Raw genomic sequence first — 70,251 nt, forward strand, 5'->3', positions numbered from 1 at the left:
GGCGATGGAGAATCACTGCTGAAGGTGATATTGAAGGCATCATCATGGCAGGTCCTACGCTCTAGGTGAGTTATTTTTTAGGGAAAGAATCATCTACTACCTTAGTTTATTAATAGGAATGTATTTGTGTGACATTGCGGTGGTACCCAAACCCAACTAAAGTGCCACTCGGTAGTGCTACTTTGTTTGTCTTACTGCACATGTTGGAGACTAACCCATCTTAGCCTAATGATCGAAAAGTGGATGCTGCCATACATCGGGGACTAGAAAAAGGTCATGTTTGCTTTCATCACTAGATACATGCCTCATCTCTCGTTGTTTGATTGTAGCTTCGAACCGGTGAATATGTTATGATTGCATTGGATCACCATTGAAAAATTTACTATCATATATCAAAGTATGCTCGTTGTTGTTGAACATCCAAAAGAAGAAGTTGCTAAGTCGACAGTGAGAATACAACTTAAGAGTATGCTAAAGCTGGATGAACTTGCAAAGAATGTAAATAAAAAAACAGGTTAAGAATCTTGGAGCGTTATGAAACATAGAACCATGTGGTTCCAACCAGCTCACATGCAACTAGGGTACTTAGGTTACGTAGTTACTTGTATGTAGAAGAGATTTGGTCTAAAGTGATCTCTAAGAAAATCAAAGATATGGTTGCTTATGCTCTGATATCTCTATAACTCATATGCCCATGATACCTTCTCCATTTGCTGTTTCTGAATGGTTTCTATCGCTATAACTTTGTTCTTTACATTCAGGTTTATGCTGGCTTTTAGTAGAATATTGCAGTTCCTTTGAGTGCAGTGGTTTGTTTTTCAAGATCTATGGAACTTCAAATTGTGAGAATTATTTGTTAACGTCTCCTATTATCTTGTCTTAATGCATCGTCTCAATTTGGCCAAGCAGAAGCTCTCAAACAATGCAGCATACATGTAATGTAATCGTCAGGAAAAGAGAAGAACTACGGTCCCCATACAGGTTGTCAATTTACTATCGGTGCCTATGTGTTTTATTTCTTGCTGATCATTACCATGTATTCACTTACTGACGCATATGGTTTCAATTCCGGATTGGATTCAGGCTTCACGCCAGTGGCGATGCGGGTCAGTAGAGATATTTTGCTGCATCGATATTCAAGATCGATGTATTTATGCTATGTTGTGCTCCCTTTGTTCTATCAAATATGCAATTTTGTCGCGACAAGACTAATTTCATCGTCTGCTCGTGTTCCAAGTGTATCATGTACATGTTTTCATATTTTAGACACATGGATATATGATGAAAGTCGCACTTTTGTTTTGCTTTGGCCGAGGCGCAGCGTTGGCGTCTTGCTTTCGACTTTCCAAATGGTGCAATGGGTGTCAGCTGAAAAGAACAGGTGGAAATTATTTACGAGGGGCAAAAATTTGTAATAGTTTCTGGTTCCCGTGGTATCGGTTAAGCGGCTCAAAATTTCAAACCAAACTTTGTCTTCCTGCTCACAATAAGTGCACACAAAGATAAATGTTATAGTTTAAATTCTGCCTTGATTCTGGCATTGCGCGATAGCGCAACAGGTCATCTAGTATGAATTAACGATGTGTGGGTCAATGAACCCAACATCATGGATGTTCCTTATTCGCATTTCCCGCTTCTTCATTCTGCATAATATATAGCGTACACAACAAGATAGTTAGGACAATATATATATATATATATATATATATATATATATATATATATATATATATATATAGTGCGGGCAATGAACGAGATGGGGTAGAAATTAATAAATCACTTACGTAACGTAGCAACCGATGATAGATTTGTCGAGGTCGCGCAGATTGAACAGCTGGAACAATTCACTCGGAGGAATTTGTACCCGAGTAACGTTTGAAGTGATGCTCATATTTAACTTCCGCATAGATATAGTCTTTGGCGTTTTCATGTTTTATGTAAGCCTTGTACCAATTTAGCGGACCTAGCATTTGTCGAGGTAGATCCTCTTCCTGCGCAGGCTCGATGAGAGGGCCATTCTTCACATATGTAAATACTACGTCCTTCATTGGCGCCTCATCAAGGCCTAACACCGCACGAAGAGTGATACCTAAGTCGGCCGCTTGTTTTCTGGCACTTTCTACAGTCAATCCATGTGCTGCCGCAGCTGCTATGATATCGGGGGCATCCGGACCGGCGGCTTGCACTATGAGCGGGGCGATCGATTGTTTACTTTGTTTCCCGAGCTGGGCAACTTCTTTCCCCCTTTGCTTCTCCGCCAACTCTTTCCTCGTTCTTGAACGCGAGTGCTTGCCTACGAAGTTCACGTAAATAGTCGTCGAGCAGATTCTTCGCGGCTTGGGACGGTGTGTTCAAAAATGACTTAGCCCATTGCTTTTCCTTGTCGAATATACTCGGCTTGGGCTCGCCCTCTATTTTCTTCTCGGACGATTGCCTTCCATTTCTCTAAATCAGCAGCCGCGCCCGCCTCGACTTCCTCGGCACTACTTTCCCAAGACCTCCTGGGGAGAGGCTTCAGTGATACCTCCGGTACCTTTGTTTTCTTAGGTACGTAAGGGTCCGGGTTAATAACCAAGGACTGCTTCGCTTCTTCGCCGGAGGTGGATTGGGGGCGGTACCGGTGTCCGATCACCCGCCGGACGAGGATCGGGGGCGGCGTCGGCCGACGTGAATGAGGTGTATTAGGTGAAGCACCACCGCCACCGTCACCGCCACCGCCACCGTCACCGCCACCGCCACCGCCACCGTCACCGCCACCGCCACCACCACCACCGTACGGGGTGGACTTGTTGGCGCCTCGCCTGGAAACTTGATAAATTTCTTCGCCATAGAATGAACCGGCGCTTGACATCTCCAAGTCTTTTCACCCCTTCGGGTGTAGCAATGTCAATGTACAGGTCCTCAAACCCTTGGACTATCTCCTCCACCGTGACACGAGCATAGCCATCTTGAATGGGGTTGTTGTGGTGGAGTGCTCCGGTGGTAAAGCACTGCCGATGGCTACCTTCATGGACATGTTCCCGATAGGATAATACAGATGACATGCTTTCATCTCCTTTATATCGTCCACGGGGTAGCGAGGAGGCTCCGGTGCAGTAACTTCGACCACCAGCCGAGGCTCCGGTGCAGTAATTTCGATCGTCGGTGCACCAGCCGGTGAGGCCTCCGTGGAAGCCACGCTGCTTCTTCTCCGCTGCTGGCTTCCGAGATCCATTGGATGATCTTCATGCTGCGCCCGAGCTGCATCTCTTTCGGCGACTAGTACACTCACGGTTTTCTTCATCACATCCATTTCCGTTACCAACTTCGCCACAACATCTGCATCCCGATCCATCTTTCTCTTACGGCTTCTGTAACCGTACGGGTCATCTTTCCGGGGAACCCTAGTTTCCACGAAATGTCCCCGGGCATGCCTCGTACACGTCCTCCGTGTTCGGGATTCCCGAGGGCTTTTGTCGTGGCGTCGTTCTCTCCGTTGAACCTGATCCTCCCCTCTTGAGCATCCCTCATTGCCTCAATAAGGTTTTGGGTGGGTGTAATTATTTTGCCCCGGTAAACACATTCCCCCGTCTCCGGGTTCAGCGATCCCCCATGCCCGTACCACCAGCTTTTGGCCCTTGGGTCCCATCCCTCCGTACCCGGACGGATTCCTCGCGCCCTCGGCTCGTTCTCCATCTTCTCCCACTTAGGCTGCCAAAAGCGATACCCTCCCGGCCCCATTTTATGATTGTACTCCTTCTTGGCCGCATTTTCCTTATTTTTTTCGATAGTTCAAGGAACTCGCTCCGATTTCTTTTGCTTCACAAATTCTGGCCAATCATGTTGCAGCTTCTCATATTGTCCTTTGAAATCCGGAGTCTTGCCCTGGTTGACAAAGTCATGGGCTAGATTTTGCTTGTATTTCCGAATGCGTTGGCCATCCTAGAAAGAGCGAACTCGTTTGACTAGCTTGCGCCTCTTCTTGTTTTCCGCAATCTTGTTACCCTCCTCATCGTATTTGCGGTATTCCGAGGTAGAACGAAATGTTCCATAAGCTTTTTGAAGCAATCTTTTTTTCTCTCTGTTCGACAAAAGTGAAACCAACACGTGCCTTCTTTGGCTCATTCCACTCCTGGCGGGTGATCGAGACGTTGTCTCTAACAACGGCTCCGCATTGGCCGACAAACTTGGTGGCGTTCTTGCTGGGCTCCAGCCGGTCTGCCGGTTTCTTCGTCGACAACATCGATGGTGCATGTTTCTCCTGGTTTCATCGTCTTGGTTGCGCCACGCTTTGACGACGACGTACTCGATTTTTTCGACGATCCGGCCGAGGGCTAAAATAAGAAAGAGAGTCGCGCGCGTTAGTACACACACATTTATTCAAATCAGCTTAGTTGTATCACTCGTACGCTCAATATGTATATATATATATATACCTCGGCGCCGGAGGTGGTTGCTACTTCCAATTGAAGATCGTCGTTTATCGACGTTTCTTCGGCATCATCTCGCTTGCCGACGGCGCCCTTCATCTTCACACTCAAAGTTCGGATAAGAAGCGATATCATCTTCTTCTTCTCCGGTCGGCACAAAAGGAATATCGCCTTTTATGATGCCGAACATATGGTCTTCAGCGTCCGGATCATAGTTGTCCAGAATCGGGTCACCTCTATCGTCCGCCATATGTCAGTCCTGAAAACATGTAGTCAAAACAAATTAATTGTGTATATGCATTATCACATCTCTTCTACATATAAACAGAGAGGGCGACGAGCGGGAGGCGAGAGGGGGGACGCAGTGACCGCGTGACCGAGAGACCGGTGGCGGTGGCGAAAGGGCGGTGGCGGTGACGAGGACACATAACCCTCGCGGTGGCGGTGGCGCGTTGACGGCGTTGGCGTTGGCGCGTTGAATAGAGGCGGTAGCGTTGACGGCGTTACATTTTTATGAATAGAGGTAGCGTTGGCGCGTTGACGGCGTTGGCGACGGTACGGCGGCGTTACAATTTTAGTTCATTTTTTATTAAGTCAAAATTTTAGTTCATTTTTTATTAAGTCAATTTTTATTAAGTCAAAATTTTAGTTCATTTTTATTAAGTCAAAACTTTAGTTCTTTTTAAGTTGGCGACGGTACGGCGGCGTTACATTTTTATGAATAGAGGTAGCGTTGACGGCGTTGACGGCGTTGGCGACGGCGTACGGCGGCGACACCACGGCGACAACGACGAAGGAACGGCGCCGCGCGCGCGGCGGGGACGAAGAATCGGGCGGGGCGCGCGACGGGACGTACCGGGCAGCGGCGGCGGCGTCACGGCGCGTGTCGAGGCTCGCGGAGAAGACGGGCCAAAACTTTAAGTTTTTGTTAAGTTTTTATATATGAAGTTATAGTTAATTACAAAATTTTAAGTTTTTTTGTTAAGTTGAAGTTATAGTTAATTTCAAAATTTTAAGTTATTTTTGTTAAGTTGAAGTTATAGTTAATTACAAAATTTTAAGTTTTTTTGTTAAGTTGAAGTTATAGTTAATTTCAAAATTTTAAGTTTTTTTGTTAAGTTGAAGTTATAGTTAATTTCAAAATTTTAAGTTATTTTTGTTAAGTTGAAGTTATAGTTACTTACAAAATTTTAAGTTTTTTTGTTAAGTATATAGTTAAAATTAAAAATAACAAACATAACCAAAAAAAAAAAGGAAACAATCCGACTAATTCTTGCAAATTTTAAAAACTGTTTTTTTTTTGTTAATTTTTTTTCTAAAACTTCTTTTTTTCGTCCTTTGGTGCGGCCGGCCGGTACGGTGCGGCGGCGGCGGTGCGCGTGCGGGGCCGGGCGGCGCGGTCACGGCCGGTGGCCCGCAGGATGCGCGCGCGGCGGCGTCGGTCACGGGTGCGGCGCGGCGGCGGTCAGGCGGCCGGGATAGATCGAAGAGGAGGGCGCGGCGGCGACAGATCGAAGAGGAGGGCGCGGCGGCGACAGTACTTACGGCCGGGCCGGCGACAGATCGAAGAGGAGGGCGCGGCGGCGGCGGCGGCGGTCACGGGCGGCGCGGCGAGACGTCGAGGGCGCACGGCGCGCGGCAGCCTGACGGCGACGAAGTCGGCGAGACGGCCGGGCGCGCGAAGACGAAGTGAACGAGGAAGACGAAGTGCGGAGACGAAGTGCGGCGCGCAGTATTTATAGGGAACCCCTTTAGTCGCGGTTGGGGTCGCCAACCGCGACTAAAAGCTTACTTTAGTCGCGGTTGGCGACCCCAACCGCGACTAAAGGGATTTTCGCCCGGCTTTTAATTTCCGCGCGTAAGGACCTTAGTCGCGGTTGGCCAGGCCAACCGCGACTAAAGCTCTTTTTTGAAAATACTTTTCTTTTTTTGAAAATCATATAATACATATAATATATCAAAAAATTCAGAAAAATAAAACTAATTCAATTCAAAATTTTAAAAATACAAATAATATATCAAAAAAATCAGAAAAAAAAACTAATGCAATTCAAAATCTTAAAAATACAAATAATATATAAAAAAATTTCAGAAAAATAAAACTAATTCAAATAAAACTAATTCATTTCAATATGTTAAAAATACAAATAATATATCAAAAAATTAAGAAAAATAAAACTAATTCAATTCAAAATGTTTAAAATACATATAATATATCAAAAAATTCATAAAAATAAAACTAATTCAATTCAAAATCTTAAAAATACAAATAATATATCAAAAAATTCAGAAAAATAAAACTAATTCAATTCAAAATTTTAAAAATACAAATTATCAAAAATTCATAAAAATAAAACTAATTCAATTCAAAAGTTCGTTGGCCCCCTCTTCCCGCCTCTTTCCACCGACCCCTCTTCCCTCCTCGTCTTCCCGCCATTTCTTCCCCGTCTTCCCGCCTCTTTCTTCCCGCCGCTTGTTTCCCGCCAATTTCTTCCGCCTCTTTCTTCCCGCCAATTTTTTCCCCGCCAATTTCTTCCCGCCACTTTCTCCCCGCCTCTTTCTTCCCGCCTCCCGTCTTCCCGCTCCCATTTTTCCCGCCATTTGTCACTACATATAGGTAGCCCGGCTTGGCCAAGCATCACATCTCTACAATCTCTCATCACTCTCTCATGGCTTCCACCGCACCCACTCTAACCTACCAGCAGGTGGAGGAGCTTTGCGCTCGAACTACCCTTGCCCTCCGGCTACCGCGTCCTCGCCGGCTGGAGCCTAGCGCCGGCGGCGTGCCGGTCCCTCCCGTCCCTCGTGGTACCGCGCGCCGGCGGCCATCACGAACCACTACTACCTCGACCTCACGCCGGAGCAGCGGATGAATCCCCGTTGGCATCCCGATAACCAGCATACTTGGGACGCCTTCTTCATCAATAGGCGTGAGAGGGCGCTCGCCGGGTATGAGGAGGACGGTCTCGCCTCCCGGAAACTTCCACGAGGCCGGCCGTCGGCTATGGTGGTACGGCCGGACTCTGCAGAGCGTCATGGACTACATCACGGCCGGCGATATCCCCCGCCCGCGCTACCCTCGCCTCGAGCCACGAGCGCCGCCCGACGACGGCGACGACAAGAGCCGACGACGACGCCGGCAACTTAGAAGGCGACGACTACCAGCACAACGGCGGCGGCTATGAAGACTACGAGTATGCATATTATACGCCTAGGCAGGAGTATGACTAAATCACTCCAAATTTCATGTATGCAGGAGTATGACTTAGTCACTCCAAATTTCCCGTATGAAGGAGTATGACTTAGTCACTCCAAATTTCCTGTATGAAGGAGTATGACTTAGTCACTCCAAATTTCTCGTATGAAGGAGTATGACTTAGTCACTCCAAATTTCCTGTATGAAGGAGTATGACTTAGTCACTCCAAATTTCAAATTTCATGTATGCATGCAGGAGTATGACTTAGTCACTCCAAATTTCATGTATCATCAGTGCTATCTCGAGTCAATTGAATCATTCGAAAATGGACACCAAACACATCACGGGTAATATAATTCACATGATTCATTCAACAAAGTTTGGTACAATAAATTATTACACATCATTTCTTCCCTTGTGTCCCCGCTTGCTTACGATTGTGCCGTATCCATGGAGCATCCTCATCATTTAACTTAATGCTTGGGTCGGTGTTCACTTTGAAGGGCGGAATTTCAGCAAACATATTATAATCTTCTCGACATGTCCGTCTTGTCCTCCACTCCGACGATGTTTCTTTTCCCCGAAAGAACAATGTGGCGCTTTGGATCATCGCACGATGTACCGATCGTTTTCTTATCTTTCCGTTTCCTCGGTTTGCTACTCATGTCCTTCACATAGAAAACCTGAGCGACATCTTTCGCTAGGACGAATGGTTCGTCAAGGTAACCAAGATTGTTGAAATCCACCATTGTCATTCCGTATTGCTGGTCCACCTTTACCCCACCTCCTCGTTAGCTTGAACCATTTGCACCGGAACAAAGGGACCCTAAAGGAGGGTCCATAGTCAAGTTCCCATATCTCCTCTATGTAACCATAATATGTGACCTTTTGCCCATTCTCGGTTGCCGCATCAAAGCGGACACCACCGTTTTGGTTGGTGCTCTTTTTATCTTGGGCGATCGTGTAAAATGTATTCCCATTTATCTCGTACCCTTGGAAAGTCGTTATAGTCGAAGATGGTGTCTTGGCCAACATGTACAACTGATCTACAACCTTATTGTCACTCATTAAATGTTTTCTCAACCAACTCGCCGAAAGTCTCCATGTGGGCCTTCCTAATCCAGGATTCAGGCTTCCTGTGGTTGTCCGAGCGTAAAATATTCTTGTGTTTCTCAAAGTACGGAGCCACCAAGCTGGAATTGGTCGAACCGTGTGGTGTGCTTCAGCCGAGAATGGCCGTCCATACATATCATTGATTTCCTTCCGATCGTGCCTTTTCCACTTAGTCTCCCCTCGTGCCGCGATTGAGGAAGACCAATCGGCTTAAGGTCGGAACAAAGTCAACACAAAACTCAATTACCTCCTCATTTCCATAGCCCTTGGCGATGCTTCCTTCCGGCCTAGCACGGTTACGAACATATTTCTTTAATATTCCCATGAACCTCTCGAAGGGGAACATATTGTGTAGAAATACATGACCGAGAATGGAAATCTCATCGACTAGGTGAACCAGGAGGTGCGTCATAATATTGAAGAAGGATGGCGGGAACACCAACTCGAAACTCGACAAGACATTGGATCACATCGTTCGTAACCGTGGTAGAACTTCCGGATTGATTACCTTCTCGAGAGATTGCATTGAGGAATGCACATAGCTTCACAATGGCTACTCGAACATTTTCCCGGCAGGAGCCCCTCAAAGCAATCTAAGCAATTGCGTCATAATCACGTGGCAGCCGTGAGACTTCAGGTTTTGGAACTTTTTCTCCGCCATGTTTATTATTCCCTTTATATTGGACGAGAATCCCGACGGGACCTTCATACCGCTCAGGCATTCAAAAAAGATGACCTTCTCTTCTTTGGTCGAGCGTAGCCGGCACGACCTTGAAACCGCTCCGGATGCTTGTCATCGTGGTCTTTCAAACTTTGCCGGTCCCGCCGTGCTTCCTTTGTATCATTTGACTTCCCATACACGCCCAAGAAGCTTAGGATGTTCACGCAAATATTCTTCGTAACGTGCATCACGTCGATTGCAGAGCGGACTTCTAGGACTTTCCAATATTCTAGCTCCCGTAATATAGATTTCTTCTTCCACATGGCTACGTGCCCGTCGCCTCCCTTCGGAACCGATTGTCCGCCAGACCCTTTCCAAAGATGACTTTCAAACCCTTGACCATATCAAATACCTCAGCACCAAGCAGTGTTCCGCAGTGCTTCGGCCGGTGATCCGCCTTGCCGTTGTAATGCTTGCCTTTCTTTCTTATCGGATGACCTTTCGTAAGAAATCGACGATGCCCAAGGTACACGTTCTTCTTACAATTTGGCAAATGTACACTTTCAGCCTCATGTAAGCAAGTGCGTGCATGCATTGTATCCCTTATTTGACAGTCCCGAAAGGTTACTAAGAGCAGGCCAATCGTTGATGGTTACGAAAAGCAACGCTCGTAGGTCAAATTCCTCTTCTTTGTGCTCATCCCACACGCGGACACCAGTGTCTGCCCCACAGACTGTAAAAGCTCATCAACTAATGGCCTTAGGTACACATCGATGTCGTTGCCGGGTTGCTTCGGACCTTGGATGAGCACTCGGCATCATAATGAACTTCCGCTTCATGCACAACCAAGGAGGAAGGTTGTAGATGCATAGAGTCACGGGCCAGTGCTATGGCTGGAGCTCGCTCGCCAAAAGGATTCATGCCATCCGTACTTAGACCAAATCTTATGTTCCTTGCGTCAGCCGCAAAATCTTTGAACTCTCCGTCGATCTTTCTCCATTGCGTTCCATCTCGCGGGGTGTCTCAACTCCCCGTCCGACTTACGGTCCTCTTTGTGCCATCGCAACAACTTGGCATGCTCTTTGTTCCCGAACGTACGTTTCAACCGTGGTATTATAGGAGCATACCACATCACCTTGGCGGGAACCCTCTTCCCGGGTTTCGGCCCTCAACATCGTCACCGGGGTCATCGCCTCTGATCTTATAACGCAATGCAAGTGCATACCGGGCATTCATTCAAATTCTCGTATTCACCGCGGTAGAGGATGCAACCGTTGATGCATGCATGTATCTTCGTAACCTCTAAACCTAGAGGGCAGTACAACCTTCTTTGCTTCGTACGTAGTGGCGGCAACTCGTTATTCTTTGGAAACATATTCTTCAACATTTTCAGCAAGTTTTCAAATGCCGAGTCAGCCTACACCTCGCCCGTGCCTTCCATCTCAGCGAAATCCAGTGTGCAGCCCAGCTTTTTCGCACCATCGTCGCATCCGGGTACAGCCGCCTTCCCGTGATCCTCTAACATGCGATCCAAATTCTCCCTCTCTTTTCAGTTCAGCAACGTCTCCGTGCATCAGCAATGGTCCGACCAAGATCATCAACGGGATCATCACGTGCCTCTTCTTCACCTTCCCCTTCACCTTCAAAGCATCCTCCATGAAAGTATCACCGAAATGAGAAAGATAGCTTTCATCATTGAAATCATCCCCTTCTTCATCTTCTTCCATTATAACCCCTCTTTCTCCATGCTTGGTCCAACAATTATAGCTTGGCATGAAACCGTGCCGAAGCAGGTGCATGTGAACATCTCTTGAGGAAGAGTAACCCTTCCGATTCTTACACTTAACACATGGACAGATAACAAAACCCCTCGCTTGTTCGCATTAGCCACTACGAGGAAATCTTTCAAACCCGTACCGAACTCGCCGGAGAGTCGGTTACCGTACATCCATTGCCGATTCATCTGCATTATTATAATATAAAATATATAATTAACCATCATGCATTTGTTAAACTAACTAGCTACAAACAATATAAATTAAACAATGAACTACACACACATGCATATTTTATCAATGACACATCAAAGGTTCAAGTTGCTAACCGCGATCGAGGAGGAAAAAATAAATGAGAAAGCTCAAGTGTGACTCCAACACTTCATATCATGTTTGTTTCATGCTCTTGGGGCATTTCATCAAACACCTTATGTGCATAAGAGGAACCAAAAGCAAACCTAACACTCACTTGTGAAGTTTGTGAAGAGAATGGCTCCAAATGGCTAAGTGTTGGCTGCTGGATGGGTATATATAGGGAGGGGCTTTAGTCCCGGTTGGCCTGGCCAACCGCGACTAAAGGCCTCGGGCACCTTTAGTCGCGGTTGGGCTGGCCAACCGCGACTAAAGCCCCCACGTGCACCAGCCTGGCCACCGTGCGCCCGGGCCCAGCTTTGGTCGCGGTTCGCCACACGAACCGCGACTAAAGACCCCATTAGTCGCGGTTCCTTTACCTTCGCGACTTATGGGGCTTCCCGGAAGCCTGTTTTTCCACCAGTGAATATTTCCGGTAGGCTAGTTTTAGACTTTCAGTAGGAGTATTATACATAATAGATAATACCTGTAAAACAATACATTTCTCGGGATATGTTTGTGCTTTATGATTTTGCATGTACCTCAAGCTAGTGTGTAATGCCCTGCTGCATGTTTTCCTTTTGAGTTGTCAAGAAATCAGAAATGAAAGGGTTCGTCAGTTGCACCATAACATTGGGATATTGGACGCGAGTCTTTAATTTAACTGCAAAGATGCTAGATAGGGACAGACCAATTTTACACATGATAAAGCGAATTCTGCGAATGTAAATATGTTGGCGTCAGAATATCCATGCTTTATTATTTGTTTGTATTGTTACTGCTATATCCAGAGATGAGTATGTTATTGATAATTCAGTTTTTGACATCTGAATTTTACTTTATGAAGGTTGATTCAAATACGTCTCTTGTCCGTAGCACAGGCAGTGATTCCGATTGCTCTGCTTACGTGTTATCTGCGCGCTTTGATTCATCGTCGTCTGATGATGATGATGATGATGATGATGATGATGATGATGATTATGATGATGATGATGATGATGATGATGATGATGATGAGGAGGAGGAGGAGGAGGAATATGATGATTACTTTGACGATGATGATGAGACGGATGGAGACGAAGATCAGAAAGATGACGAGTGTGTTGGATAATTAGGCACAATTTCCATGATTAATTCCAGAATATAAAGCATGACGAAAGTAACTACTAACATGTGAAACTCGAACATACTAGATGCAGTGATCAACATGAACAGCAGCAGAGCAAACGGTACAACATCCATCGCTAAACAGATCGAGATATGTGGCACGTACCGATCTGGTGGAGGTGGCGGTGGAGGTGTAGCGGACGATGTCGCAGTAGTAACGTTGTTGATGACAACGTTGTTGACGACGGGGACGATGGGTCGAAGTAGACGGCGTTGAAGACGACGGTAGGCAGCACCGCCCGACTTGGACGGAAGGCGACCCGTGATGAAGAGCTTGAGCGGCCGCGCGAGCGCTTCCCAAAACCTAATCCGCCCTCTCCCGCACAGGATCGCAAGGACGAGCGGTTCCGGAGACCTGCTCTCCCGTTCGCCGATGCACGTCGGCGCGCGGGATGGAGTAGGCTACGATGGCGGCGCAAGCAGAGAGAGGTGGAAACCCTAACTCGTGTATTAGATGTATTTCTGCGGTAGCCGGGCAAGAGATTATATAGGCTCGGGAAACCCTAGGAAACCCTAGGCAACGTGGGCCACGCCCACGTCGCACGAACGTTTCGAGTCGGTTACAGATAGCCCACGATCCGGGAGCGACCCGAACCGACTAACTGTGACGCGTCCGTCAAGGACTCCGTTCGTTTTCCCGAGGTGCAAAGTAAGGAAAGTCTCGGCTCGAGGCTCAATCCACTCAACACGAGCGCGGCGCGCGCGTCGTGACGTGTCGTGTCGAGTCGAGACGAGCGAGCGAGGAGGAGGAGGAGCGCGCGCGTGTAGCACTCCTATTCTCACTCACTTACTAGTGGTGGAACAACCCACCTTATAAGGTGGTCTAACTTCCTCCCAACTTTCCATGTGGGACTAAACTTCCCACCTCTTGCCACTCCCTAGTGAGCTGCCACCAACATGGGCTCAAACTCACATGGCTGCCACTATGTGGGCTTTGAGATTTATAGGAAAAACTGAAATCTAATTTGGGCCACTAAAAGTGGGCCCAATATTTCAACAATCCCCCACCAGATCTCAAATCCCCATTTAGAGATTTACCAATACTCGCCGCTTGTTTATATACCAAGTGTTTCAATGGAGACCGTTAAGTTGAACTTCCACCTAGAACCTTAAGCTACATCCATTCACACTTGAACAATGGACTAAGCCTTGAATTGCAAGTTTTGCGTGAACAGGGTTTCACTCAAAGTCATGACCAGTACATGGCTACCAGTAGCCTACCCCGCGGGTGAAGCATATGCGTCATACTTCGTGGTCTCTTCATGAGTTTACTAGATATCACCCAAATCTCATAGATTGCGACGTTTAACAATCGGACTCATATAGGTGTGTTATTTCAAGAATGCTCTGTAGGACAGCACCTTTGCTAAAATAGCCAACATAAACACATTAAGGCTTGTTGCCAACCTCGCCTTACAACAATTGAGAGTTGTGCATCTTCACATAGAGAGGGTTACGGAATACTCTCCTCAATTAAACCACTAGTTTGTTCTTCCCGTGTCCTAATTCACGGGATCTCCGATCACAAAGGTTGGGTTACCACTATGGTGTAACATCAACGGGTCTCAAACCCATCTCCCTCGATGCACTTTCTATCACATTACGTGATAGTCCCTTTGTAAAGGGATCTGCCGGGTTTTTGTCCTGTTTGAATATATGTAACGCTTATTACTCCGGAGTTTCGCAATTTCCTCGACGTACTTCAAACGTCTCTTGACGTGTCTTGATGACTTCGCGTTATCCTTAGAATTGTTCACTTTGACAATTACAGCTTTGATTGTCACAATTCAAAAGGATTGCCGGAACAGGTTTTTCAACCACAGTGCAAGTCCATCAAGAGCTCACGCAACCATTCCGATTCAACAAGTGGTTGTGTCTAAAGCAAGAAGTTCTGCTTCCATAGTTGACCTCGTCAATATGGTTTGCTTGCAAGATCTCCATGACATCGCGCCACCTCCAAAGGTAAATACATACCCACTTGTGGCGTACGGATCAGCTACATCCGAGATCCAATTCGAATCACTATATCCTTCAAGCACAGCTGGGTGCCCCGAATAGTGAATCCCATAACTCATTGTACCACATAGGTAGCGCATGACCCTATCAAGTGCATGCCAATGATCAGTACTCGGGTTTGACATGAACCTACTCAACTTGCTAACAAGCAAAAGAGATGTCGGGTCTAGTCGCGCTCGCTAAGTACATGAGTGAGCCAACGATCCGAGAATATCTCAATTGATCTATGGCAATCCTCCGGTTCTTGCGTAGTGTCACACCGGGATCATAAGGTGTTGAAGAAGGCTTGCTATCAATATAGCCGAACCGGCTCAAGATCTTCTCAACATAATGGGATTGCGTTAGAGTAATCCCACTCTCGTTCTTAATCGGCTTGATGTTCGTAATCACATCGCCTTCTCCCGCATCTTTCATATCAAAGCTCTTTGACAAGAAAGACTTGACCTCGTGTATTACTTTCATGTTTGTACCAAAGATCAGAATATCATCCACATACAAACATAGTATAACACCTTCGCCCCCACCATGGCGATAGTAAACGCACTTGTCGCCCTCATTGACAACAAAGCCTACGAAGTCAAAGTTCCGTCAAACTTCTCATGCCATTGCTTAGGTGCTTGTTTCAGTGCCATATAAAGATTTCAGCAACTTGCACACCTTTCTCTCTGCACCTTTTACTACAAACCCATCAGGCTGATCCATATATATTTCCTCTTCCAACTCTCCATTAAGGAAAGCTGTCTTTACGTCCATTTGATGAACGATAAGACCATAGGAGGCAGCCATGGATAGTAGTACTCGAATGGTGGTAAGTCTAGCGACAGTGAATAGGTGTCGAAGTAATCTTCGCCTTCTCTCTCGTGTGTAGCCTTTCGCTACAAGCCGCGCCTTGTACTTTTCAATAGTACCATCAGGTCTTAGCTTCTTCTTGAACACCCATTTGCAGCCTACAGTGCTTGCATCCGTGGGGTCGTTTCGACAACTCCCAAGTTCCATTAGAAAGAATCGAGTCCATCTCATTATGGACAGCTTCTTTCCAGTCATCTCGCATCCGGAGATGCATATGCCTCTCGCAATGGACGTGGGAGTATCATCCACAAGGTACACAATGAAATCATCACCAAAGGATTTTTCAATCCTCCGTCTCTTGCTCCGTTTAGGAGCTTCATTGTCATCCTTCTCAACAACAATCTCATGTGATTGTTCAAAATACTCATTAGATGTACTAGATTCAGGAACTATCTCAGTAGAAATTCTAGCAATGCTATGCATATCTTTCATAGGAAACATATTCTCAAAGAATGTTGCATCACGAGATTCCATAATAGTATCAACATGCATATCGTGTACTTCAGATTGAACTACTAAAAATCTATAGCCTACACTCCGCGGAGCATAACCTAGAAAGATACAATCCACTCGTCTTTGGTCCGAGTTTGCGCTTCTTAGTAATTGGAATATTGACTTTCGCCAAACATCCCCATGTGCGCAAATACGAAAGTGATGGTTTTCTCCCACACCACTCCTCGTAAGGGGTTTTATCTTTATTCTTGTTAGGAACTCTATTCAGGACATGACATGAAGTCAACAAAGCCTCCCCCCACCATGCCTTTGATAAACCAGCAGTGGCTAACATGGAATTCACCAAGTCAGTCAGCGTGCGGTTTTTCCTCTCGGCAACCCCGTTTGATTGGGGCGAATAGGGAGGCGTCCTCTCATGAATAATACCATGTTCCTCACGTAATTCATCAAAGATTTTAGGAAAATACTCGCCACCACGATCCGACCTAAGACGCTTGATCTTTCTCTCTAGTTGATTTTCAACTTCGGCCTTATAAATTTTAAAGTAGTCTAAAGCTTCATCTTTAGTTCGCAACAAATAAACATAGCAAAATCTAGTCGCATCATCAATCAATGTCATGAAATATCTCTTTCCACCTTTTGTCAACACACCATTCATCTCGCATAGATCAGAATGTATGAGTTCTAGAGGTGCCAAGTTTCTTTCCTCGGCCGCCTTGTGAGGCTTCCGAGGTTGCTTTGATTGCACACAACTATGGCACTTAGAACCTTTGGCAATGGTTAAATTCGGAATTAAACTTAAACTCGGATAGCCGAGACATTAAACCAAAATTAATGTGACATAAACGAGAATGCCAAACACCGGTATCATCACTAACATTGCCACAAATATGGTTCACGGACTTATTGCTGAAATCGTAAAGCGAAAAGCGGAACAAGCCTCCGCACTCATAGCCTTTACCAATAAATTGTCCAAACTTGGAAACAACTACTTTATTCGACTCTAAAACAACCTTAAACCCATCTCTCGCATAGAAGGGAGCCGCTAACGAGATTCTTGTTCATAGTAGGGACATGCTGCACGTTCCTCGCCGCACGATCTTACCCGAAGTGAACTTCGGATCTACCGTGCCAACACCACGAACGAAGCATGTGACCCATTCCCCATCAAGACGGAAGAATCCCGGCGACCTGGTAAGAAGTGAACATGGATATGTCAGCACACACATGAACATTAGCACCTGTATCAATCCACCAACATGGAGATTGAAATACCGAAAGAACAAGTAAAGAGATTACCGTACCCATCAGCATTGCTAGCGGTCACCGTGTTGACTTGCCTCGCCTTTTTCTTGCGGTCCGCCCTCTCCGGACGAGTCCTTAGAAAAGTGGCCAGCCTCTCCACATGTAAAGCAGCTCGGATCCGCTTTGTTTATCATCTTCTTCTTCTTGAAGGTTGTAGTCTTCATAGGCTTATTGAAGGAGGGCTTGTTATTCCCTTTGTTCTTGTCGTAGGGTTTCTTCCGCACCATGTTGGCGCTAGACCGACCCTCTCCTTTCTCGCATTATCCTTAGCTCGAGCTTTCTCCTCAACATCAAGAGACGCTATCGGATTTTCAACCGATATCTCCCGTCTCTTGTGTTTGAGAGTTGTGGCAAAGTTCCTCCATGAAGGGGGCAACTTAGCGATGATGCATCCAGCCACAAACTTGTCGGGTAAGGCACACTTAAGGAGTTCAAGCTCTTTCGCAATGCACCGTATCTCATGAGCTTGTTCGACTACGTAACGGTTGTTTACCATCCCGATGTCATGGAAGCTCTCCATGATGTACAGCTTCATCGCCTCGCATCGGTTGCACCGAATTTAGCATTCGGTGCATCCCGTAGCTCTTTACCATCCGTTATGTGCATGTACACATCACACGTACGATCAGCAAGAATACTCGTAACGCATCCGACGAAGAGAGTATTGTTTTCCTTGAACTTGTTCTGATCTTGGTCAGATATAGTTCCTTCGGGTAAACCATCGTAACGTCGAATATTTTCATATGAGTAAGCCGCAGCATGGCCTTAACTTGCCACCTCTTAAAGTGCACACCGGTGAACTTATCCGGCCTCGATGCATCAAAGAAAACCAGCCATTGTTAACTCAGGAAATTGCCTACAATTAGGTTTTTGGATTGTTGGATAATTAGGCACAATTTCCATGATTAATTCCGAATATAAAGCATGACGAAAGTAACTACTAACATGTGAAACTCGAACATACTAGATGCAAGTGATCAACATGAACAAGCAGCAGAGCAAACGGTACAACATCCATCGCTAAACAGATCGAGATATGTCGCACGTACCGATCCGGTGGAGGTGGCGGTGGAGGTGTAGCGGACGATGTCGCGCAGAGTAACGTTGTTGATGACAACGTTGTTGACGACGGGGACGATGGGTCGAAGTAGACGGCGTTGAAGACGACGGTAGGCAGCACCGCCCGACTTGGACTGAAGGCGACCCGTGATGAAGAGCTTGAGCAGGCCGCGCGAGCGCTTCCCAAAAACCCACTCCGCCCTCTCCCGCACGAGATCGCAAGGACGAGCGGTTCCGGAGACTCGCTCTCCCGTTCGCCGATGCACGTCGGCGCGCGGGATGGAGTAGGCTACGATGGCGGCGCAAGCAGAGAGAGGTGGAAACCCTAACTCGTGTATTAGATGTATTTCTGCGGTAGCCGGGCAAGAGATTATATAGGCTCGGGAAACCCTAGGAAACGCGTCCGTCAAGGACTCTGTTCGTTTTCCTGAGGTGCAAAAAGTACGGAAAGTCTCGGCTCGAGGCTCAATCCACTCAACACGAGCGCGTCGCGTCGCGTCGCGTCGAGACGAGCGAGGAGGAGGAGGAGCGCGCGCGTGTAGCACTCCTATTCTCACTCACTTACTAGTGGTGGAACAACCCACCTTATAAGGTGGTCTAACTTCCTCCCAACTTTCCATGTGGGACTAAACTTTCCACCTCTTGCCACTCCCTAGTGAGCTGCCACCAACTTGGGCTCAAACTCACATGGCTGCCACTATGTGGGCTTTGAGATTTATAGGAAAAACTGAAATCTAATTTGGGCCATTAAAAGTGGGCCCAATATTTCAACAGAGTGGAGGTACATGACAACAAAACAAGTATGGCCAGTTTACCAGCCCGGCACTGTCCAGTGAAGCAGTATTTATCCACTGTGCAGAAGAACCAAGGTTTGATGGGCTAAATGTCTTGCTGAAATCAAATTTTGTCTCGGCTGAAGGCTGGGTCGTTGCCAGTCCTTGGCCGGCGATATTGAATATATGAATGATGAATGATGCTGTTATTGTGGCGAGGATGGAGGCTATGTCAGGCTACTGTTTGAAGAGTTGTTCCTAGTTTCCTGGGATAGTTGGACACAACAAGCCTTCAGACTTAGGAAAGCTCGTGTGCTTAGTTATTAGGATGTGTGCAATTCTCTTGTGTGTTTCCTTATCACTCTTTCAGCTCATGTATATATTATTTTAATGCAGTTAATCGTCTTGATGTTAAAATGTTTCGGGACAACGGTTATCTGGTGACTTGGCATCTTATCTATTATTGTATATATATTCCATCTTATCTATTGTTGTATATATATTCTCTAGCAGTTATTGTGGCAAGTATGGAGAATGTGTCGAGCTACTAACATTACTATAAAATGATAGTAGGTAGATATGTTCAAGTTCTTGCTTTTCTGATGTTTTTTTACTCCATATAAGAAATGTTAGGTTGACTGAAATTACAATTTTGCACATTTTTTTTGAGAACATAGTACAACACCGAAGCTCACAAACACGCATGTACACTCACCCCTATGAACACGCGCACACACCCTACCTCTGTGAACACCTTCAAGGGACCAAGTCGGCATATCTTGAGATTGACGAAGTCACCACTGAAAGCATAGAGCCGGCATAACTCGTATAGGATGTTCTTTTGATGGGTTTGCCAGGATGTTCATCTGGTTAGCCGTTGGGCGGGCCCAAAAGAAGTCCATGCTAGGGCCCAGGCCCAGCAAATGCACGCTTTGGGGAAGGAACCGCTGGATCTGGGCCCTTAGTTCTGAGATGAATGGGCCAGATCTGACCTCAGTTACCGCCCCAACCTGCGACTTCCCCTTCCGCGAAGACCATCTCAGAAAAAAAGGAAGCCGGGAAACCCTCGCGGCGGCGGCGATGCCGGCGGAGGGGACGAGGATGGCGGGGCTATGGGAGCGGGAGGTCGGCCGCCTGCAGCCCAAGCGCTTCGCCAACGCCTTCATGGCTTCCAGGGTCCGCCACCCTCTCTCTCCCTTCCTCTCCGCTCCTCTCCATCCGCCTCGAAATCGAGCAGGATTGGGCCGACCTAGCGTAATTTAGCGCGGTTAACCTAGGCGTACATCGCTCTCGCAGCACCCCGCTTGCCAATTTCATGGCGGGTCATCATCTTCTTGTAGTAGTTTGCAGTTTTTTTTTTGAACCTGTAGTAGTTTGCAGTTGACCTGTTACTGTTGCTTGTAACAATGAGAATCTGCTTGTGTGTCTCTGCAGGACTTTGTGCAGTCCCTCGGCATTCAGAAGAGGCTGCGGGAGCACCGGGGCTGCGTGAACACCGTGAGCTTCAACAGCAGCGGGAGCCTGCTCCTGTCCGGGTCGGACGACATGACGCTGGTGCTGTGGAACTGGGAGGCGGGGACGCCGGCCACGAGCTTCCACACCGGCCACGAGAACAACGTGCTCCACGCGCAGTTCATGCCCTTCTCGGGTGACCGGAGCATCGTCACGGCCGGTGCCGACGGGGAGGTACAATACACACACCCGAATCGACGGTTCTATGTTTTATCTTGTGCGTCAATTTTTGTCTGCTCATATGGTCATGGTTTGGCCGTTTGTCGCGGCGGTGAAACAGGTGAGGCATTTGCAAATGCGAGAAGGCGGTCCTGTGGTTGTGGACAGGTTCGTCGAGCTGGAGTATCCGGTCCACAGGCTGGCTGTTGAGCCGGGGAGCCCGCACACGTTCTATAGCTGCGGGGGAGATGGCTCTGTGTGGCATGTAAGTTCTTACCAGGTCGCTTCCTTCATTTGTAAATTCTTGCCGCAGGGTTCCGTTGTCGCTGACTCTGTTTTCCTCCCAGTTCGACCTAAGGGGGAAAGAGGCCACCAAGCTCTTCAGCTGCCCGTCTATCAACGACAAGACAACCAAGATCATCGAGCTCTACGCTGTTGCCATGGACCCGAGAAACCCGTGTTATTTCGCAGTCTCTGGGTCCGACGAGTACGTTAGGCTATATGACCGCCGTAAGAATTTTGTGAATGGGGATTCCATTTTCGGTACCCCAGTCGAGCACTTCTGCCCTCCGCATTTGATTGGTCAAAACAAAGACGGGATAACCGGCTTGGCTTTCTCACAGGCCGGCGAGATGCTAGCATCCTATAGTTATGACAACATCTACCTCTTCGAGAGAGAGCATGGGTTGCACTTCAACAATTTTAAGGTTGGCAAGAAACTCCTGATGGATGAAACCATGGGCGCCACATTACCTCAGACTTTCAAGGGACACCAGAACATGCAAACTGTCAAGGGTGTTAGCTTCCTTGGTCCCAATTACGACTTTGTTGCCTCCGGATCAGATTGTGGCTATGTATTTATTTGGAGGAAGAAGGGCGGGGAGCTTATACGTGTGATGAAAGGAGATAAACGGATTGTGAACTGTGTTGAGCAGCACCCTTCCGAGAGCATTTTTGCAAGCAGTGGCATCGATACAAGCATCAAGATCTGGGGAGCTGGTGGAAGTGAGGACCCCTCCGTTGCAAGCTTTGACGAGGTTTGTTCTTTGTTTTTTACTAAACAAGTTGTGTTTCTTTCCGATTGTTGTATTCTTCGGATGCAGAACTTGGTAGGTATGGCCTAATATGCTGGGTAGGCTTGGTTCTGAATTTATATATGGGGCATTTATATATTTTTTGTTCGAGTCATGATTACTCGTTAATAAAGCTCAAGTAGTGTATGACTCCTGTGTCATATTTTCTCATATAAGTTTTGGGAAATGAAAAACCTGGTTCATTTGCACCCTGACTTAATAAGTTATTATATTAGACTCAAGACCCTGTCCAAATCAAGTAGTATGTGAGTTGTGTTGGCATTACAACACCCATGCTATGTTATGTGTTTTCTGTTTTGGTATACGGTGTTCACCACGTTGTAAGCACCACGTCGTCTCTGTCCTAGTACTTCTAACAGAGGCTGTTGGAACTGGGCCGAAAAACCCTGTGCTGCGGCATCTGTCTTCTGTCACTGCTATATCAAGTGATGCGACTATTTGATCGGTAAACCGACGTTGACAATTTAATTTTACTCTTTGATTGAAGGTTGACGACCCAGACCCGTACCTCTTCAGCATGAGCAGCGACTCCGACAGCTCTGTTTACATGGACGACTACATCTTCGCCCCGGTCTCCGGGTCCTCCGACGGCGAGGACGAAGACGACGATTCCTCCGGCGAGGACACCACCAGCAGCGATGAAGAGGATACGGAGGAAATGGCAGAGGGAGACGAAAGCGAGGAAGAGGATACGGAAGAAATGGCAGATGGAGATGAAGGCGAGGAAGACGACAAGGGCGGCGACGGCGACATGGATGATGAATGACGGGAGAGCCGGTGGTATCGTCGCATTTTTTCCCCTGTGAGCTGATCAATGATCAGATGTAGGATTCTGACTTCAAAGAAGGGTGTGCCCTTGGGTAGGTAGGGTGTATACGAGGTTACTGTTAGTGTTTATTTTTTCACTCTGCAATAGGTTTTTCTTTGTACATATACTCTCGAAGATAGTTGAGCAATTTGATGTAAATCTTTCCTGCCAGTGATTTTGCCTGGTAACGATAACAGCATATGAACAGCTTTTGATACAGTTTGTAAAATGTTTGGATATGTGGCATCTCTGGTGGGGCCACAGGCACAAACGTGTACACAATCCTCACCCGCTGCTTCCGAAACGCATTTCTCTCCCGATCGGCGACAAAGGAAGGAAGGAAAAAAAATCTGCTCCGACTCCGAGCTGCGCCTCCCATGGAGTCCGTCGCGATCGCCACCACCTCCCGCTCCCTCCCGATCCGCTTCCCGCCGGCAGCGCCGCGGCGGCGCCGCGTCTCCGTCGCCGCCAAGCGTGCGTGCTCCCGTCCCCACAAGTTCTCAGTTCCCACCGTTGCGGCTCGCGGCAGTGCTGACGTCCCCGTTTGTGTTGTGTGCAGGGCGAGACGACGAGGCGGACGGCGAGGCGGCGAGAGGCTCCAGGACGTCCTCAGCCGGCGGCGGCGGGGGCGCCGGGCGCCGCGAGCCCGCCGGCCTCGCGCCGTACGGGCTCTCCGTCTCGCCCTTCTCCAAGGTACGGGCCCCTTCTGCGGGGGTGTCATCCGGTGGCCTGCCCGCCCCCCGATCTCACCCTCGGCCGCCGCGATCCGACGCGCCCCGCTCGGATCCGCGCGCGAATTTGTTTCCCCTGCCACCGCCGAATCAAACTCGACGAGTTGATTCGCGCGATCTCATGTTGACGGGCGCTGACCGGGCCGCCGTGGAATCTGCAGGACGCGGCGATGGGGCTGGTGATGAGCGCGGCGACGGGGAGCGGCTGGACGACGGGGTCGGGGATGGAGGGCCCGCCGACGGCGGGCGGCGCGGGCCGGCCCGAGGTGTCCACGCTGCCGTGGTCGCTCTTCACCAAGTCCCCGCGGCGGAGGATGCGGGTGGCCTTCACCTGCAACGTGTGCGGGCAGCGCACCACCCGCGCCATCAACCCGCACGCCTACACCGACGGCACCGTCTTCGTTCAGGTACTGTTGCTGCTGCTGTCATGTCTCATGTGTAGTGTCAAGTGCTGGACAGGGGTCCAGGTTGAGCTCATCTGAATCTGTTTTAAGCAATTGGGCTTGCTGGTGGTTATCCTTGCTTCATACTGTACGATGACAAGAGGTGATGAATATTTAAGCATAGTAGTGTAAACAAATGGAGGTTATTCCATAAAACAAATGGTGGTTGTCCTTGTTTTATACTGTATGATGACAAGAGGTGATGAATATTTAAGCATAGTAGCTGTAGTTAACAAATGGAAATTATTACCATAAGACATATGCTCTTGCACAGAATTTGTTCTCTGGCATCTGTAACATTTTTTAAAGGAAAGGCCTTAGCCCGGCTTTATATATAAAGCCACGGATGGCAGCAAGTATCAGTCATACAAGAATCCGATTACAACCCACACCAACTTAACATAGATCATCCCCTCACCCTCAGGTGCAGACAAAGTTCAAACACACGCTAGGGAAACAGATTAGTCTCTTAGTCTTGCATACGGGCTCCTCATGGGATCCATCACCTCCTCCAGAGCTTGCTTGTCGCCTGGCTTGCTAAGCAGCTTCCAGTCCTGCAGGTATATAGTCATTTTGAATATGCAATCTGCCCGGCATCTGTAACATTGAGCCTGAAGAGGGCCAGTCCATCTTGTATCAGAAGAGATGGCCTGGTACTACACAGATGAAAATAGCAGGCTGTGCTGTTTTAACCTGATACATGTTCATGTTATTCTTTCAGTGCACGACTCTGTTCTTTCGGTTAAATAAGCAAAACTGTTTGCGTTTAGTCAGCCAATAGATTGTAGGAACCTTTAATGCACTGATGTTACACTTTTTTGATATAACATAGTGGTGATTTTGACATACAAACTTGCTTCTGCATTAAGCTAGTATAAGGATGCTTTACTGGGTAGTGTCAAGTTGCGGTCTCATTACTTATTCATTGTAATAGATCCTGATTCTAAATATGTTACCAACCAACTTTTTTTATGCATTTTTTTTTTCATTTTTGGGCAAATATCTGCATTAGTGTTTTTTCTCATGCCTTGTTTTTCTGCCTGTTTACCTGATTGTCTTTGTATTATCAAAGCAACTCTTGTATTAACCTACGGATCTGCTGAACCATGAGTGCCTTTGTTATTGCATATCAGTGCTGCGGCTGCAACATATTCCACAAGCTGGTGGACAACCTGAACCTGTTCCACGAGATGAAGTGCTACGTCGGCCCGGACTTCCGCTACGAGGGGGATGCGCCGTTCAACTACCTTGACGGCGGCGAGGACGGCGACAACATCTTTCCAGTCCTCTAATCTGCGTCCCGGTGCATGACGGTGCTCTAATTTCGCGCCAGCGCAGTTAGCTCTATGTTAATAAACACTAGGCTGTATGTTGGTGTGGAACGGCGCCGTTCAGAACTTGTATATATGCAGTACAGATGTATATAAATAGCACAAGTGCAGTGGATAATGTGATGATAATAACAAGATACCGAGAATTCACTGCGTATGTGTTGCCTTTGTGTCTACTTGTTTTCTTCGGATGTCTTTGGAATGTGATGATTCTGTAACATTATTATGACATTATTCTGTAACGATCCCAGAGTTCAGTCTGCAAACGCCGGTCTAGGAAAAGTAGTACTGATATTTCACGAGCAGAGATACGAATTTATCCAAAATTCAGTTTAAAAAAACACTGCTATTTCAAGTACGTACACAAATTTCTCAGATTCCAAACGAGGCTGGTCAGTAGTAGTAGTAGTTCAAAAAACAGGAGAAGAAAACGCAGCCTGTTCTTTCTGCTCCCACTCCAGTGGAGTGCCTTCCCAGATTCCTTCCTCCAATTCCAATCCGGCCAACAGAGCGGATCCTGGCGCCGCCGCCGCCGCCGCCGCCGCCGCCGCCGCCGGAACCCTAACCCCTCCGCCGCCCGCCACTCCCACTCCACTCCCGTCGGAGCGGCAATGGCGAGGCGAAGCAAAGGTAACCAGGGCAACACAGTCCTCCCGAAAATTTCCCGCACTCTACCACCACCACCTACTTTCCCCTGATCTAATCGGACCGGCCGCAGGCGGCGGCGTCGGCGGCGGCGCGGACGCGGCGGCGAAGGGGGACGCGATGCGGGCGGTGTGGCGCAGGGGCGCGGTGCGGCTCGTGCTCGCCGCCGCCGTCGCCTGGGGGGTGCTCGTCCTACTTGCCCTCGCCTTCCACCTCTGGTCCTGCACCTCCTCCGCCTCCTTCCTCTCAGGTCAGGCCCGCTCCCGCCTATCACTCTCTCCTGCTGCCGGTCGCAGTGCTGCCCCTGGTCATCGTGCTTCCAGTTTGTTGTTAGTCGCTTGATTGGTTGATGATGCCTTGCTGTAGCGCTGCTATCCGTGTGCGCATTGGTTTGAAATGGGAGAGTTCAACGTGGGTGTTTTGTGATCCCGGTGACGAACTTGGGTGCTACTTTTAGGTGTAGATATTAGTTGACAGGCACAGATTTTTCTGATCAAAGGTTACCGCTAATGCTCGTGACTAAAACTTGATGCTGGTCGATTAACTTGCTTATCTCCTTGACACACGCATTAGCCGCCTCTGTTATGATGTTCTGTGCGTGCTTGTTCAAATCCGCATCCTCAAGTTAAATATATCTCCTCGGCATCTCTGTTGGGACTGCCTATGACGACCCCTTCGTGTCACCCTGACATGGCTTTCTATGTTTCGCGTCCGTGCAGCTCTCTGCAAAAACGACAGCGAAGTTCTCTACATGGCTGACCCAACGGGCCTCTCATCGAAACCGCTCCACCGTAAGATCCGCGGCTTGCAATTTTGCAATGGTAACGTGTCCTCTTTCATGGTCTAAACAATTGGTGGGTCCTTCGTTCTACAGGTTGCTCGATACCCGTCGCGGATGATCCGGATGCTGTCGTGATTCCAAAGAGGACTCCGAATGCGATCGTCAAGAAGCTGTCGTATCTAACAGTTGACAAACGGGACAAGGATTCTCCGCCGTTGTTTGGAGGACGTCAGAACTGGAAACAGAGGGAGGAAAGCTTTAAGCTCAATGCTACCATGAAGGTAATCGGCTGGCTTTAACACATGTTTATATGTCATATTTATTTCTCTTAATTACCGAACAGAGTGATAAAGATGCGGCGAACAGCTACATTATTTGAATTTCAGTAGATTGTCAGTGAAACATGTATGGGTTTATCCCGACTTCTAAACAAGTGGATATGGTAGTAATGCAACTTGCATGACTAACTCAGGAATTGCCCCATTGAGCAGTCTTATTTTTTAACCGAAAATTAATATTCTGAATATTTGATGTATTACTATGTGCTTGCTCTGCATGTTGGCATCTTATAAGATTAACCACTGTTGGGGAAATCGTTAACTGGTAACTTATCGGTCAGCTGGCGAGTTGGGGATTAATGGACTAATCGGCCAGTTAATCAATTTATCAGCCGATTAATCAGTTTATCGGCTACTCGGTGGCCCTCCGAGTAGGGATTAATCGGCCAGTTAACTGGTTAATCGGCCGATTTTTTTAACAGTGAGATTAACGGACAAGGCACGCATGATGTGTAAGGTGGGTTGGAAAAAAATTAAGCCCATAATTTACCTGATACTTACTCGTTTTCAATCTCATAGAGTTTGCTTGCTAGAAATGATAACATTTCATTGTGGGAAAAGTATGCACACTATTAAGTTTATTGTTTGCACATATGTACCCATTGACTTGCTTTTTTTCTTTGTTTGACCAATTACATAGTAAAACACATATCATGACTAGAATCTGTACTAAAGTTAGGTTGGGGGGTAAGTTTGAAGTGCTTGCTTCCAAGATAAAATATCAACTGCAGTTTATTCATTGTGTCTAAAGAAAATTGCACATTGTCCTTCAAAGGGAATAGCTTACTCCAACCTCTTATCTTCATCATGTTCTAAATCTTTGGTTACTAATGGTTTATTTTTAATTCACTGAAGCTAATTACCAAAGAAAGTGATACAGGTGTGGGAAAGAGCTACATTATCTTCAATTCAGTAGTTTACTCTGAAACATCCATGGATTTATTGTTACTTCTAAATGTGTGGGTCTGATATTAAATCACATGTCTGACTCTAACGCAGGAATTTGCCCATTTACTAGTCTAAATTTTAACCGAAAAATAATATTCTGAATATTTGAAGTTTGATATTTCACTATGCACTTGTTCTGCATATGTGGAATCTTGTTAGCTTAACGGAAAAGGTGCACATGATGTGCAGATGGGGGTGGAAAGTGGAAACATCCTTAAGCTCGTTGTTTACCTGAAACTTGCTCTGTTTCAATCTCATAGAACTTGCAAGAAATGGTAACATTTAATTCTGGGAAAAGTATGCAGAAGATGAAGTTTATTGTTGCACGTTCTGTAGTCGATGTCTCTTTTTCCATTCTTTGAGTAAGTGGAGCACGTAAAGATACTGGAATATGTACCTGAGTTGGAATGGTGGTAATCTTATCAACTGCAAATTTATTCATTGTGTCTAAAGGAAATTGCACTTTGGTCTTCAGAAGGAATAGCGTACTCCCACCTCTTGTTTTCTTGATGTTATGAATCTTCAGCTATTGATGGTTTATTTTAATTTACTGAACTTTCTTCCAAGTGGATGATCATGGTTTGTTGTGATGCTCAGGTGCACTGTGGATTTATGAAAAACAGTGGCGCAGACATGGATGATGTTGACATGGAGTACATACAGAAATGCAAATTTGTGGTTGCCTCCGGTATTTTTGATGGTTACGACATTCCTCATCAACCATCAAATATTAGCCTTCGGTCTCAAAAGTTGTTCTGCTTCTTGATGGTGGTGGATGATGTATCCCTTGACTTTATTGAAAAGAACGTCACTGTCAGAGTCGACAATGCAGGGGGGAAATGGGTTGGTATATGGCGACTTGTAACATTGCATCACCCTCCATTTGATGAACCTAGAAGGAATGGAAAAGTACCAAAGATATTGACGCATAGACTGTTTCCTCGAGCTTGGTATAGCATTTGGATTGATGGGAAAATGGAGCTTATGGTTGATCCGCTGCTTATTCTTGAAAGGTTTTTGTTTCTGAAACCTCAACCAAGGTCATTTTGCTTTGTTGAAGGCCTGAAAATAGATTTACCGCTGTTAATTCTGTGCAGATACCTGTGGCGGGGGAAATATACATTTGCTGTGGCTGTCCATAAGCACCATAGAAGCATATATGAGGAGGGTGATGCAATCAAACGGAGGAAGCGATATGCTCGGCCTTTGGTCGATCTTCAGATGAAGATATACTATCACGAGGGGATGGAGCCTTGGGAAGCAAACAAAAGGATGCCCAGCGGTGAGTGGATATATGTTTCCCCCACTAAGTTAGACATCTATTTGAATCCGTTAAGCAAAGCCTAGGGTGTTGTTTCTGAAATAACTGATGCTTCACTCCGCATCTTCTGTATTTCTGTTGTGCTACCATAGTCGCCTCAATCCCCAGTGCTGATTAAACAAAACTTGCAGATGTGCCAGAGGGAGCGGTGCTGATCAGAGAGCACACGACGATAGCCGATCTGTTCAGCTGCCTCTGGTTCAACGAAGTCAATCTTTTCACTCCTCGTGACCAGCTCAGCTTCGGCTATGTGCTTCATCGGCTCGGAGACGCTCTTAAACTCTTCATGTTCCCCAACTGCGAGTACAATTCATTGTTTGTCTTGCACAGACACACAAGGGAGCACTCGTCGAAGGTCGAGTGGGCTAAGACGATCGACGAGATCGTGAAGAAGGGATTGAAGGAGAGCAGGGGAGGGTTGGGGCTGTGGACTCCGTATCCCGCAGACCTCAGCTCTGTTGAACTCCCCGCTGTAAAAAGAACTTCACAGGCATCATGATATTTTGTTGTGTAAAGTAGAACACTCCTTTTTTGGGTGGTGTGAGCAATGTAATTTGATGTAGATTCTGCTGCAGATGAGATACGAATTCACTACAGGTTAGTTCTTTGAATTCTGTTACTTTTGACAAAAGTTGCAACATTAGTCTGTAACTGTATGTAAAAAATGTCGGTGGAACAGATCTGATATTCAGAATCGTTATTTCAAAATTTGGGAACATGTGACCATAACCATTCCAGACTTAAATTGCCTTGAATATATAAATAGGAGATATAGTGTCTGAATGTTCATCACTAGAAAAACAGAAAAAACGCCACGATATCAGAACATAACTTCCTGCAACAACAGCTATAGTCGATCAGGTTTTAAACCCCTGAAGTACAAGACAGCAATAACAAGACTAATCATAATTCAGCTAAAAAAACAAGCCTAATCATAATCTTAGACAATAGCGAAGACGAACCGCACTCTCTTTGCTTATAAATAATCGTCATTCATTGAGATGTAGCAAAGATGTATCGCACGCTCTTTGCTTATCGATATTTGTCATTCATGGAGACGATACAAACAATCACTTTTATATTCTCTGATCTACAAAATGTTGTCTCTACATGCTCATCAGGAGCATCCCTGAATGATCCAGGCCTCACAGGAACCAACTTGACTGGAGCACCAAAGATGGCGCGCACCTCCTACCATCCAAGCTGAACACGAAGCCAGGCTGCAAGGTGGCCTTCTGGCCCAGATGCAAATTCAGAAACCCTTCCAGCTGGATCTGTTCTGGCGCCCCCTCGGAACAACCTCTCCGCACGCTCACGCCCCAGCCTAGGTCATCGTCCGGCATATCTGACAGCGCAACAGCCCATTTCAGCTGCTTCGGGTTCGACCTCTTCACCTCGACCCAGGCCCCGATCCTAGAGTCCTCGTCGAGCTTCAGTTCAAGATCGACACACCCTCCAGCAGTCGGTTTGCGCTTCCGAGGAATTACACACGGTCCGTGCACGGCCGCAGACATAGTCAGCTTCATTTCATCGTGTATTCGACATGAGATCTGCCCGAATCCGGTGAAAATACTGCTGGCTTCACCTGATGAGCTTTTCACAGCTGTTGAGACCAGCTCGGCGAGAGAAGCTGCAAAGTTCTGTGACTTTAGTATCAGGCCAGCAGCGTGCTTGTGGCGCTTACGCAGCAACGGTGGCCTCAGCGAGGAACGGAAGCTGGGAAGCCAGTGTCCCTGTCAAGAAAACTGGCACCTGAGATATTAGCAGAAAAAGTGATATGTGCGTGAGTACAACTGCATGGACGAGGAAATTACCTCTCGGATGCTTGGATCAGTTGAAAAATCATCACACCTTGCTCCTACTGGCACAGCAGCAAGAGAGAAGTTGTCATTGACATTTGCCAGGTACATCACCTTCGACAGCACAAGAGGGCTCCCAACGAGATCATTTTCCTGAAATAAGAATCTTGAGTCGGTGGCAAGCTCTGCCACGAGAGAGTCCTTCTTTCGAACAGTGGTGTGGAACGCAAACTGTGAACCGATGCCAGGATTTGCTTCGGAGGTATCTGGTGCTGTGGATTCTTTGTCTTTTAGCGCTAGAGCTCCGGAAAAATTGACGAGGCCCTTGACCCGGGTGCTCTCTTCTGCAAACGGGCCGATCTTACTAGACTTGAACAGCGTGAGCACCTTCTCGACTTTCTCCTGCCTCTCCCTCAGCTGCATTATGTCGTAAAACGCCTGTCGCTGCAACCGCTTCAAGATGTCTACCTGATGTTAAAAAGGAGAGGATAAATGATAAGAGATCAATATGAGTTGGCTCTTTCTTGTCATTGTCTTCCGAATATACATGGAATCAGAGGACAGACAGAAAGCATTTCTACGAAGAAAGAAAGGAGAATAAGAATGAGGTAGGCTACCAATTGGATACCCACTTCACAACAGGCCATGATGCTGAAAGATGTATGTTAGAAACAACAGTGAGTATCTCAAAGCTCACAGAGGAATAATTGTGTTTCTCGCTGATGTAATTGAGACATTTCATCCCCCATACTATTTTTTTTCAAAATTATTAGATTTCGTAGATAGCATAATCGCAGATTTCAAACAAATGTGCAGTCATAGACCCTTATAGATCTTCAGGGCTGGTCAATGCCAACAAAAACACCCCCCTTGCAGGTTTTATCTACTGTAGTAGCCTGTGCCCTGCAGGTTCACTAATAAATCTGAAAGAAGCTACTTCAGGCCACAACAATTCAGTTCAGCAGTTGTAATTAAGCACAAGACATGATCATTTTTACTCGAGATGGAAAAAGAATCCTTCAACCGGACCAAATCGCTTGAAAGAGCCACCTATGTATGCCAGCAGCATTGTTCTACTATCTTCCCCTCCACAGAAACCCTCACGAGTACCATCAACATATCATTACAGATCTTCAGGACTGGCCATTCCCAACAAAAACACCTTATTTTCAGGCTATCTACTCTACTCTAGCTTGGCGTGCACCACGATAAGCAACCATTCTCACCTCGGTTGCAGGGTATTTACTCTAAGATCGTTTGCCAAACACTTTTCTTTGGCAAAACTCTACGCGAAATACATCTGAAGGAGCTAATTCAGTCACAGCGAGTCAGTTCAGGAGTAAAACCAAGCAAGAGGGCGATTCAGTTCAGTAAGTGGGTGCCGGCGGCAGTGGCGGGTCGCGCTTACCGAGTTGGGGCCAGACTGCCGAGGAGGAACGGGAGGGCGGCGGAAGGAGAGGAAGAAGCGCCTGGTGGAGTCGGCCACGCCGGCGGCCCGGTCCACCGCGCACGCCCACGCCGCGTCCATCCTCGCGCGGCGGCCGCCACCCGCCCGCCCGCTGCTGCGTGTTGCGCCGCCTTGTGTATTGCCCTCCGCGCGCCTGTGGCCGCTCGCCGGAGCGCCGCCGGGGTTGGGGGTGGCGTGAGGGAAGGAGTAGGCTTTCGCTGCCTTTTTCGTCAGTCGGTCTCTGCTGCTTTCGCCTGGTGGCTTCGAAGCTCGCCGGTTTTGGGCCGCGCGAGCATAGCGGGCCGGGCTTCCGGGCCGAGTTCGTACGCGTACATTGGGCCGAGTTGGGCTTCAGGTCTGGGTAGAGAAATTGCAGCAGAAAGAATATCGATGCTTTTGTAACAAATTCAGCAATAACATTTTCCATGACAATTTTAATACAGTATTTTGTGAGTAGAGGTTTGACAAAGCCCACATGCATTCTAGAAACCAAGTGAACTGTGAGAGGATGACATGTCGGCGCTTTTAAAAATAGAAGTTCGTAAAAGTATACATAAACTAGGAAGACATGTCGGCGCTTTTGGTAGCAAATTCAACAATAACATTTCCCATGACAATTTCAATATTTTATTCGTATTTTGTGAGTAGAGTTTTGACAAAGCCCACATGCAGAAACCAAGTGAACAGTGAGAGGATGATACTAGAAAAGGAAACCTCCTAAAACAAAAGGAAACATGTTTGAGTTGCAACGGGTCAAACGGCGATGCACATTACATTACACACATCTCATGGAACTTGGAAGCTGTACAGTTTAGAGTAACACAGAAGGGATAGCAACGGACAGCGTCTCTTATTCATATCTTCCTTGCCTTCTGGACATAACTGTACCGAATCACCGCATCGATTCATATACAAGGACCAAAGGTGTGCACTAGACGAAGGTAGCCATGGAGACGATGGCGGAACAAAGCAGCGGCCTTCATTAGAGCGAAGATTTCTCCGGAGATCAAACTCTGCGCGACGGGGGTCAACGGGAACTGACGAGGAAAGGATGTTGGCATACGCCGCACTCTATTGTCTCTGAACCGGATGCCGGAACCTGTACCTGTAGGAAAAGCTGGGTTAGATACCATGTTTCGACATCGGTACTGACTGAACGAATGTTATCCGTAGTGGGATGGCATGCAGCTGTGATAAACCTGAAGGTGTACTGTGCAGATGGGGCATGCGACCTCTCGCATTCGCTTGCCAGAAGATCCATCCGAAGATCGCGAGCCTGTCGAGGAACCAACACATTTATAACAGAATAACGGACACTGAAGAGGACGCGTCTGAAATGGAACATGTATATGAAGACACAAACCTGAAGATGTTTTCTTATTTATATCCATTGCTTCCTGTATCAGACCAGATCAGAGATTGTGTCATGTCAGCATTATTTTTTCAAGTATGGAAAGTTTGCGAGGTAATCAGAGTTTTCCCATATTTTATCACTCCTTTCTACATGCCTGATAATATAGAAAAGAAACAAGTGCAGGAAATCATAACACAAACACCAGGACACCCTACAGTTTATACTCTACAAGAAACATGCGTGATGTTCAGTAATGTCATTTCCTGGTTCCATGTGCTTCGCAGTACTGAATGGTCCGGTAACATAGTATGTTGAGCCAAGTACATGGTATGTTGTATGAATATTGCAAGCTCTACTAGCTGGCTAAAGAACCGAAATAAGAAACCAAAGCGCATACCTGAAGTTTTTTGGCAAGATCCTCATGACTGTGAACAATAGGTCGATTTGCTGCTTCCTTTGCACTGTTCAGTCTTCTAGAAACTTCAGCCTATCAGAATAGGAAAAAAAAACATGGCACTGTTATCATTCATTGAGAACTCAGAATGGTATAAACCTCTCCCCAGAAGTAATGGGGTAAAGGATGGAAGAAACAAGAAACATAGGCATAACGGCAAGAAACATAGGCATAACGGAAAGGGGGCTACCAGTCCCAAGTCCCAACACTGCACATCAGTGCTCAAATAAGAAGTTGGCAGCTGCTTTTGCCCTTAAACATGATATACTTCGCCAAGAAAATGTGGTGGTATTGACTGAACCAAAACTTAAGAATGGTATACCCATTTTTTTTTGAACAAAGACAGGCGCCGGAGGCGCCAATTTCATTCAGCTCAATGAAAAAATACAGACACTAACATGGCACACCCTCATTTCCCCCAACAGCACAGTAACAAGGAAGCATAACTAAGATATGATTCCAATTTGCATGAGTTCAACACCTGTTCCGGCCTCTTGGTGATTTAAATGACCAGTGGAGCCCCAAGTCAAAGAGCTAATAGCTATTAATATCTCAAGCCTCAAGAGGTTGTTTAAGTGTACATGCTCACTAAGCAACACATGCACCAAAAGATCTGCATAGCATAAATCACAACTGCGACTGCAATATAAGAGCATGAAGCAAAAGAACACTACCATGCATTTGTCGCAAACTCGGACTGGTTGAGAATCAGCATCTGAATTTAGAGGAGTCCTTCCTTGGGTGCACTTATCGCAGAAAACATCACCACAGTTTCGACAGTGATGCTGAATATACAGGTTCACGACATTAATTAACGTATCTCAAGTGTACATCATCAACATGTCAATAGTAAACTGTTCTTACCCTGCGGTTGAAGGCACTGAAGTCTCCCGCACAGCCGGTGCATTTATTGACCGCTTCATCTGGGACCTGACAGTAAGATGCAGAAAACAGGATATTATTATTACTAACAATAGAGCCTATCAATATTAGGTAAGCAAATTATATATGAACTCTAAACTTTCTTCTAAAGAGCTTTCGTGCATTTCTAATTGAACTGCGATATCTATAGAATTAGTTTCTGCAATATATGTTTGCAAATGCAGTAGAATAGAAGTTCAAACAGTTCATCAACAGTTATTAACAGAATCTGTATAATGGTAGAATAAAACACAGCATGAGCGTCATTCGTACAAGCGAAATGACAGATTGAAAGATTAACAGACAATAATTGAGTTACAGAAGGATATAATTGGTGCATCTCCAAAATTTCACATTGCAAATAAGCAGGTAATAATTCAATAAACACTTACAAGCATGCCTCATTTCAGATGGAGGCAGAGAAAGAACTTACCCAGTGGTCTTTCTCCTCAATCATGGGCTTCATTAAGTTCCTCCAATCAAGGAAATTCTTCCTCTTCTCAGTTTGCGGTTCAGAAGGGCTGGCAGCATCACTAACTGCTTTACTTCTCGAAATGCTGCTTCCACCCATCTCCTTGAACTGTAGTACAGTAAACTTAGTGTCAACTATTTTTTCCATAAACAACAAATACCAACACCTCAAAATCAGAACAAACTGAATCATAAAACAGAAAATATCATCAATTGCAGATGCAAACCTGCACAGACGCAGCTGTCACAGTGTCCAGAATGGTGTTGGTTGTATAGCTGCTTGACTTAAGCCTTATTCTTCTTGCTTCATGATCAACTGAACTCTTTGACCAAAAGGCAAATATAGAAGAATCTAACACCTAGATATAGAAGCTACCAGACTTAGTCAAGCAAATCTTAAGAAGGAAAAAAAAGTTTTAAACTTTGATGGAAGAAGAGCTTGTCACTTACATCCCATCTAGTTACATTCTCAAGGGAATATATCCTCAGTGTTCTACTAGTGTTGGGATCAAGCATCCGAATCCCATCCAAACCAACCTGCATGAGGTACAATAGGGTAAGTAATGATTAGCAGGGATTACTGGTTGATTACTCTAGGCATTGATGGACCAAGCACAACAGCATAACAACCCTACCCTACTCCAGTACTCAATGAAGTCAGATTTTTCGAGAAATTAAATGAAGACTGATTGCTAATCAACAAAATGACCATCTCATAATTCCTGATATAACATCCGGTTGATTAGCTAGTAACTAACTGCACTTGCCCTTTACTCTGAGCTAGATTGCATGCCACAATTGTTCATTTTTTTCAGGTCGAAACCCACCTATTAAATTGCATAACCTCTTCAGCCTCTGCAAACAGTTCTATGGAAAGCAGGTCCAAACAAAGCTCGTAGCGCCAGTTTGGTAAAGCTAGATGTTTTAGCCTTCCTCTGAAAGCATAAATTGGTTAGTTATTATCAAGTTCACCCGCTTCTCACTATCTACCCATGCTACACATTTTTCATCACAAGTTCTAAACAACTGTCTGACGCTACACTAAGGCGCATTCCTACTGAAATCAACAGAGCTCCACCATGATCTAACATTATAGGATCAATTTCACAGCTAACTATCCACTGAGAAGCGCTATGCTTTCGAATAGCAATTCCCTCATGCGAGCAAGGTACCTGGCACAGCACATCCATGGGGCTACCGGCGCCCTCGGGCAGCAGCTTGACCCGGAACTTCTGCACCCCGCCCCGCACATCCTCCGACGCCTCCGCCTTGGGCACGGCCCGCACCACCTTCGGGCTCGCCGCGCCGCCCCCGCCCCCGCCCCTGTCCTTCCCGCCAGGACCGATCGACCGCCCGTAGTCGTCGAACAGCGCGGAGCCGGAGCCGGAGCGCGGCGCGGTGCCCCGCGCGCCATAGGGCTCCGGCGCGTCGCCGCCGCGGTACGCGTAGGCCCCGTCGTCGGACCAGCCGCCCGCGCTGGGAGGCGGCGGCGGGGCCGGGTAGAGCTGGCCCTGCTGCGGCGCGTACCCGTCGCCGGATCCGTACCCGCCGTAGGTGGTGGAGCGGTCCAGGGTGGGGTAGGGGGCGGGGAGGGGAGGGGGCTCGTAGGGGTAGTACGGCTGCGGGGGCGCGGTGGTCGGGGGCGGTGGGGCGTAGTGGTGGGGGAGATGGTCGGCGGCGGCGGCGGCGGGCGGTGGTGGGTAGGTGGGGTACGGCGAGGGGGCGGGAGCGGGAGGGTAGTCGTGGGTGGGGTAGGGGGAGTACGGGGGCGCGGAGGCGGAGTTGTCGTAGGGGTGGTAGGTGGGCGGCGGCGGAGCGGGCGCGGGGGCCGAGGCGGGGTACGGCGGGTAGTAGGAGGCGGAGTAGTCGCCGGCGCCGGCGGGATGCATCTCCGGCGGATCGGGGCGAGGTTGACCGGAGGTGGTGGGGAGACGGAGGAAGGAGACGACCGGGTGGTTCGCGGAAGAGCGAGTGATCAGTGGGGGCGGTGGAGCTCTTTTGCGGAAAGGACCCTGCTCTATGGTTACATTTGTGGATAAGGGCATATGTAGGGTAAGAGCATCTCTTAGAAAGCCCTAAACACTGAAAAGCGGGAGTTCGGTGCACCGATCTCGTGTTTATGGGTCGAGAAAGAGGTGGCACCAAACCAGAGCACGTAAAGCACGAAACAGTTTTGGTTTACGGGGCTCTGTTTCGCGACATCAGCTTCCGAACCCGTAAAGACATGGTTTTTCACAGAGTTGGCATATGAAACTACCAAATGCAAACAAGTGATGCGTAGTTTATAGTTTTACATCAAATGACACAATCATAGCAAATCGTTCATAGTTCATGGCAGAAAGTTGCTCAATCTCCTCACCATCTCCTCTCACCACCTGCATCAAACGGAGGTAGGACCGTCGTCACAATCATCACCACCGCCTCCATGATGCACCACCACTTACCCCTTCACGAGCTAGTCTTTGTCTCTCCATGATCTCCGCTGAGGCCCTCCTTCCAACACACCATTTGTTGCTCATTCATGTCCTTTGTGTGCATCATCACGATCTCCCTCTCTTCGGGCAATAGTTGCTTCATTGCTTTGGCAGCAGCACCGGTGGCCGCAACACCAGTTTGTGGGACCATGTGTGTTCTCGTGCGATGCCGCTTCAGGAAACTCGTGGACGCGACCAGGCTCACGACGTCGGCGGGGGTGACGAGGGTGGTTGGGGTGGAGGGAGCTCCAACGGCCATGGGAGAGGGTGGCGGGGCCCTCTAGCTAGCTCCGGTGACCGAAGGGTCGATTCGAGACTCATGCCGCCGAGATCGGGCGACGGCGGCGCAGAGGACGGTGAGGGCACGCAGATCGGCGGCGGTGGCAGTTGTTGGGAGGAGGTGGAAGTTCCGTCGCGCGCAAACTAGGGGTTTCGTTCGGGTTGCATTCGGTTCGCTCGTTCGACCCCTACAAATACCGGCCGAGTTGGGGTTTCGGTCTCGGACCGATTTTTTTTTTTCGGTTTTGACTAGTATACGATCGTTGATCTGCGCCCCTTTTCGAACCGAACCCCTAAACTAGCGGTTATTATTCGCTTTTGGGCTGTTTACGAACTCTATTAGAGATGCTCTAAAAATATTTAACCGTTGAGGATGGCAACGTTTGGCTCGAAGAAAAATATTCATGTAAATCGAGGTTTGAAATGAAAGAGCACATTTATGTGATGAGAAAGTACAAGGGTTCCGTTCATTCATAGCAGAAAAAATATGGAATTAGAATGTTCCATCAAATTAAATCCTATAAAAAGATAAATTATTTTTGATTGTTGCGAATAATTTTCTATGAGGTTCAAAATGATATTTTCCTTTAAAATTTAGGATACAAGGTTCTTACCGGATTAGCTATGATGAAATATGATCCCATGCTTTTGCAAGAAATTCTTCATAGGATTTCAATCCTACACAAATCTTGTAACCCGCGAATGAAAAGAACCATAAAATTAAACCTAAAAGATAGTATAACTTGTACTAACCAGCACTACTCACCATGATGTAAAATAGAACTACCAATATGTCATCTTTACCAATCCACATTCATAATTCTAACTGCCCGAGTTACACATCAACTTGACTGCATTCTTTTTCTTTGTCCATGCAAAAACCTCTGCTGTCCTCGTCGCTTGTGTCACTAACAAGTCCTCTCCTATTCTAAGAGGGGAAAAGTCTCATCTCCTATGTGTTCAAGAATTATTCAAAATTGCAACTTTAAGACACCTACCACCTCATTAGGTGGCTCACCATAAGCACGCCTCAGTTATTTAACTGACCTTGATGGCAAATTGCATACAAAAAACAAACAAACGTATCTGAATACTGAAATCTATTTGCAAGTCAAACAAAAACTCATACGCTTATGGCAAGGCCGGTGAGCTTTTGACATCGACAAAGTCCAGCCATGTGCATGGAACCTGCCAAAACCGGACATGTTGCACTACTCAATCCGGGGCTAGTAGCTGGGTTTATCTCTCATTTGAGTAAGATTTTTCATTTAAGGACCTTGCTTTATGGTTACATTTGTGGATGCGGGGTTTTTATGTAAGAATACTTGACTGCTGAGGACACCAACGTTTAGCCCTAAGAAAAGTATTCGTGTAAATCAATGTTTAGAATGAAAGAGCGCATTTATGTGATGAGGAAGTACAAAGTCTCCGTTCGATCATAGCATAGGAAAAATATAGGAGTAGAAACAATACAGGATTGGGATGTCCTGTCAAATTAAATCCTAAGAAAACATAAACTCCTTTTGATCGTAGAAGTAATTTTATGTGAGGTTCAAAATGCTACTACGAGATTCTCATGGTATTAGTTCCGATCAAATATGATCCCATGAATCCAAAACCTTTTGCAGGAAAATTTTCTATAGGATTTAAATCATACATAAATCTTCTGAAAATCTCACAAATCAAAAGAGCCATGAAAGTTAAACCTAAAAGCTATCTCAATCTAAGGGCCTATGCTGTAAGAAAGGACGTCAACATTTAGACCTAAGAAAAGTATTCATGCAAATCGACGTGTAAAATTAAAGATCGCATTTATGTGATGAGAGGCTCCTTTCAATCATAGCACATGAAAATTATAGGAGTACTAGAAAACATATAGGATTGGGATGTCCTGTCAAACAAATCCTATGACAGATAAACTTTTTGTTATGGTAGCGAAGTAATTTTCTAGGAGGTTGAAAATGCTATTTCCCTTAAAATTTACACTAATATTTATGAGACTAGTTCCAATGAAGTATGATCCCATGAATCCAAAACCTTTTGCAGGAAAATTTTCCATTGGAATTCAATCCTACATAAATCTTATGAAAATCCCACGAATCAAAAGAGCCATGAAAGTTAAATCTAAAAGTTATCTCAAGCTTTCTTGGCTAATGTAATTAATATAAAATTGATGGACTAACCAACTATTGTAGAATTCCAAATTTATGGAAAGGGGATAGACAATATATTTATTTTAACACTCCCTCCCACGTCTAGGCTATTTTAGTCCTTAGTATGGGTTTGATATAGGCCGCATAATCTTTTTTTTTCTAACATTGTGTGAGCAAGGTCATAAACGTGAGACCTCTTTTGGTCTGATACCATATACAATTAATGCACTAACCAACTATTCCAAATGTCCAAACTAATGAAATAAGCTAGGAAATATATTTATTTCAATAGTTAATTTAGATGATTTTCTAACCATACAATATATTCGTGATTTATTTGCTCCCTCGAGATGGAAACATCAACCGCACATGGCACCGGTAGCACCAGAGAAGACTACTATGCCCTTGAGTTAGAGAAATTACCAATGGTGATGACATGATCGGCGGCGATGGTGGTTGTGTAAGGGTGGCAAGGAGCGAGACAACCGGTTCGGTCGGGAAGGGTGATAGCCGGTTCAGACATTAAGCATGCAATTGAGTTACAAACAACGCCTTATACTTTCTAAACCTCCCTCAGTCCATAAAAGGATGTTGGAGATTTGTCTCGATTTCAATGTACCTATACACTAAAACGTATCTAGATACATCTAAATTAGACAAACGTTCGACATCTTTTTATGGATAGAGGTAGTATAATTTCTAAAGACCCTAGTGGTGGTAGCATTACTCACCATGGTGTAAAATAAAACTACCAATATGTCATCTTTACCAATCCATGTTCATAATTCTACCTGCCCCACCTACACATCAACTCGACACTATTCTTCTTTTTTTATCCATACAAAAGAAAAACCTCTGCATTGCTCGCCACTAGTGTCACTACCAAGTCCTCTCCACTAAAAAAAAGGAATACAAATTGTTGGGACACCTACTACGCGGCTACTACCTCGTTGGGAGACTAGCTCGCCACAATGCAATACGTGATCCGAATCGACCATCAAATGAACATAAATCATTTGCTGCTTTTTTAAAATCATTTGCTGATGTCTTCCTGGCTAGCCGACCTTGCAAACTGCAAACAAATTTACGAACAGGAACATCTCTGAATACTCCAATATAATTGCAAGTCAACCAAAAACTCTTAAGCTTACGATGAGGCCGGTGAGCTTTTGACAGCGACCAAGTCCGGTCAAGTGCATGCAACCTTCGCGATAGCTCTTGCCCAAACCAGCCATGTCGCACTGCTCGAGCCGGAGCTAGTAGCTGGGTTTTTCTCTCAATTGAGTAAGATTTTAAACTACTAGACAGTAGCCATCATGGTTCTTTAATTTAATCTTGATTACCGTCTATTAAAATGACACTCAAAAAAGAAACAAAGCTCTTGTCACTCATGTATATGGACACACCACAAGCTGCGAATTAATTGTGCAGCTGATGGTGACGTACTGCCTTTCTTGTTCAGTGTCCATGCATCTGGGCTACCTAGCTAAACAACTTGTTTTTGAAAAATATATAAACAGCTTAAGGTCGGCAAATACAAACATATCTTGCTTCTCAGCTAGCTAGCTAGCTGGAAAAGAATCAAATGCAGCGCAGTGGACGCCAGAGTCAAAAAAAGCAAAGGGTTTCTTATTTCCGGTGACGACACTTGCATCGATCTAGATACTGGTTCTGGAAATGACGTTGATTGATTTTGCATCTATAGACTATAGCAGATGCATGGTGCTGATCTTCTCACTTTTTGTTTGTCGTGGTTGCTCCTGCTTTATTGGCAATTGCCACGAAATGTGAGCAAAGAACAATGCACGGTGGATGAGGATTGGAAGAAGCATTGTTTATATTTATTTTGCGAAAAGAAGCATTGTATATATGTATGCATGTTTGGTTAGTTCAGGGGTGCGGACAAAGCTAAAGACTTTGGTTTAGCTGAAAATGGCCTAGCGGTGCATGGGACCAGCTGGAGAGCTAACAGACAACTATCAGTGCAGCAAAAATTCAAGGAAATATATATAGTCGAGGCCACATGCAACAACTACACCCTAGCTAATTAAACTGATCGACAAAGGCCAAACATGCATGCATGGCTCACTTTTTTTGATATTTTTTGGGAGGAGTCATGCACGACTCTTGGAAAGAAAGAAAAGACCATATTGTTATGGACACTACGGCCGGCCTACCGAGCTAATGAAGTTAGCTCACTTGTAACATCAATCTAACTCAGATTCACACGGAAACTAATTTATATGAATAAGGCTAGGTCTATTACAAAGATATATGCATTTCTTGTCATGATATGGCATCTATGTTTTATTTTCTCCAAAAGTCTTACCTCCCTCCTCGGTATCACGTGTATTATCAAAGTTGATACAAGATAGGGAATCAAAACCATAAACAAACATATATAATACATTGAATACACAACTATGATAACACATGACCTCAACATGGTAAGGAAGAAAACACTCGCGCCCGACAACACCAATTACAGCCTGTCGGGCGCAAGACTCGTACTCTGCTCTTCGGAGCCGCCACCCTACCCTACGGTAAAACAAGCTACAAATGGTGACATGGACCCTTGCCTACGCCTTATTCGCACAGGAGGAATGCCTAACCACCATGTGAACCACGAGCTTTTCCCAGTGCCGACTCATGCCGGCAACAACTAGAACCCGACAAAAGAGCCGCCAGGGATAACCGCATCGAGAAAAGTGCAGATCCGACGCTTTTTTGCGCAGCGTATGGTGACACGCCAAGCTTGTTCAAGTGCTGCAGATAAAGCTAACACTGGGATACAAATGTGCGGGAGGGCACACCATAGGCGCCGTGCTAGGTGTTTGTGGGCCGAAACTATTTGTTGTTCATGTATATGTAATTGCGTGCACGACACAAAATTAGTGCCCCATATGATCTTTTGTGGTGCTATATTTTAGCATGATGTTTTTAGTTAATTACGTTAATTAGTAGAAATCATAGATTACCAATGGAAATTACATAAATCCTAGCACAAATTCGAATATATCATGTAACATAGCATCATACTCATACATCATCGTAGCACCACAAAAGTTAGAAGCGATCCAAATAAGTTTTGATACGTATATCCATCACATAGGTTTTCATGATAAAGTGTAAAATCACACAGTTTGACTCACACAATCCCTCGACCACCATGAAACTCATTTCATCAAGGGTAACAAGTCTACGATGAAGAAGTGATTATTGCTTGGCCTTCAGTTGTTCATCCAGTGGCGAACTCTTAATGAACAAAGAATAAAATGAAGTGTAAATCTCTTTTGCTACAATGAAAGAAACATGTATGCGTAGTGTGTATGTACTAGCTAGAGGCCTAGGCTTACATTTCCCTAATCCAAGAGTAGAAGTAGTCTTAAAGTTCAACCCAAGAGCTCCATCTGACTTATGAACCAACAAGTTAATACATGACATTAAGTCCGGATATGCATTTGGTAAATCTAAAAGATGAAAGTTGTTATTCTCATACATTTTTAAATGACCAAGCAATGGTGATGCATTGAGTTCGGTTCAATATTGTTTTCCTAAAATATTCCTTCTATTTTTATTATAACTCCAAAGGCAGGAAAACCCTGATTTGCGTATTTTTGACTTTCATCGACCTTCACAAACTCAAAAGGACCTGGGATTTTTTCTATGCAAGTTTTTATCGAAAATCAAGACCTAGAGAACTTGGATGTCACCTGGGCCAGCAACGAGGGCAAAGATTGGTATTTGATATTGCAATTTTTCAATTGTGTTTGATGTATGAGTATATGTATAATATTTACCTCGTTCTTGATTACAAGATTTGATCCGACTAGTATGATAGGGCTTGAGAAGGGGGGTGTGTGCATTAGTTGGAACAACACGAGTAGTATGGAACTAGCAAATGATAGAAATTTTGGGTCCTCCTATGGTTTTTGACTTTCCGTTGTTACCTCACTAGGGATAAATGAATGCATGTTACTATCACCAAGTGACAGCAACGGTGATCTCATATCTTTTGAGGTAGCATATTTAATATTCAACATCATGTCATAAAAGAAAAGTCAATACTCTATTCATCTTAAATCTAGTTTGTGGAGTTTTCTAAAATTGGAGGAGTATTAGTGGAATGTGTTACATCATCTCAACAACCAGACGTGATGCCCATATGAATACTTGTCAAACACACTATGAAGTTACATCAATATTATGCCTTCTTTCAAGTTGTTCTGATTCCATCGTGTTCATAAGAGGGTAGACAAGTGAAACCATGAACCCCAATCCATTTTTAATCACAAGAAACACATTTTACTTGCATTTACACACTTTTTTTAAAAAAAAATCAGCACCTCATTTATTCAAAAAATACAACAAAACATGTATCATACTTGCCTTTAGTCCTTTAATCTAGTTTACACCACTTCCATCACCATACCACTTTACTTTTGTATTGCATTTAGTTTACTTTAGTTGTTGCATGTTTACTTTAGTTATATCATTTGCATATTTATTTTCAATTCTAATACAAAACCTTGTGCTCGACAACCACTTGGTGGAGTTGGGGACATAAGGCAACACTTTTTTATTATTTAAGTTGCTTGAAGAGGAAAGAGAAGTGTAATTCTAAAGTTTACCCGAGAGTTAAATATATAAACCCCCGAGTCACTCTTGTGGGGAAAACACGCTTTCTACATCGCTCTGCGCTTGGAGTCCCAATTAATTGGCATCCATGTAGATTGGTTCCATCACCACCACAATCTGTTCGGTTCTAACCTCCAAGATTTTCCACTGGTGGGGAGATTGGCACCGAGATACACCCGAGCAACACTAGCTAGTGTCTTGGTTGATCAATAAAGCATATGCATCACTCATGATGATTTAATCTGCTCTTGCCGAGATTGAATCTAGACCGTCACACTCTCATCAAGCCCTGACAAGAGATATTCTATGACTTTTTCATCATCACTAAGCGGTTTTCCGATTCTAGCCATTGTATCAGTGAGGTTCTTTACGTTCTAGAAGTACGCTGGCATCGACATATGTCCCTTGCTCAGATGAGTAAGTTGCATACAGATCTGCATAACTTTGGAGGTATCCTCGAACGAGAACATACTCTCCAGTGCCACCCATACGACACGTGCCGATGTGAGCAGTGTTACCTGCCCGAGTACTTCGACATACATGGTGCCAAGGAGACTAACCATTAGTGCTTCATTCTGCACCCGCTGGACATACTTCAACCATAGCACCGACCAACCGCTCTAGGACACTTTGGAGCCATCCAAGACACCCATCAGATCAGGCTCACGCAGTATTGGGACGACCGTGGTTACCAACAGCTTTAGGACACCTTGGAGCCTTCCAAGACACCCATCAGATCAGGCCCACGCAGTATTGGGACAACCATGGTTTTCCAAAAGATGTAGTTCTCCCGATACAACTTATAGTGAAAAATTTGTGAGAGATTGGGCACACCGAGAAGACCGACATGAACAAGACAACCATTACGAAGTTGCTCGAACTGCACAATAGTGAGACAAAGGTATGAACAATGGTGTTGGAGGACGACATGGAGAAAAGGCGAGCGAGAGTAGTTGGATTGATGATAAGCTATGATCCCATGAAAGTGCAAACACTAGATTGGCTTCGGATGCACACAATACATGTGGCCTCTGCCTCTTTATACATCAACAACATATTACAACATACATGGTTAGGGTTTTTTGTGATGCACACTAGATAAACGTGAGGCTAACTACCAGATAAACACTTACATTAACATCGACCGCTTCCGCGGGAGAACGACGAAGGTACGCCTCCACCACTTACCTGACCCAGCCGACGTACACTGGGGAAAAGTCCACCACCCAGGACCTTCGATGCTGCCGCGAGAAACTAGCCCACCCTCACGCCGTTGATAGCCCGGGCTTTACCCCGACGGTGTCCTCCAATGGCAACCACGGGTGATGAGGATTGGGGGGAGGGGGGGGGGAGGTGGCGCCTACCCTCAGCCGTGTCGCCTTGGGTAGGAGCGACACGGGGAGAAACAGACTTGCTAGTATTGATATATCTTGTATAGCATTTGAACTCATTGCCACATTTTCTGTAATTGCTCATCCCATAGACATCGGTTGTAAGTACACTTGGTAAGCCCATCATATTTAGGATTTTTACTTTAAGAAACATGACTAGTTTAATTTCTCACTAGGATTAAACTAAATTCGCAATTTTCTTAGACATCTTATTCACCCCTCTAAGCTACATCTAAGTCCTTTCAAGGGGAAGCGGGAGATGCTGCCGAGCGATGGCTAGGGTTTGTGGCCCAATTAAGGATAGCACGGGGAGTGTTCTGCTCATTTATTTCCCTTGCTACTTGAGGTTGATGGCAAGATGCATAGATTTGCCATAGACGAGCAAGAATAATCAAGCGCATGCATGCAAATGCCCATATATGGTTGCCCTGCATCTTTCATTCTCTTGAATCTTAACCAATCATTTGCCTGAAAGTTAAAGCAAGTAGTACTATACGTACGCGCTCTCACGATCGATCTAGATTCGGTAGCTAGCTTTAGCTTCCCACAAATAGCTCTAACCCTCCAAGAGATCGATCACATGTTTCATACATGCCATTGTCTCCGCGTGTAAAGCTGCCGCTGATCCGCCTCGTCGCCGTCACACACAGATCGAACGATCACCGTCGCCGCCGCGTTGCACCCAGGCCGCACCATATGGTTTGTTATCCCGCACGTTCCATCGGGACCGTCTGCATCATGCTGATCGACGTGGTACCTAGCTCGTGGTAAGAGCCCCCAACATAATTGGCACGCCAAGTTAGGACACTTTTTTTTTCGAAATAGGGAAAAATCGCCCCAGCTTCTGCATCCACGGCTTTTTATTAGATTATTCACGAAACCTTACAAGAAATAATACAAAAGATCAAACTCGAAGCAAATTTACTATACCTACAGTGGGATGAAAAGGGTGACAATACACCAACTCACATCATCCAAAACTAAATGTCTTCCCAAACCGCCCAATAGCAGGTGAGAAACACATCCACTCAAGCAGACTCTCAGCGCACGCCAACGCACACGCCACAGGAGTTGCTCCCGACGTCTTCCTCGACTCCATCTTCAAGAGAGATCATCTCATTAACCTTGCAAGATCTACCGTCGATGCCACCATGACGCCAGACGGCTCCACCCTCCTGCACGTATACATCATCCCGCATCTGTTGTTGATACCCTGCAGCACCATGTGATAGGGCAAAGGTGGCCGATCTTTCGATGAGAGTATGATAGCGTCGATTTGTTGGTGGAGTTCGTGCTTGACGATCCGACTACACGTGCAAAGCTCGTGCGCCAATGCAATCGCTAGGACAATCTCCGGGAGTTACTGATCTTGCGGATGCACGATCAGCTCGACCAGCGAGGGTCTTAATTCCTACCTGAAATCGAGAACAAGTAAGAACTAATATTGCAATCAGAATATTGCGGATGAAAGATGAAAGCTTTATTGAATAAGGTGGGATTCCGAATAGTCGGTCTTGTTCGGGCGTTGGCCTCAAAAGAAGTACACGAGAGTTGCAGCGATGGCTAACTTTTAATCTAATCAAAATCCGAGTCTAAACGTGACGGCTATGGGGGTATTTAAAGGAGGAAAAGGTGGGGTTTCGGCCAACCATACGTATGGTGGTCGAACCAAACCCTAGAAGGCCTTTCCCCCTTCAATACGGACTCTAAAAAGTGGCTGACTTAAATCCTGCGAAAATGACATGGGCCTGGCCCAAAACTAAAGGTGACGCAGCACCATAACATGCTATGGACGAAATTATGAAGTGGGAAACTCTATATTTCGTCCATGTCTTCATCTCTTCTTATGGTGGCTTCAAAGTTCTGAAATCTCCACTTGCGGCGTCATCTTCAATCCTCAAACGCTTGCTGCCATCTCCTCCATGCGTGATCATGCTCCAATGCTTGTCCTCCTCATCCATGCTTGGTCCATCATTCCTAAGAGTAACAAACATATCTGATTTAGGCAGCATCATATTCTCATGTATGTGAGGAATTGTTCCAAGAAACGAAAGTACCCGATAGTTAAGTTGTTTGGCACGAGCTCGAGTGATTGGTCCTTGTATTTGTGTGGCTGTAGGTACAGCGGTTGTATCAAGAGATGGGATGTCCTCATCATGCCCCCTTCTTGAATTGAAGTCGTCCTCGACGAAAGCTCCTCTTCTTCACCAAAGTAAGGCTTCAAATCTGCAATGTTAAATGTAGGACTAACCGGACCCAATTCTGCAGGAAGCTCAAGTTTATATGCATTATCATTTATTTTCTCTAACACCTTAAAAGGACCAGCAGCGCGTGGCATTAGTTTCGACTTGCGCAATTCAGGAAAACGATCTTTGCGCAAATGCAACCAAACAAGATCACCAACATCAAACACAACATGTTTTCTTCCTCTATCCCCAGCAATTTTATACTTAGTATTCATGCGTGCTATGTTGTCTTTAGTAGTCTCATGCAATTTTAGTATCAATTCAGCACGGTTTGTAGCATCCAAATTATTTTGCACAGAAGATGGTAAAGGCAACAAATCAATAGGTGCACGTGGTACAAAACCATAAACAATCTCAAATGGGCACATCTTAGTGGTAGAATGTAGCGAGCGATTGTAAGCAAATTCAACATGAGGTAAACATTCTTCCCACAATTTTAAGTTCTTCTTCAAAACAGCCCGCAAGCATAGTAGACAAAGTTCTATTTACTACTTCAGTTTGTCCATCAGTTTGGGGATGACATGTAGTACTAAACAGCAATTTAGTCCCCAACTTAGCCCATAAACATCTCCAAAAGTGGCTAAGAAACTTAGTATCACGATCGAAACAATAGTATTTGGCACACCATGTAAACGCACAATTTCGCGAAAGAACAAATCAGCAACATGTGTAGCATCATCAGTTTTGTGACATGGAATAAAATGTGCCATCTTAGAAAACCTATCCACAACAACAAAGATACTATCCCTCCCCTTCTGTGTACGAGGCAAACCCAAAACGAAATCCATAGAAATATCCTCCCAAGGTACACTAGGAACAGGAAGAGGCATATATAAACCATGTGGATTAAGTCGAGACTTAGCTTTTTGACATGTAGTGCAGCGCGCCACAAATCTCTCAACATCTCGACGCATACGTGGCCAAAAGAAGTGTGCAACAAGTACATCCTCTCGTCTTCTTCACACCAAAGTGACCCATCAATCCTCCTCCATGCGCCTCCCGTAACAACAAAAGACGAACGGAACCATCTGGGATGCATAGCTTGTTAGCACGGAACACAAATCCATCATTGAGGACGAATTTGTTCCATGTTCTACCATCTTTACAATTCAGCAACACATCTTTAAAATCAGCATCAAGCAAGTATTGTTCCTTTATGGTTTCTAATCCAAAAATCTTGAAGTCAAGTTGAGATAGCATAGTATAACGGCGCGACAAAGCATCAGCAATAACATTATCTTTACCCTTTTTGTGTTTGATAACATAAGGAAAAGACTCTATAAACTCAACCCACTTTGCATGGCGACGATTCAACTTAGCTTGACTACGAATATGCTTCAAAGATTCATGATCGGAATGTATAACAAATTCTTTAGGCCATAAATAATGTTGCCAAGTTTCTAATGTCCGAACCAGCGCATATAATTCTTTATCATAAGTAGAATAGTTCAGACTAGGCCCACTCAATTTTTCACTAAAATATGCAACAGGTTTGCCCTCTTGTAATAACACACCTCCCAAACCAATTCCACTAGCATCACATTCAAGCTCAAAAGTCTTATTGAAATCAGGAAGTTGGAGTAATGGAGCATGTGTTAACTTATCTTTCAGAATCATGAAAGCGTCTTGTTGTGCATCGCCCCACACAAAGGGCACATCCTTCTTTGTAAGCTCATTCAGCGGCGCAGCAATGGATCCAAAATCTTTAACAAAGCGCCTATAGAAGCCAGCGAGGCCAAGAAAACTCCTCACTTGTGTGACCGTCTTTGGCTGCGGCCAACTCTCAATTGCCTCAATCTTGGCTGGATCAACTTCAATTCCCCGCGCAAGTAACAACATAGCCAAGAAACGCAACTCGATTGGTGCAAAAGGTGCACTTCTCAAGATTACCATACAAACGCGCATCACGTAACGCATTGAAAACAACACGTAAATGATCCAAATGTTCCTCCAAAGATTTGCTATAAATCAGAATATCATCAAAGTATACCACCACAAAACGTCCAATAAAAGCACGTAAAACTTCGTTCATCAGTCTCATGAAAGTACTAGGTGCATTAGTTAAACCAAAGGGCATTACTAACCACTCATATAAGCCGAACTTAGTTTTAAACGCTGTTTTCCATTCATCTCCTAATTTCATACGAATCTGGTGGTAACCACTACGCAAATCAACTTTAGAGAACATAACAGAACCACTCAATTCATCAAGCATATCATCTAAACGAGGTATTGGATGACTGGTATCGAATGGTAATATTATTAATAGTTCTACAATCAGTACACATGCGTGAAGAACCATCCTTCTTAGGTACCAAGATAATAGGAACAGCACATGGGCTAAGAGACTCACGAATGTAACCTTTATCTTGGAGAACCTGAATTTGTCGCTGAATCTCTTTCGTCTCTTCAGGATTGGTACGGTATGGTGCACGGTTGGGCAGCGACGCTCCCGGAATCAAGTCAATCTGGTGTTCTATGCCACGGATAGGTGGTAGTCCAGGGGGAACATCTTGTGGGAACACATCAATGAATTCCTGCAAAAGGTTAGCAACCGCAGTGGAAAAGAAGGAGGCATATCCTCAAATGAAAACAGAACTTCTTTGCAAACGATAGCATAGCATTGAGTAGTGTCCACATCAAGTTCAGCAATATCAGATTTGCTAGCAAGCAAACAAGGATTTTTCAAACGAATTTCAGTAGCATGGTTCGAATCAGATTTAGTATTAGTCTTATGTGGAACAAAATCTGCAGCAACAATCTGATTCTCACTCTTAAGTTTCTCCTCGTGTTTTACTCTACTAGCTCTAGCAAGATCATCTTTTAGTATTTGTTCAGGAGTCATAGGTTTGAGACCAATTTTCTTTCCATCATGCATAAGAGAATACTGATTAGTTTTACCATTATGAACAGATTCTCTATCAAATTGCCAAGGTCTACCAAGTAACAAAGAACAAGCTTGCATAGGTACAACATCACAATCCACAAAATCAGAATATGTACCAATAGTAAAATGCACACGTGTAGTTCTTGTTACCTTGAGCTTCCGAGAGCTCTCAAACCATTGAATGTAGTACGGATGTGTGCGCTGTCTTGTAGGGAGAGAAAGCTTCTCCACCATATCAACGCTAGCCGGATTATTGCAGCTCCCTCCATCAATGATGATCCTTATAGCTCGCTCTTTTACAACGCCTCTTGTTTGGAACAGATTGTGGCGTTGATCATGCTCAGCTTTGCTCAATTGCACGCTCAACACACGCCGTGCAACTAAGCTCCTGTACTCGATCAGCGAGTGTCGGCTTCCATTACCTCCATCTCTCTCTCGGAATCGAGTTGGCACCATCACGTGCAGCAATAAGGGCCAATGTATCTTCATCAAAGTCACTTGCGGAATCATATTCTCCATCTTCTCGCACCAACATCACACGCTTGGTTCTGCATTCTCGCTCTATGTGACCAAATCCCAAGCATTTGCGACATTGAATGTCGCGCGTCTTCCCCGTGGAGGCCATGGAAGATGAACTCCGAGGAGGACCAGCCGATGGTGTTGGTGTAGTGGCAGGAGGTGCTCGTGATGCGGGCGCGGTGTACTTGGAGGTAGTAGGTGCTGGTGCAGTACCACGAGATTGTGGCGCTGATTGTCGCGGAGACCATGACGATGTACGACCTGCGAAACATTAGTTCTTCTCCATGGTGGTTGGCGATCCTGCACTTCACGTTCAGCTTTGCAAGCAAGATGAAACAAGCGAGTAATAGTGTTGTACTCCTTATAATCTAAAATATGCTGAATCTCTTTATTCAAACCACCAAAGAAACGTGCAAGCATAGCCTCATTATCCTCTACAATACCACAACGAATCATGCCAGTTTGCAATTCTTGATAATAGTCTTCTACAGAATTTTTCCCTTGTTCTAAACGAGACAATTTTTTCAGCAAATCACGTTGATAATGTGGAGGAACAAAACGAGTACGCATAGCAAGTTTTAACCCAACCCATGTAGCAGGAATATTTGCTGCGTGTGTTCTACAATATTCAGACCACCAAATAGATGCGAAATCTGTGAACTCACAAGTAGCAGCACTAACACGCAAGTGATCAGGGTATTTTAAACATGCAAAGCGTTGTTCTACTTCCAATTCCCATGTAAGATATGCATCAGGATTATATCTACCCTCAAATGGCGGAATATTCAGTTTCAGTTTAGCAACATGATCATCATCATTACGTACCGGGCGTGGAGGTGGTCGAGCGTGGCGGTTCAGCTGCCGTGGACGACCAGGTGCAGGTTGTTGGACTTCCTCGCCGTCCAGTACGTTCTCATCTACCTGCTCGTCCGCGTCCCCTTCATAATCTTCGTAGCCTTCATCAGAAGGCGCGTCATGTGCGGCTGCTGCAGCAGGAGCGGTACCTGCAGGAATGTCCGCACGAGGAACGCGGCGTGCGCGGCGTTGCACGTTGGCGCGAGGCGGCGGTAACCGAGTCAACAACTCCTGGAACTTGGCGTCGAGCTTGGTGTTGAAAGCTGCCTCGAGGCCATCCAGCTTGTCCAGCGCGTCGGTGAGTTTGGCATCTACGTCACCAATGCGCGCCTCGGTGTCGCGTGCATGCCCACCCAAAAGGTGGGTGAAGTGAGCATGCAACTCTTCACTCGTCATCTTGGCCGGGTCAACAGCGGCCGGTGTAGGTCCTGACATGGTTAGTACTCAAAAAGCACAAATGTATATGCCTAGAAACTACGGAATATGGTGGTTCACGCGCAATTCGTCAAGCAAAATACAAAGCTCTTACAAGTTCTTACCAAACAGGAGGAAGGTGATACGGCAACCAACAAAGATCAGCTTCTCCAAAGATTGCCAAAGCGATTACCTGGGGTCGACACAGTGCACGTGGAGACAATATGTGGAGCTGTAGGATGGCTTATATATGGTAGCAAAAACAGCAATTGTCAAAACAGCGATGCAGTATTGAAAGTATGCTCAACAACGGTACTGTGCTGGTCCTAGGCTAGACCGTACTAGAGACGCGAGCCTAGAACACTAGCGAGGTCACGGCGCGGCACACAAGCAACTAGCAGCGATGAGGTGGCGATGAGGTGGCGACGCGAGGTGCGAAAAATCACTATGATGGCAAGTGTCTCAAACTGATCCCCAAGGTCTAAAAACAGTATAGCCTCAGAAAATTTTTTGTCGAAATTTCGGGGGTGCTCCGGAAAGCGCGCAGGCGCCAAAAAAATGTCGCTATAACGGCCAGTGGCGAAAAGTGATCGCCAAAGTGAAAAACCAATGTAGCCAGAAAATTTTTTCGGAAGCGTTTCCAGACTCTTTTTTTTTTTTTTTTTTTTTTTTTTTGCTCTCCTTCCAAATCTTTACTGGCGGCCGAAACTTATCTCACGGAAATTTTTCTGCAGCGCAAGGTGATATTAGAAGGTAACAGCTGAGTAGGAAAGACAATAAAACCTAATTCTACACGGGCTCTGTCGCGGCAGAGAAACAACACGAATCCTTGTCGCGGTAGGACACAGGGTATATGGTGGATACGGATGTATGTGGCAGGGTGTATATGGCAATGGCGGAAGTATATGGCAGGGTGTATATGGCAGTGGCGGAAGTATATGGTGGGTGTATCTGGCGGTGGCGGAAGTATATGGTGGGTGTATATGGCGGTGATCTGCGTATGGTGCGAGTGGGCGGCGGCGGCGTGACTAATATGACCAGAACTCGAAACTCTAAGGAACTAGACGCTAAGACCAGCAACTCGACACGAAGATGCAGACACAAATTCAACTATGCAAAACTGAAAAGACAATGCAAGGCGTGGCAGGGGGTTTATGGGACGATATGATCTAAAAACCCTAACAGTATTTTTGGCTTTTTCGTGGTTTATGGGTATGATGGCAGATGCAATCTACACTAGGAAAACAGTAAAATCTCACCGAGCAACCTGAAATCTGATACCACTTGATAGGGCAAAGGTGGCCGATCTTTCGATGAGAGTATGATAGCGTCGATTTGTTGGTGGAGTTCGTGCTTGACGATCCGACTACACGTGCAAAGCTCGTGCGCCAATGCAATCGCTAGGACAATCTCCGGGAGTTACCGATCTTGCGGATGCACGATCAGCCTGACCAGCGAGGGTCTTAATTCCTACCTGAAATCGAGAACAAGTAAGAACTAATATTGCAATCAGAATATTGCGGATGAAAGATGAAAGCTTTATTGAATAAGGTGGGATTCCGAATAGTCGGTCTTGTTCGGGCGTTGGCCTCAAAAGAAGTACACGAGAGTTGCAGCGATGGCTAACTTTTAATCTAATCAAAATCCGAGTCTAAACGTGACGGCTATGGGGGTATTTAAAGGAGGAAAAGGTGGGGTTTCGGCCAACCATACGTATGGTGGTCGAACCAAACCCTAGAAGGCCTTTCCCCTTCAATACGGACTCTAAAAAGTGGCTGACTTAAATCCTGTGAAAATGACATGGGCCTGGCCCAAAACTAAAGGTGACGCAGCACCATAACATGCTATGGACGAAATTATGAAGTGGGAAACTCTATATTTCGTCCATGTCTTCATCTCTTCTTATGGTGGCTTCAAAGTTCTGAAATCTCCACTTGCGGCGTCATCTTCAATCCTCAAACGCTTGCTGCCATCTCCTCCATGCGTGATCATGCTCCAATGCTTGTCCTCCTCATCCATGCTTGGTCCATCATTCCTAAGAGTAACAAACATATCTGATTTAGGCAGCATCATATTCTCATGTATGTGAGGAATTGTTCCAAGAAACGAAAGTACCTGATAGTTAAGTTGTTTGGCACGAGCTCGAGTGATTGGTCCTTGTATTTGTGTGGCTGTAGGTACAGCGGTTGTATCAAGAGATGGGATGTCCTCATCACCATGCCACTGAGACTCAACGCCAACAAAGTGGTAGATGAACACCACTCCACCGAAAACCGCCAACATCTAGCAGCTGCTCCAAAAACGATGCCCAACGACACAGGGCACGCCGCCATCGTCCGATCCGGGAGACCCGGACCTAGGGTTTCCCCCGGAGCAGCACGAGTAAGAAACCGCAGACTGCGTCGACGATGCCTTCAAGAAGGTAGCGGCGCGACACGTCGCCTTCGTCCGCCAACCGAGGTCGGAACACGGTTTTCACCGGCAGCCGCGCTTCCCCAACTCGCCGAGTGTAGTGCCAAGACGGACAAAAATGACGCCTTCGACAAGGTAACGACGTCGACTGACGCCGCCATCATCCACCAAGACCGAGGTCGAGGCTTAGTTTTCACCGGCCGCCATGACACCCCGGACTAGATCACCATCGCCGGAAACCTGTGTGAGATCCCATGATCCCCCACACAGGACTACCAGCCTGGCCGACCACCTCCGACGAAGAAGAAAGCCGCCTCCACCGTCGAACCCGAGGCAGCTGCCTCAGGCGTCCTCGAACCGCGGGAGAAACCCAAGGTCACCGCCCCGCACCGGCGAGAAGCGGAGGAGATGGCGCAAACCGTCCCACCCAGCCACCACCGGTGTGCCACCGACGTGAGGCAAGGGAGGCTGCAGCACGCCGCCGCCCAACCTCCTCCGACCGCCGCCGCCCCGCCATCACACGGGAGGCAGAAGGTCTACCGCCGCCGCCCTCGAGGTGGGCACCCAGCCGCCGTCCCATCCGCGCACGAGGGAAGCCCACCGCCACCGCCACGCCCCGCAGCCTTTTCCCGGCGGCGGCGGCGGGAGGAGTTAGGGTTTCGGGAGGGGGTTGGGTTCGGGAGGGGGTTGGGTTACGGGACCTCTCCTGTCTTTATCAAATTAGGACACTTAATGACCCTTGAATCCTTGATAACTTGATTGAGGTGGTTTTGTCAACTGTAGCCACATAGACCAATAATTAACCACACATCTCTTTCACGCAGGTTTTTCCATGTAAGATAAACTGTAAAAAGTCATTTATTTACTTGGAGAGACCTAGCTTACCATGCAGGCACTCGACAGCTCAACTAGCAAGCTGCATCAGCTACACATATACAATCCCAAGATAATACACTTGTAGTACCCATCAAGCAGTCTCACATCCAACTATCTAAGATACATAGCTTATGCTCAAAAAAATAAAAACTAAGAGGTTTAGCTAGTGGAGTATTGGTCCCTGGAAGGCAAGCTAGCTATAAATATGCCGTACCAAAAGCTAACATAGATTTGTAGATAGCTGCTCGATCTGCTCACAACAGCCCTGAATTAGTTTAGCTTAACCCCGCAGGGCCTAACTAAAGGAACACCACTTGGCTGGAAATTAGTTCCATCGACCGATCAGCCATGGCTAACTACCACGGCGGTGGGCGGTACGGGATGGCGGCGGCGGCGATGTGGAGGGAGCCGGAGAGCCCGCAGCTGAGCCTGATGAGCGGGTGCAGCTCCCTCTTCTCCATCTCCGCCCTGCGGGACGACGACGAGCTCCTAGCCGGGGCACGGTCACTGCCAGCGACGCCGGTGTCGCTTGCGGGGTTCGCCGGCGGCGACGAGGTGGACATGGAGCTGCAGCAGGGCGGTGGCAGCGGCGGCGATGACCGGAGGACTGTCCGGATGATGCGCAATAGGGAGTCTGCGCTGCGCTCCAGGGCCAGGAAGAGGGTATGTATGCATATCCGTATACTATAAGGCCCTTAGCTGATTGCGTAGTACATAATTAATCGTATATACGGCGAACGTTATGTACGTCTACTTATATACCCTTGTTTACCATTGGCTGCATCGTAGAATTTCTACCCGTGAAAGTTTTCAGGTTTTGTAATCGAGAAATGATCATTTCTAAGTAAACAAGGCTAATAGTCATTTCTCTTTTGCATTTCGAAGTTTTAAATTCAAATTGACATACAAAATTTTGGATCTTCATATTAATATTTTCAAACGCCTATTGAAACTATATTGACTAGAAGACTGACTAGTTAGGAATGCACACTAACTACAGCTGGATTCTTTAATTAGTTGAAAGTTCATATTCCGGGTCAAAAAGTTGAATCCGTAGTGAAAGTTAAAAGACTATTATCTTGAGAAAATAAGTGTTCAGAAAATATTCATGGTGAAAGAGAAGTATCGCAAGGGAGTCTCAACTAGTGACTGCGTTTGGTCAATGTGTTATAGAAGGCATCCGAAAAGACAAACGGAATAATGTGGAACTGGTATCTCTTTCTGTTTTACATTATGTATGAGTACACACCCCAATAATTTTTCTCAACTTTGGCTAAACATCTATATCTCATTCTTTTCTATGATTAGTGCTCTCCGCTTCACCTAATACACAGTTGATTTCAAATTGTCAATACAACCCCCCCTAGGAACTAGAAAATAGTGCTATAAAATTAAGAGTGAGCTCATCGATCAACCTTATCCAACCCTCTAGGACAAGCAAAAGGGCAGCAGAAGGAACAAAGTGCGTCTTCATGAACGACATCTCGGAAGTTTGTGGTCATCTGGACATAGAGCCAACACATAAATATACCCAAGTTGTTATATGATATTCCCTGCAAAAGTTTGTTGAAAGATATAAGAAACTAAATTTTAAAGTAATGCTAGTTATTTGGGGTTTGTGACCAGCTGAATATAGACATCAATGCATAAATATCCAAGTTGTTACAAGACAAAGGCAACTAAATTTTTAAGTAATGCTAATTATTTGGAGTCTTTGATCAACTGAACATATCGGCTTCGTTAGCCATTCTAATGGCAAACCTACTTATTTGTTTCTTTTAAATATAATTGTTAGTTGAAAGCATATTTGATTAAGATGTAACAACACACATCTTTAGTAAAGTTATCAGAATTATGTAACAACTTGATTCCGCTGCATAATTCAGCACGTCACCATACCTCAAGTCAGCTTACATCAAAACTAACTGCTTCAAATAAACTTTGTCTTCATATGGTGATGATGTATTGATAGAACTTTGCAGAAGATAAATACTTCCAATGTAATAATACCGATCTAGCTATAGATTTAAAACGCTATGGATTTAAAACATGTTCTTATCTGAAGTGCTAGTACAGACCAGACTACGCCTGAAAATAAACCACATTTGTTGCCCTAGTATCCTGCGATATTTTATTTTTATAGAAAACAGTATTCTGAGAAGTGCAAGTTATTAGAAGCCCAATCACTACATATTAGTAAGAAACTTCTATTTACAGGCATACGTCGAAGAACTCGAGAAGGAGGTTCGTCGTCTTGTGGACGACAACCTCAAGCTAAAGAAGCAATGCAAACAGGTACTCCCATGGCTTTATAATTTAATCACTTGCCAATGACCCTCTCCGCTTCACCAAATTTATCTTCTTTTTCATATCTGATCACTCCTGACTCATCTTAATGCATGGATTGACAGTTGAAGCAGGAAGTGGCCGCTCTAGTCCTGCCTACCAAGAGCCTGTTGCGACGAACCTCATCCACTCAATTCTGAAGGCATGATGGATGATGCAGAGCCGATATGATGCACATTTCGGCAGTACAAATTTAGGATACAAGTTAAGGTTTCAAGTTGTGAACAATTACACAGTGTGTATGATGCATCTGTATGAACATTTGTCTTTGAAAAAAATAGAATTATATTTTTTATGTAGTTTTGGCTCCTAGGAGGACATACTGCCGGTTGAATAAAATAAAAAAGAAACAAAATTCAAAAAAACTGTACTTGTTTTTTTTACTATGACCCGTCTTTGTGCAATTTTTATGCTAAAATAACCATCTACGTTGCCCCAAAGATAAAATTCCAACTTCGGTGTTCTACATAAGTAAAAAAATTGACAGTCAGCATGTCTTTTTAGCACAGGTCGCAATATTTGTGTTTTCTCCATCGAAGTTTGCAAAATATTAACTGACATCATATACATATCTACTTTTTATCATTTTTTGGCAGACATAATATTATTTTTCCGCATGCAAGAGCATATGCTCTTGTGAGCAAATTGCATTTCCGCATATTTTCTTGAGCGGTGAATTAATTATGCTCGATATCGTGATGTTGTCCAACTCAGCCATATATAGCTTCCTGCTTTTCAATAGTTGCTTTGCTGATGTTTGTTATCTTCAGGGGAAAGGTGGGTTTGTCTTATGTCAGCAATCACCATTTTGCTTTTGCTTTAACCAATTGTTATTCTCTTAATGACCATGACTGTTGCCATAACTGCTTTGCTTTGCTTAGTTGTTGTGTTCATCTTGCTACAACTATCATCTTTGCTTCATAAGCTATTGACTTGGTTCATTGTTTTAACGCTGTTAGCCCCCAAACTATACCCTCTCCCCACACCCCAGAAGGTACAATGAGAAAATAATTCCTGAATCTTTCAGATTCTATTTTTCTTTGCTCTCATCTCACTCTTTCCGATGGACATGGACTGTCGGCGAGTACACAGACAGCTAAACAGATAACATTTGGCTTTGGGAGCCTTCCTTTTCTTCTGAATATTCAGAGCTGTGTTGCTACACTCTCGAACCTGCTAATTTACATGTTCTGTTGTCCGACAGCACTACACCCACGTCGTGCTTCTACAGTGCACCGACTATACACACTATTGATGTGTAGGCACGCCCGCCCATTGAGAGAATAGATTGAAAGGAATGGATTCAAATACAATGGTTTTAACATATATATTCCCAAGTGCGAACCACGATCTGATAATAATATGTCGTCTTACTCATGCAACTCGTGTGGTGCAAAAAAACACCAACAAAAGTGTAACCAAAGCTGTAGTAGGTACAAAATTCATCGACTAAAATTTGAAATAAATGCTTCTAGTTTCGTTGCTGCAGCATTTATTTTCATTGCTTCTAGTTTCGTTGCTTCTAAATTGAGAGATAGAAAGTACAAAAATAACGGCTGTGACATACACCCTTGGTGATAAACTTTGTGGTCGCGTGGAGTTCAAAAATAAAAACTTTGTGTTTGCGTGTGTTTGTCTAATTTGATGTGATCGATCTGTGGACGAATCCTAACAATTAGTATCAGAGCAAGGTTCGAGATTTAAAGCCACGCTTGCCCCGGGGAGGAGAGCCGTACTAGCGCCTCGGGGCGGGCGATCGTCGCTCGGCGCAGTGACATGGAAGGGACGATAGGGTGTTGTCGGTGGCGAGGTGGTGGCGTTAATGATCGTTGATTGGAGAGGTGGTGCCGAGGTGCGGTACCAGAAGTCTCGTCAAGATCATCATCCGCGAGTTCGGTACCAGAAGTCTCATCAAGATCGTCTTTGGAGGAGTCCGATGAGTCTAGAGGCAAGCGTGTGCACGTCTACACGTGCGGTCGCTATCGAGTCTGTAAGTCGTTGTGTCCATGTACTCGTTTTTGTGAGGATCTGTTGCAATTGAAGCGTGTCATGTTGAAGTTTTGTTCGGGGCGTGTCATTGAGGGCTAGTACGTGTACGAAGAAGTGTGTCTTAGTGCAGATGCTCAAGCGTATAGTGGGACAAGGATCAATGAAGAGGAATTTCTTTTATGAGGACCCGACTCTACATGAGGTGGTGTGGTCCGTTGGCATGTATGCGTTAAGGGTGACCGATGGTGTCACCTGGCAGCGTGACTGGTAGTCTCGATCATATGTTGAGTTGAGTTTGTAAGTCGGCAAGTCGAAATTAGGGAGAGAATGTGAGAAGAAATCTAACCTAGCAATTAGACTTGTTGTGGAGCGAGACATGAACAAGATTTGAAGATCTGCATGGAGTCAAGACCGAAAGAAATACGAGGAAACAACAAGTTAAGATTGGGAAAAAATTGTTAGCAATAATCTTTCCTTGATCATGTTAATCGGATCGTTCTAGAAACTTTCAAGAGTTTCCTAGTGGTAAGGGGCTAGCGTGCCTATGTCTTGGAGTCATAGAGGGAGTCCATCTCGTATTAGTTCTCCGTGTTAGAGTCTGGTTAGTTTAGGCCAGGTTGAGTGTCCTAATTGATTAGCTAGTACTTAGTGTTCGTCATGTAACGTGGTGAGTTAAGAGTCGGTTCTATTAGAATATTAGGTAATTTTTGAGTGAATTCAATTATCGAAAACAATATTACAGATGCACTAAAATATTTAATCACACACATCAGACTAAGCACATGCATCAGTCTGAACATAGAACAAGTAACAGTGCAAGATAGGAGAGGAAAAACATGTACATCGCGACCGGGAAGGTCGCACCAGCAGCACCACCACCACCATGCCGAAGTTGATGTCGCTCATGGTGTAGTCAGATTTATCGAGGAAGTAGTCAAACCAGTGAAGAAGGACATGAACAGCAGCGAGCAGTCGCACCGAGACGCTCTCCAAAAACCTTATCGCCCGCCTCCCGATGCAGGATCTCGATGGACGGGGTTTCGGAGGCCTGCTCTACCGAATGGCTGTGCACACAGTCGCCGGGATGGGGAAGACTAGAGAGTAGCACAACAAAATAAACTTTTTCGTGAGAGAGAGACGGACTAGAGACTTCTGAGATAGAGAGTCCAGCTGTTATGTCTCCTGGTATAGCCTGGGAGGAGAGCCGATCCGACCACGTTGCCATGCGTAGGAAGCCAGGGCCACGCAGCGAGCATGCACATGCATGGTCGACACGTACCCAACTCAGTTGGTGCACCAAGCAAATTTTAGGCTTCATCGAAGTTGTCTCGAACTCGAGTCACGAAACGCGACGCGCGTGCGTGACGAGGCGAGGCGGGCGGCGGCGGAAGAGGAGTGCGCGAAGACTCCTTCTCTTCTCACTCACTTGGAAGGGCTAGAAGAGCAGCCTTATATACCACTCCAACTACATCCCAACTGGCAATGTGGAACTAAACTTTGTCCCACAAGGCTATCCCCAAGCTGCTAACGTGATCAATATTGAGATTTTAGAAATTGTAGACTACATGGGCTGCCTTACGATGGCTCGCTGCGGGTTGTGTGAACATCTGGCTTAGAGGGTTGCGGGGTCTGAACCGAAAACTTGCTGCGGTGGTGATAGCGGCAGTTTTCTGGGGGATTTGGAAAACAAGAAACCTAGCATGTTTCCAAAGGAAGTGGCCAGGTGAACCGATTGCAGTCGTATACAAAATCTGCTATTGGATTAATTTCTGGAGTTCTTTGCAGGTGAAGGACAGCGCAAGGGATCGACTGAGGTGCTCAGCGCTGGGAGGAGCTGGGTGTCATGGACCCCAAGACTAGCAATGTTGAAAAAAGTAGACAAACAAGACCTTTTGACAAAACTGAAAGACAAAGAACTAACATCGTCGAAGGGAGAGAATGCTTCAAGCATGAGGGCCTGTAGCTCCAGGATGTGTTGCCTGTGACTTATGCACCTATTTCTCTTTTGTATTTTCTCCATCTAGCTCCGACTGTTAGTTCTTCTTTCTTTCAAGCAAACTTTCCATTCCATGGCTGGTTGGTGGCGTTACTGAGATTTATAGCAGACATTTGTGGTTTCTCTTAATGGAAATCGGGGAAACCCTTTAATTCAAAAAAAACATTGGCTGTCTTACTGGGCTGTAGCCCGTCTACATCCAACAAGTTCGTGTCTTGTTAGGACTAATCTATTTTGGAGTCTGTCGTGTACGTATATACATACGCGTGAGGCTACCATTTGTAATTAACGTCCTGAGATTGAGAAATAGAAAATACAAAAAATAACAGTGTAACATACGCTCTTGGCGACAAACTTTGTGTTCACGTATGTTTCTCTAATTTAATATGATCGATCCGTGGGTGAATCCCAACATAACAAACAACACCCTTGTTGGTCAGGAAAAGACGTTACAGAACGAGACAAAGGAAATTAAACTCCATACGATGTGTCCAAGCAAAAGCAGAGCTTGCCCGATCTTTCCAAAATCAGTTGCAAGAAGGTCCAAATTAGAGGCGACGGGAAAGAAATGAATATTGCTTGCGCGTTTTGTGCTCTTATCTCTTGCATCGTTGATCCATATACATCTGCGCTTGGCTGTGACTCATAGATATTGTTCTCGTCCATTAGGCCAAGAAGTTGAACCAATGGCATCCAATGATCACTTCCTCTTCCTCCTCTCTGGCTCCATTCTGCTCTCCGTCCTCGCCGTCTCCGCTGCCGTGGACTACAAGTGCCGGCCGGGGGTGGCCTTCCCGCACAACCCGCTCGCTACATGCCGCCCCTATGTGCTGAACCGGGCCTGCGGCCGTGGGCTCGGCCTCCCCATGCTGGTGAAGGAGCGGTGCTGCCGGGAGCTGGCGGTAGTCTCGGGGCGGTGCCGGTGCGAGGCACTGCGCGTCTTCATGGACGGGGTGCGCGCGGAGGGGGGACGCGTGGTGGAGGGTCAACTCGGTGGCCTGCGCGGCTGCCCGACAGAGGTGCAGAGGGGCTTCGCCGCCACGCTCGTCACGCCGGCGGAGTGCAACCTGCGCACCATATCGGGGCGCGCTTGGTGCTACTAGCTGATGGATCCTCAACTGCTAAAGCACTGAAGGTGTCGATCTAGTAATTACTTACTACTATTACCGAGTACTATATAAAAGTACTCCTCAAGTGAAGGCCATGAAAGCAATTCTTGTGAGTTGTATGCGTATATGAACAATGGCGCATGGGCTGTTGATGAATAAAGGGTTTGCATGACCCATTGTCAATGGATCGCTCCTAACCACCATCACACCATTACTATCTAAGGCACAACAAACTATTCTCTTCTCTCAAAAAAAAAAAAAAAAACAAACTATTCTCCGATACACAAATACACATCTTAAGTATTAAGAAGATACTGTAGGGCACAACACCTACGGACCATTGGGGCTCAAACATGGGTCGCTGCCATGCAGGAGGAGTACGATGCACTGCAGCGCAACCGAACCTGGGAGCTGGTTCCCCGGCCCCCTCGCGCCAACGTCATCACCGGCAAATGGGTCTTCAAGCACAAGCTCGGCTCCGACGGTACTCTCGAGCGCTACAAGGCGTGTTGGGTCGTGCGCGGCTTTCGGCAACGCGCTGGCGTCGACTTCACGGATACGTTTGCCCCGGTCGTCAAACCGGGCACGATCCGCACGGTGTTGCACCTTGCCGCCTCTCGTGCGTGACCGGTGCATCAGATGGACGGCTCCAACGTCTTCCTTCACGGCCATTTGCAGGAGCAGGTGTACTGCCAGCAGCCCATCGGCTTCGTCGACACGGAGCGCCCCGGTGACGTGTGCTTGCTCTCTCGGTCCCTGTATGGACTGAAGCAGGCGCCCCGCGCCTGGTACCAGCGTATTGTCGGCTTCCTGCATCAGCTTGGCTTCCGCTCCACGCGTTCCGATGCGTCGTTGTTCGTCTACCGGACCGGCAACGACATGGCCTACCTGCTGCTGTACGTCGACGACATCATCCTGACGGCCTTCACCGCCGGTCTTCTTCGACAGCTCACCGACAGTCTTCGCGCTGAGTTCGCATTGAAGGATCTTGGCCCGCTCCACTACTTCCTCGGCATCGAGGTTCTCCGGCGTGCGGACGGGTTCTTCCTTCATCAGCGGAAATATGCCCACGAGCTTCTCGAGTGTGCCGGGATGCTTAACTGCAACCCTGCGCCTACTCATGTCAACACGAAGGCCAAGCTCTCCGCCAGTGATGGGTCGCTGGCGTTGATACGTCTCCGACGTATCGATAATTTCTTATGTTCCATGCCACATTATTGATGATATCTACATGTTTTATGCACACTTTATGTCATATTCGTGCATTTTCTGGAACTAACCTATTAACAAGATGCCGAAGTGCCAGTTCCTATTAAGAAAATATTCTCGGAATTGGACGAAATCAACGCCCAGGTTCCTATTTTGCCCGGAAGCATCCAGAACACCCGAGAGTCGCCAGAGGGGGCCACACAGGCCCCAGATGATAGGCCGGCGCGGCCCAGGCCCTGGCCGCGCCGCCTTATGGTGTCGTCGCCCCTTCGACCTTCTGACGCCGCCTCTTCGCCTATTTAAAGGTCCCAGACCTAAAACCTCGAGACGGAAAAACCACGGTACGAGAAACCTTCCAGAGCCGCCGCCATCGCGAAGCCAAGAACTGGGGGACATGAATCTCTATTCCGGCACGCCGCCGGGACGGGGAAGTGCCCCCGGAAGGCTTCTCCATCGACACCACCGCCATCTCCATCAACGCTGCTGTCTCCCATGAGGAGGGAGTAGTTCTCCATCGAGGCTCGGGGCTGTACCGGTAGCTATGTGGTTAATCTCTCTCCTATGTACTTCAATACAATGATCTCATGAGCTGCTTTACATGATTGAGATCCATATGATGAGCTTTGTATCGCTACTAGTTGTGTGCTACTCATGTGATGTTATTAAAGTAGTCTATTCCTCCTCGCATGGTGTAAAGGTGACTAGTGTGTGCACCGTGTGGTTCTTGTCGTAGGCTATGATCATGATCTCTTGTAGATTGTGGAGTTAATTATCATTATGATAGTATTGATGTGATCTATTCCTCCTTCGTAGTGTAATGTGGACAGTGTGTGCATTATGTTAGTTTTTGGTTTATTTTGCAATGATCTATTATGCTCTAAGGTTATTTAAATATGAACATTGAATTGTGGAGCTTGTTAACTTCGGCATTGAGGGTTCGTGTAATCCTACGCAATGTGTTCATCATCCAACAAAAAAGTGTATGTAGCACATATGAGAAAGAGTTATTTATTATGCGATCAATGTTGAGAGTGTCCACTAGTGAAAGTATGATCCCTAGGCCTTGTTCCTAAATACTGCTATCGCTGCTTGTTTACTGTTCTACTGCATGTTTACTTCCTACAATATTACTACCATCAACTGCACACCAGCAAGCTATTTTCTGGCGCCGTACTACTGCTCATATTCATTCATACCACCTGTATTTCACCATCTCTTCGCCGAACTAGTGCACCTATTAGGTGTGTTGGGGATACAAGAGACTTCTTGCTTTGTGGTTGCAGGGTTGCATGAGAGGGATATCTTTGACCTCTTCCTCCCTGAGTTCGATAAGCCTTGGGTGATCCACTTAAGGGAAACTTGCTGCTGTTCTACAAACCTCTGCTCTTGGAGGCCCAACACTGTCTACAAGAATAGAAGCACCCGTAGACATCAAGCTATTTTCTGGCGCCGTTGCCGGGGAGGAAAGGTAAAAGGAACTCACACTCCGGATCTCGGCTACTAAGCTATTTTCGCCGTTGTAAGTACTCGAAGCTATTTCCTTTAGATCCTGCAATTGCATCTTGTTGTTTCTTGTTTACACTAGTTTGGCATAATGGACAACAATGAGCTTCTTATTCTATTTCCTGATTTAAGACATGGATGGTTTGATGCGAAAATTAAAAAACCTATGGAACATATTAGTATGAACGCTTTGAACACCATTGTTGCTAATGATATGGAAAATTCTAAGCTTGGGGAAGCTGGCTTTAATGAGCATGATATTTTTAGTCCCCCAAGCATTGAGGAGAAAATTTTCTTTGATGATACTTTGCCTCCTATTTATGATGATTATAATGATAGTAGTCTTTTAGTACCGCCTGTTATGGAGGATAAATTTGATTATGATTACAATATGCCTCCTATATTTGATGATGAGAATAATAATGATAGCTACTTTGTTGAATTTGCTCCCACTACAACTAATAAAATTGATTATGCCTATGTGGAGAGTAATAATTTTATGCATGAGACTCATGATAAGAATGCTTTATGTGATAGTTATATTGTTGAGTTTGCTCATGTTGCTACTGAAAGTTATTATGAGAGAGGAAAATATGGTTGTAGAAATTTTCATGTTACTAAAACACCTCTCTATGTGCTGAAATTTTTGAAGCTACACTTGTTCTATCTTCCTATGCTTGTTACTTTGCTCTTCATGAACTTGTTTATTTACAAGATTCCTATGCATAGGAAGCATGTTAGACTTAAATGTGTTTTGAATTTGCCTCTTGATGCTCTCTTTTGCTTCAACTACTATTTCTTGCGAGTGCATCATTAAAACTGCTTGAGCCCATCTTAATGGCTATAAAGAAAGAACTTCTTGGGAAATAACCCATGTGTTTATTTTGCTACAGTACCTCTATTTTATATTTGTGTATTGAAAGTTGTTACTACTGTAGCAACCTCTCCTTATCTTAGTTTTGTTGCATTGTTGTGCCAAGTAAAGTCTTTGATAGTAAGGTTCATACTAGATTTGGATTACTGCGCAGAAACAGATTTCTTGCTGTCACGAATCTGGGCCTAATTCTCTGTAGGTAACTCAGAAAATTATGCCAATTTACGTGAGTGATCCTCAGATATGTACGCAACTTTCATTCAATTTGAGCATTTTCATCTGAGCAAGTCTGGTGCCATTTTAAAATTCGTCTTTACGGACTGTTCTGTTTTGACAGATTCTGCCTTTTATTTCGCATTGCTTCTTTCGTTGTGTTGGGTGGATTTCTTTGTTCCATTACCTTCCAGTAGCTTTGTGCAATGTCCAAAAGTGTTAAGAATGATTGTGTCACCTCTGAACATGTGAATTTTTGATTATGCACTAACCCTCTAATGAGTTGTTTCGAGTTTGGTGTGGAGGAAGTTTTTCAAGGGTCAAGAGAGGAGGATGATATACTATGATCAAGAAGAGTGAAGAGTCTAAGCTTGGGGATGCCCCCGGTGGTTCATCCCTGGATATTATAAGAAGACTCAAGCGTCTAAGCTTGGGGATGCCCAAGGCATCCCCTTCTTCATCGACAACATTATCAGGTTCCTCCCCTGAAACTATATTTTTATTCCGTCACATCTTATGCACTTTGCTTGGAGCGTCGGTGTGCTTTTGTTTTTGTTTTTGTTTGAATAAATGCTTGTGTGGGAGAGAGACACGCTCCGCTGGTTCGTATGAACAAATGTGTTCTTAGCTTTTAATGTTCATGGCGAAGGTTGAAACTGCTTCGTTAATTGTTATATGGTTGGAAACGGGAAATGCTACATGTAGTAATTGGTAAAATGTCTTGGATAATTTGATACTTGGCAATTGTTGTGCTCATGTTTAAGCTCTTGCATCATATACTTTGCACCCATTAATGAAGAAATACATAGAGCTTGCTAAAATTTGGTTTGCATATTTGGTCTCTCTAAAGTCTAGATAATTTCTAGTATTGAGTTTTGAACAACAAGGAAGACGGTGTAGAGTCTTATAATGTTTACAATATGTCTTTTATGTGAGTTTTGCTGCACCGTTCATCCTTGTGTTTGTTTCAAATAACCTTGCTAGCCTAAACCTTGTATCGAGAGGGAATACTTCTCATGCATCCAAAATCTTTGAGCCAACCACTATGCCATTTGTGTCCACCATACCTACCTACTACATGGTATTTCTCCGCCATTCCAAAGTAAATTGCTTGAGTGCTACCTTTAAATAATTCAAAATTTATCACCTCTTATTTGTGTCAATGTTTTATAGCTCATGAGGAAGTATGTGGTGTTTTATCTTTCGATCTTGTCATTTACTTCGACAGTACTTTCATAATGGACTAGTGGCTACATCCGCTTATCCAATAATTCGCAAAAAGAGCTGGCAATGGGGTTCCCAGCCCCAATTAATTAACTTTCATTAATAATTCTCTTCACATGTTTTGCTCTGATTCATCAGTAAGCAACTTAATTTTGCAAATAGACACTCCTTCATGGTATGTGATTGTTTATAATTATGCATAGGAAGCATGTTAGACTTAAATGTGTTTTGAATTTGCCTCTTGATGCTCTCTTTTGCTTCAACTACTATTTCTTGCGAGTGCATCATTAAAACTGCTGAGCCCATCTTAATGGCTATAAAGAAAGAACTTCTTGGGAAATAACCCATGTGTTTATTTTGCTACAGTACCTCTATTTTATATTTGTGTCTTGAAAGTTGTTACTACTGTAGCAACCTCTCCTTATCTTAGTTTTGTTGCATTGTTGTGCCAAGTAAAGTCTTTGATAGTAAGGTTCATACTAGATTTGGATTACTGCGCAGAAACAGATTTCTTGCTGTCACGAATCTGGACCTAATTCTCTGTAGGTAACTCAGAAAATTATGCCAATTTACGTGAGTGATCCTCAGATATGTACGCAACTTTCATTCAATTTGAGCATTTTCATCTGAGCAAGTCTGGTGCCATTTTAAAATTCGTCTTTACGGACTCGTTCGTTTTGACAGATTCTGCCTTTTATTTCGCATTGCTTCTTTCGCTGTGTTGGGTGGATTTCTTTGTTCCATTACCTTCCAGTAGCTTTGTGCAATGTCCAAAAGTGTTAAGAATGATTGTGTCACCTCTGAACATGTGAATTTTTGATTATGCACTAACCCTCTAATGAGTTGTTTCGAGTTTGGTGTGGAGGAAGTTTTCAAGGGTCAAGAGAGGAGGATGATATACTATGATCAAGAAGAGTGAAGAGTCTAAGCTTGGGGATGCCCCGGTGGTTCATCCCTGG

The 70,251-nt window shown here is 45.5% G+C and overlaps 6 protein-coding genes and 1 pseudogene across 6 annotated transcripts; 5 read left to right on the plus strand and 2 right to left on the minus strand.

Moving 5' to 3' along the window:
- Positions 1-20,208: 20,208 nt before the first annotated feature.
- Positions 20,209-22,904, plus strand: LOC124684613 (DDB1- and CUL4-associated factor 8-like). Its single transcript, XM_047218889.1, has 5 exons — positions 20,209-20,304; positions 20,563-20,814; positions 20,921-21,064; positions 21,147-21,836; positions 22,381-22,904. The coding sequence occupies exons 1-5, from the start codon at positions 20,209-20,211 to the stop codon at positions 22,657-22,659; spliced, it is 1,461 nt and encodes a 486-aa protein (XP_047074845.1). The 3' UTR covers positions 22,660-22,904.
- A 151-nt stretch (positions 22,905-23,055) lies between these two features.
- LOC124684614 lies at positions 23,056-25,362 on the plus strand. Its single transcript, XM_047218890.1, has 4 exons — positions 23,056-23,175; positions 23,261-23,394; positions 23,594-23,839; positions 25,009-25,362. The coding sequence occupies exons 1-4, from the start codon at positions 23,079-23,081 to the stop codon at positions 25,165-25,167; spliced, it is 636 nt and encodes a 211-aa protein (XP_047074846.1). The 5' UTR covers positions 23,056-23,078; the 3' UTR covers positions 25,168-25,362.
- A 1,369-nt stretch (positions 25,363-26,731) lies between these two features.
- On the plus strand, positions 26,732-29,843 carry LOC124684615 (probable hexosyltransferase MUCI70). The gene is made up of 3 exons (XM_047218891.1): positions 26,732-26,913; positions 28,516-29,200; positions 29,371-29,843. The coding sequence occupies exons 1-3, from the start codon at positions 26,908-26,910 to the stop codon at positions 29,736-29,738; spliced, it is 1,059 nt and encodes a 352-aa protein (XP_047074847.1). The 5' UTR covers positions 26,732-26,907; the 3' UTR covers positions 29,739-29,843.
- A 354-nt stretch (positions 29,844-30,197) lies between these two features.
- On the minus strand, positions 30,198-32,566 carry LOC124701963. Its single transcript, XM_047234067.1, has 3 exons — positions 32,447-32,566; positions 31,054-31,506; positions 30,198-30,972 (listed from the first exon to the last, which is right to left on the minus strand). The coding sequence occupies exons 1-3, from the start codon at positions 32,564-32,566 to the stop codon at positions 30,385-30,387; spliced, it is 1,161 nt and encodes a 386-aa protein (XP_047090023.1). The 3' UTR covers positions 30,198-30,384.
- Positions 32,567-33,186: 620 nt separating this feature from the next.
- Positions 33,187-37,662, minus strand: LOC124701953 (protein FREE1-like). Its single transcript, XM_047234058.1, has 10 exons — positions 36,858-37,662; positions 36,136-36,222; positions 35,913-36,044; positions 35,648-35,794; positions 35,158-35,223; positions 34,968-35,078; positions 34,237-34,326; positions 33,849-33,882; positions 33,685-33,761; positions 33,187-33,590 (listed from the first exon to the last, which is right to left on the minus strand). The coding sequence occupies exons 1-10, from the start codon at positions 37,572-37,574 to the stop codon at positions 33,513-33,515; spliced, it is 1,539 nt and encodes a 512-aa protein (XP_047090014.1). The 5' UTR covers positions 37,575-37,662; the 3' UTR covers positions 33,187-33,512.
- A 19,515-nt stretch (positions 37,663-57,177) lies between these two features.
- LOC124684616 (protein FD-like) lies at positions 57,178-59,482 on the plus strand. The gene is made up of 3 exons (XM_047218892.1): positions 57,178-57,492; positions 59,047-59,124; positions 59,241-59,482. Exons 1-3 carry the CDS (start codon positions 57,178-57,180, stop codon positions 59,313-59,315), a joined length of 468 nt encoding a protein of 155 aa, XP_047074848.1. The 3' UTR covers positions 59,316-59,482.
- Positions 59,483-63,846: 4,364 nt separating this feature from the next.
- LOC124665188 lies at positions 63,847-64,307 on the plus strand (annotated as a pseudogene).
- Positions 64,308-70,251: the final 5,944 nt, after the last annotated feature.

The sequence above is a fragment of the Lolium rigidum genome, chromosome 1 (genome assembly GCF_022539505.1).
Source record: "Lolium rigidum isolate FL_2022 chromosome 1, APGP_CSIRO_Lrig_0.1, whole genome shotgun sequence".
NCBI classification, from domain to species: Eukaryota; Viridiplantae; Streptophyta; class Magnoliopsida; order Poales; family Poaceae; genus Lolium; species Lolium rigidum.

What these genes read in the sequence shown, in the direction of transcription:
- LOC124701963 (XM_047234067.1), bottom strand. Translation starts at nt 32,566, where the DNA reads ATGGACGCGGCGTGGGCGTGCGCGGTGGACCGGGCCGCCGGCGTGGCC. An exon ending in GGCAGTCTGGCCCCAACTCG is followed by an intron (nt 31,507 to 32,446) that starts GTAAGCGCGACC and finishes TTTTAACATCAG; the next exon opens with GTAGACATCTTGAAGCGGTT. An exon ending in CTGATCCAAGCATCCGAGAG is followed by an intron (nt 30,973 to 31,053) that starts GTAATTTCCTCG and finishes TTTTCTTGACAG; the next exon opens with GGACACTGGCTTCCCAGCTT.
- LOC124684616 (XM_047218892.1), top strand. Translation starts at nt 57,178, where the DNA reads ATGGCTAACTACCACGGCGGTGGGCGGTACGGGATGGCGGCGGCGGCG. An exon ending in GCTCCAGGGCCAGGAAGAGG is followed by an intron (nt 57,493 to 59,046) that starts GTATGTATGCAT and finishes TTCTATTTACAG; the next exon opens with GCATACGTCGAAGAACTCGA. An exon ending in TAAAGAAGCAATGCAAACAG is followed by an intron (nt 59,125 to 59,240) that starts GTACTCCCATGG and finishes ATGGATTGACAG; the next exon opens with TTGAAGCAGGAAGTGGCCGC.
- LOC124701953 (XM_047234058.1), bottom strand. Translation starts at nt 37,574, where the DNA reads ATGCATCCCGCCGGCGCCGGCGACTACTCCGCCTCCTACTACCCGCCG. An exon ending in GAGTTTGCGACAAATGCATG is followed by an intron (nt 34,327 to 34,967) that starts GTAGTGTTCTTT and finishes CTATTCTGATAG; the next exon opens with GCTGAAGTTTCTAGAAGACT. An exon ending in AAATAAGAAAACATCTTCAG is followed by an intron (nt 33,762 to 33,848) that starts GTTTGTGTCTTC and finishes GTTCCTCGACAG; the next exon opens with GCTCGCGATCTTCGGATGGA.
- LOC124684613 (XM_047218889.1), top strand. Translation starts at nt 20,209, where the DNA reads ATGCCGGCGGAGGGGACGAGGATGGCGGGGCTATGGGAGCGGGAGGTC. An exon ending in ACGCCTTCATGGCTTCCAGG is followed by an intron (nt 20,305 to 20,562) that starts GTCCGCCACCCT and finishes GTGTCTCTGCAG; the next exon opens with GACTTTGTGCAGTCCCTCGG. An exon ending in CCGTTGCAAGCTTTGACGAG is followed by an intron (nt 21,837 to 22,380) that starts GTTTGTTCTTTG and finishes CTTTGATTGAAG; the next exon opens with GTTGACGACCCAGACCCGTA.
- LOC124684614 (XM_047218890.1), top strand. Translation starts at nt 23,079, where the DNA reads ATGGAGTCCGTCGCGATCGCCACCACCTCCCGCTCCCTCCCGATCCGC. An exon ending in CGTCTCCGTCGCCGCCAAGC is followed by an intron (nt 23,176 to 23,260) that starts GTGCGTGCTCCC and finishes TGTTGTGTGCAG; the next exon opens with GGCGAGACGACGAGGCGGAC. An exon ending in CCGTCTCGCCCTTCTCCAAG is followed by an intron (nt 23,395 to 23,593) that starts GTACGGGCCCCT and finishes TGGAATCTGCAG; the next exon opens with GACGCGGCGATGGGGCTGGT.
- LOC124684615 (XM_047218891.1), top strand. An exon ending in AAACAAAAGGATGCCCAGCG is followed by an intron (nt 29,201 to 29,370) that starts GTGAGTGGATAT and finishes CAAAACTTGCAG; the next exon opens with ATGTGCCAGAGGGAGCGGTG.